The 71421-nt window shown below is 47.1% G+C and overlaps 1 protein-coding gene across 1 annotated transcript; it reads right to left on the bottom strand.

The window, feature by feature from the left end:
- Window positions 1-47437: 47437 nt before the first annotated feature.
- HES1 (hes family bHLH transcription factor 1) lies at window positions 47438-51099 on the bottom strand. The gene is made up of 4 exons (XM_054483030.2): window positions 49566-51099; window positions 49332-49427; window positions 48994-49081; window positions 47438-48359 (listed from the first exon to the last, which is right to left on the bottom strand). Exons 1-4 carry the CDS (start codon window positions 49671-49673, stop codon window positions 47809-47811), a joined length of 843 nt encoding a protein of 280 aa, XP_054339005.1. The 5' UTR covers window positions 49674-51099; the 3' UTR covers window positions 47438-47808.
- Between the last annotated feature and the right edge of the window lie 20322 nt (window positions 51100-71421).

Genomic DNA, 71421 nt, shown 5'->3' with positions numbered 1-71421 from the left:
TCGGCCTCTCAAAGTCCTGGGATCACAGGCGTGAGCCACCGCACCCAGCCTCCTCTCCACTTCTGATCCTAACCCACAACTCTGCACATACCAGGTTCTTGGTAAGACGCACTATATCGGGGGACATACCTCAGCACCTTGTAGCATCAGGACAAGTGGGGCATGGTGACAAATAGCATGGATGCAAGGCAGACAAAACGGGATTTAAATTCTGATTTCCTGGCTTTGTGGTCTTTGACTCAACAACTGAACTAACTCTCTGAGCCTTGTCAGTTTTTTTCTTCTATAAAATCAGGATAGTAACAATACTCACCCAATAAAGTTGCTATTTTATTAGGATTAAATGAAACCATATACATTAAGCATTGGACTCAAGGTCTGGTAGACTGTAAGCACTCAGTGAAGCCAGCTGTAATATTATTATTATTATTATTATTATTTCTTAATCTGGAGACGGAGTTTCGCTATTGTCACCAGGCTGGAGTGCAATGGCATGATCTCAGCTCACCGCAACCTCCGCCTCCCAGGTTCAGGAGATTCTCCTTCCTCAGCCTCCTGAATAGCTGGGATTACAGGTATGCATCACCAGGCCCAGCTGATTTTTGTATTATTAATAGAGACGGGGTTTCACCATGTTAGCCAGGCTGGTCTCGAACTCCTAAACTCAGATGATCTACCCGCTTCAGCCTCCCAAAGTGCTGGGATTACAGCATGAGCCACGGCGCCTGGCAAATACTATTATTATTAACCACACCAGAGCCAGTTGAGTGCTAGAAACTGGTATTGCCTGCAGTGCCATCTCTGGGGCAAGAGGCAGGGGAAGGGCTGGCTGCTCATTCATCGCACCTCAGCGCTTTGAGAAAAAGAAGTGTTTTCCTGCAGTGACGTCCTGACCAACCTAGGTAACTGAGCTCTACTTTGAAAATTCCTCTGGTAATTTAGTGCAAGAAACACATCTTCCTTCAATTTAAAACTTTTGGGTGGTACAGCAGTACAGATGTTAAATATTTTCTGTGTATGACTCCAGAGGGTAGGGGATGGGTCGGTAATTCTGAATCCTTTGAACATCTTAGGGTCTCTCTGGATGAAAGGTGCATGTTGAATGTGGCATTTTATGAAATTAAAAGAAAATAATTTTTTACTAAAACAGCTGTGGGATCTCTGCAGACCAGAGGGATGTCTCGAAGCAGTCTGTGTACTTCAGAGCACAGGGCCTTTTGGAAAACATCTGGAAACTGCACATCCAACTTCATACACAGCAAATCAAGTATGAAGTTGTTTATTGAGGAATTCCTCAATTTCAGGGCATTTCATTGCAAAAAAAGAAGGCCTTCTTCCAGTGCAAACTTGTGCCATCAAAAATGTACTAGCAGGGTTTTATTGTTTCAATTAAAATAATTTCAACTTGAAATGATTCTTTACAAAACAAGGCACAGACACAAACAAAAGACCTCCAAACTTCCCCTTCTCCTCTTCCTCCTCCTAAAGTACACAGCTTTAGCCTTAAAGGAGGATTTACTGCCTTTGTCCGGAATCCCGCAAACCAGGTGGTCACACAATCAGCAAACCAATAACAATTACAGACATTACAATTTTCTACTTCGTTGCCATAAACAAACACTGAGCAATGGGGCAGAGAACGCCTGGAACATCAGCAACTTGAATAGAAAAGGAAGACAAACAGAACCGTGTCCCAGGATTGAGACCAGGCCTCAGGCAGCTCTAGAGCTAAAAACAAAGCAGTGGCAGCTTCTTCCTCTCCTCCTCCTCCCCCTCCTCTCTTCAACACAAATGTTCCAATGATGGATCTCCTAATACCTAAGCTTAGTGGAGCTTAGCAAACTGTAACAGGCCCAAACAGGGACTATTGTGACCTCCACAATAAATCACTTTAGGGAATTGTCGGGGAGATAGACTTCCCTCGCTCTCTGCCCTTGTTACCCTTCCTGTAGAAATTTAAGGAGTTAAAGTTGAGGGGAAATTAAAGGAAAAAAAAAGGCCTTTTTCATTTCGTTTATTTATGTAGATAGTATTTCCTATCAGGAGTGTTACTTTTTGAAATATTTCTGAAATCTGTGAGCCGTGCTGCCCCCCTTTTACACGTATTTCAAAGAAAGTTCTATCCCCAAATGACTTTGATGTAATTTATAGTTATATCTTTTTTTAGTGATTGTCCCTGGCTTTCCTGGGCCAGAAAGGGCTGCAGAAGTCATTTAAGTCCAGGGATTACTTAACAGCTGGTTATCAGCAGCAGCCTGGAGGTTCCTGGACCTAAGGAATCAGAATCTGGAGGTTGACCCAGAAAATGTACTTAACTGTCCCCACCTCCTTCTCCTGCTTGGTGAATCTCTTATAGACGCACGTTGACGCGTCTATATCTGGGAACCAAAGGGGGTCTACATTATATTATCTATATCATCCCTAATTTATAGATATGAAACCTGAGTTCCAGAAAGAGGATGTCATCTGCCCAAGGTCACCCAATACATTAGTGGAAGGGGCCTCCTGACTCCCAGTTCAAGACTAGTCAGTGCAAACTTGTGCCATCAAAAGTATACCAGTGGGGTTTTATTGTTTTAATTAAAAATAATTTCAACTTGAAACGATTCTTTACAAAACAAGGCACAGACACAAATGCACGGGCTTTCCCCTGAAAAGGCCTCCTCTCTGGTCCACTGAGGGACTGGGACAATTCCTAGCCACGGGGTGAAAACAGTTCCACCTCAGGGGCTGCTGATCATGGTGATTCTGACTCCAGGGCCCAGGAGTGGTCCCTAGTGATGTGAATGCCAGCACACTCTGAATTTACAGGGAAGTTGCCTCTTCTGGTGACCACATTCATAGTTCAGTGGCCTCACTTGGAAGAAACTCTGTTCGTTGCCCAACTTACTCCATCTGGCTCAGTCCTCCAAGCCATGTCTTTTGTCTAAGACCCATTGTTATAGCTAAATTTGAGATTCAAGGTAGCAATGATATCATTACTGGTGGGCTTTTTCTTCTTTCTTTTAAAGAAAAGATAGCAGTTATTTCCTTTAGCCACTAATCTTTACAATATTTTTATTCTCTGGAACTTAATGAGCATCTATAGAGCCAAGCTGTGGAGTTGTGGGGCTCGATGCAAACACCACCTCTGCACAGGAAACACCTCCTGTTCCTCTAGCTAGGGCGCCTGTTGGGAGCATCAGCTAAGGGCAGCTATATGCCTTAGACTTATGCCTCTTTCCTCACTAAAAAAGAAAGAAAACAGGTCAGGCGCAGTGGCTCACACCTGTAATCTCAGCACTTTGGGAGGCTGAGGCGAGCGGATCACTTGAGGTCAGAAGTTTGAGACCAGCCTGACCAACACGGTAAAACATCGTCTCTACTAAAAATACAAAAATTCGCCCAGTGTGGTGGTGGGTGCCTGTAATCCCCGCTACTCGGGAGGCTGAGGCAGGACAATTGCTTGAACCCGGGAGGTGGAGGTTGCAGTGAGCTGAGATTGTGCCACCGCACTTCAGCCTGGGTGACAGAGCAAGACTGTCTCAAACAAACAAACAAACAAAAAAGAAAGAAAACAGTTGTTGCTCAATCTGTGATCATTCTTTAGGTTTGCCGCTGTAGTCTGCAGTGGGGGAGGAGAACAGTTTTCGACTCTAAAATTCACATAGAATAGTTTGTTCATAATTTAAAAAACCAATGACTCTATTTAGTACTGTTTCCTGTTTCTTCTCTTCTTCCCTTCTCTTTTTTCTCTTCTTTTTTTTCCTTTTCTTTCCTTTGTCCTCAGCTTTTTTGTTTTTTCTCATCCTGCATGTTGTTGTTCTCCACTTTCTTCTCACCAATATCATCATCATCATTTCCTAACTCCACATCCTGACGCATGGGAGGAGGACAAGGAAGAGAAGGGGGGAGCAGGAGGAAGAGGAAGAGCAGGGAGAGGAGGAAGAAGAAGAAGAGCAGAAGTAGGAGGGGAAATTGGTGAATTAATGAATAAAAGAGTGTGATTATATGACTGTCACAGCTTGGGTTAGGCACCTGGCTGGAGATCTGGGATGGTGTAATCCACGACTTACATTGCTTATGCAGTGGGCTCTTTCCCGGAATTCCCTCCTGCCACATTCCATTTGATGTGGGGAAGCTAAGTGAAGGTTACAGTGCATTTTGAGAAGACAGTGAATTAGGTGGTCTCAGTGTTGAGCTAAAATTCTCTTTTCCCTCTCTGATCACACAATCTCAGGAATTGTTTTTTATTCCTACACTAAATGGATCTCAGCTGCAGTTTAAGAGGCCTGAACATACCTATAGCAGCTAAAATAAAGCCCACCAACTTCTACCTCAAACCAATTCTTTATCCCAGTAACTTTTTTTAAGCACCACAATTTTGTAACCTGGGGGTCATCCTCCAGTGAGTGCCATGCCGAGCCACTTTGGAGACTGAGGCCCAAAAGGAAAATGCCAAGTTATAGATTCTGTCTTTATGTGAATTTTTAGTATTTCATACATCATAAATGTTTGGATTCCTTTTTATTTTAAAAAATATTGCATTGAAATATTATGTGCCTTGATTACTGAGTTTTTCGACATCCCCTTAAATTCTGCACTCTGGTCTTGGCTTTGTTGAAACCCCTCTCAATACTCCCAATGCAGTTTAGTTGGTGATCAAGCCCTAACCCTGCCGATCGCACCTTGTGACTCTCTGCCCGTCTCCCTTTCTGGTCAGCACCACAGCAACCGCCTCCTAACTTGTCTTCCTGCTTCCATCCACTCTTATTCCCCATCCATCCTTTTCCCCCAGTGAGTTAAGGACGGCTTTCTAGAACATGGTCACCATACTGGCCAGCCAAACTGGGTGGCTCCCCCATCCCCAACCCATACCCATCCACTCTGCCCCTTCCACCTTGGGGAGCAGCCTTGGAATCTGGGTGGGGTTGACCTCATCAGCAGCTCTAGGGGCGAGCCCTGGGAGGTGTAAACCTCAGCAATGAGCTCAGGAGGGCTCCGATCCCACTGCGGTCCAGGATGTCTCTGAATAGCTGTAGGAGAGAAGATCTCTCCTGCTCACTCTGAGCTGTGCTGTGTGTGGATGACAGGCCTGGAACCACCATAGATGAGAGAGGTCAACAAAGGATGAAGGTGGCACACAGAGGAGAGGAGAGCTAAGAGAATAACCAACACAGCAGAGGACTGATGGAACAGAACCCGAAACCCTCTCTCTTCTGGACTTCTCCATTCACTAAACCAGTGAATTGCTGGGTCATTGAAGGCTGTTGGTGTGGGGGGCCTCACTGAAGTAGCCGTGCAGTCTTCCGTGGATAGACTATTATTTAACCAGCCTTCATTGTTGGGCTGTAAGCTTATTTTTGTTGTTGCTTCCTTATTTGTTATTAAACTGCTGCAATAAAAATTGTTGTACAGCTTTTGCATATGTAAATATTCGTAGAAAAACTGATGGGAAGTGGAATTCCTGGGCTGAAGGGTGTGCATAATTTTATTTTCATAGAAACTGCCAAATTATACTCTCAAAGGACAAACCACCACTAAGAGAGTTTGAGGGTGCTCAGCGGTGAGATAATACACATATTGGGCAATGTCTGCAGATCAATGCAGAAGTTAGCCATCAGCCTGAGGTGCTGAAGTAGGGTCCAAGGGGGTCCTGCTGGGCCATGTGTTAATTTTTTTTTTTTTTTTTTGAGATGGAGTCTCGCTCTGTCACCTAGGCTGGAGTGCAGTGGCACAACCTCAGCTCACTGCAAACTCTGCCTGCTGGGTTCAGGCCATTCTCCTGCCTCAGCCTCCTGAGTAGCTGGGACTACAGGCGCCCGCCACCACGCTGGAAAATTTTTTGTATTTTTAGTAGAGACGGGGTTTCACCGTGTTAGCCAGGATGGTCTCGATCTCCTGACCTTGTGATCCGCCTGCCTCGGCCTCCCAAAGTGCTGGGATTATAGGCGTGAGCCACCGCGTCCCGCCCGCGGGTGTTAGTCTTTAATAGCTGGAGGGTGAGGAGTCAGGGGTCCCAAGGGAGAGACCAAGGTGGCCAGGTCAGTAGGACGCACTGTGAGAGTTCGGGGCAGTAGCTGTTTACCAGCTGTCATGGAAGCACTTCAGTGCATTGATCTATTTGCCTCTTCCCACACCAATACAGGAATATGATTCAAAATGATATGCAGCTTCCTACAGCTGTATAATAAGCTGTAAGTAAGTAAACAAGATTCCCTTTATTGTTCTTTTCCAAAATTCTCTTGGTTGTATTTTTAAATTTTCTCTCCCAGATAAAGTGTGTGCAAAGGCTTAGCTCTGATTTCTAGATGGCTGGTCTCACTTTCTGCTGGAGAAGGAATATGTCATTTCTTCCTGAGACGGCTCTTTGACCAGGTCGGCCAGCCATTCTTTAGGTTGTTTTTTTTCTCTTCTTCTTTTTTTTTTTTTTTTTTTTTTTTGAGGGGGGCTCTTGTTGTGTCGCCCAGACTGGTATGCAGTGGCACGATCATAGATCACTGCCTCGAACTCCTGGGGTCTATCAACCCTCTCTTTGGGACATTTTTCTAAATTAACTACTTAAACCCAAAATAAAGTGACTATGTGGAATAAAAGTCTGAGAGAATATGGCACTAGGAGAAAATGATGGCTGGAAAGAGGAAACTCTCAACCTGCTGTATATTCCATTTTACAGAGGATCCAGCTATGTGAAGGGATGTGGGGAAGGGCATACTGAGCCTGGGTGGCAGATCGGGTGAAGGGAGGTGGGGAAGGGCATACTGAGCCTGGGTGGCAGATCGGGTGAAGGGACGTGGGGAAGGCATACTGAGCCTGGGTGGCAGATCGGGTGAAGGGAGGTGGGGAACGGCATACTGAGCCTGGGTGGCAGATCGGGAAACAAAGGTCAGGGCTGCCGACTACCCGCCCAGAGCTGCTTCCTCCATGCTCGCCTGCTCCAGGACAGGCGACCTCAGTGTTGCAGTGCTTTTGTGGATGGATTTTGCTTTGTGGATGCTTTCAGGGCACACTTATGCCAACGATTTCATATTTCCTGCCTGCTCGCAAAACTAGTAAAGGGAGATGAAGTGGCGTTAGAAATATGTGTGAATTTTTGCAGCCAGCGTCCTAAACACTCCTGGAGAGGCTGTTCTGAAGAGCATCCCCCTTCCCCTGCTGTATTTTCTTCATACCACATATCATTATCTGAAATATTATTTATTCATACCACATACCATCATCTGAAATATTATTTATTATGGTTATTTAATGTCTGTCGTGTGCACTCCCTCCCCCGAGGAGTTCCGTTAGGGCAGGGACTTGGTTTTGTTTGTGACTGTATCCCTCCATGCCTAGAACAATGCCTGGCACACAGTAGCTTCTCCATGAATGTTTGCTGAGTGACTGGACGCACTGGATCCTCTCGTGGGTTTGTAGCCTGTTTCTCCAGGGAGATGAGGAAGTTGGCGCCACTGAATGCCAGAGCCTTTTTTGTAGGTGCCAATCAGGCCAGAAATCAGGTTGGGGGACAAATAGAGACCGAGAGTCTCAGAAGTCTTGGCACCAGGGCACAAGGACCTCAACCAAATTGCCTTCGAGAATGTAAACAATTCTTTTTATCATTCACTGGATTTTTTCCCAAAACTTTCAAATGCTGAGGAGGCACGAAAAGTAGCGAGATTGTTTATGATCTTTGGTCTTTTTTTTTGCTTGTTTTTTTAACCTTGAAGCTGAGTGAACAAAAACAACGAGGATCCACCCAGAAGGATGTTGAAAGTTGTACCTGGTAGCTTCAGCTAAGTTCATCAGGCCGTTTAGCAGTGAAAGAGGAAAGATATCAAGGAGTGGGATCAAGTGTGGATTTATTAAGGGCTGGCCAAGTTCAGGGGATGTCTGAAACACATGGCTTGCTATCCTCTTCTCAGGACCAGGAAAAAGTCACTACAAATACCTCATCACTTCATGAATCCTTGGTCGCCTCATCTGTAAAACGGGGGTGACAAAGACTTACTTTGCAGTGTTTGAGGATGAAAGGAGCTGGTGAGTTGAACGAATGTGCCCTGTAGATGGTCAGATGAGCAAATGCATTATTATTTTCATTGTGAAAGGATTTGAATTTGAATTCTGCGTGGTCGAGGTGGCATATCTAAGTGGCAGAATAATTGATTGAGATATTAATTTAGAATTCTATTGTTAGGCATTTGGGTTTCCTTGTCTCAGGATTCCTTGATTGGACTGAAAGCAAGAGTTCCTCAAAATCCTTCTCTCTTACATTCTGGCCTTGCTTTAGAGAAGATTATGCTAACCAGGAAAGGAGGCAGTGAGAGAGGCTGGGACACAGAAGGAGAACTGGGTGCAGAGAGGGAAAAGTGGGCTGGAGACGTCTTTCCAGACTTAAGAGAGGAACAGTGCGGGGATCCCAGGCCTTACTCTCTTCCGTCCCAGGGTTGCAGGGGTGGATGCAGAACCTGGGGAGGGAGAGGCTGCTGACCCCATCCTTGCAGAGGCCATAGCCCAGGAGCAGAGGAGCTGCTGGCCGGCAGAGGCCCTGGGGTGTGGTGAGGAGGTCAGTGTGCTGGTGGGGACTGAAAACCAGAGCCTCTCTTAAGGCTGCTCCACTTCCACACCTTGGTCCCTTCTACCACACAAGGTAGGTGATGCTGTTTCACCCACCCAGTGAACTGGAGACTCCTCAGCAGAATTAATTTTTTTAAAGAAAAATCATGTGGCATTTCTTTCATGCCAAGTTTGTGAAATAAAGCCCATACCTGCTCCACACAGAACACACTATTTAATAAATGCCCTTGGGCAAAAGTGTCAGTAGCAATTCCTGGAAGAGACATGTCCTGAAAGAACTAGTAGAAACCAGGAAATCGCTGTCCTATTTTTGTCTCTGACACTAACGAGCTCTCTGTGACCTTAAGTAAGTCCCTTCCTCCATCTGTGCCTTCCATTTATTTATTGGTCAGATGAAGAGATACTGGACTAAATTCCTGGTTCATATTACTACATATTTAGAATGGATTTGGGAAACAGGAAATAGTTATGAAACCATATTCTTAACTAAGGATATAGTTTTAGACGCTGTTCCAGTCATGTTAATTTCCACCTCAAAAACAATGGATTTTTGATAAAGCAGAGTTTCTGCAACTGCAGAAGACAACTCGAATAAATGTGACACTATGATTGTCACCTGCTGAAGCAACACTTGTTCATGCACTCGTGGTCTCTGTTGGGATTTTGGTCTTGGTGGCAATACATACTTCTTGGGATTTTTATTTTAAAAAGAAAAGCGCCTTTGGGAAAAAAAAAAAAAAAATCCTTCCATAACGAGCTCATCTTTCACCAGGGCTGGAACAGTGTAAACATGACTGCGTGAGGCTCCGTGTTTATGTTTTCTCAATGACTTCCAGATCAAATTTGCTGTGTTTACAAGTTGGAGACACTTTTTCTAACTGCCGGCATTGCAAACTCAAACAGGGGTCCGGCCCCCCGGCTGGGCTGGCTCTGCTTCGAGTTATCCCGCACCTCTGACAACACTTCCACGGTGCCCCAGCAGGAAAAGCGCTTAGCTCAGCAGCCGCCTGCAGACACCGGCTTTTCATACTTAAATCAAAACAAGATGCCAGGTTATTATTATTATTATTTTAAACTTTAAGCCTTAGGTCCAGGGGTAGAACGTGGACTGCAGAGGTGATCTTTTCTTCCCGTTCTTGCTTGACAATTGCTTTAATTTTCCCTATGCTTCCAAGAGTTCTTACCTCATCCAGACCCTGTGAATCTCACTTTGAAGTTTCTCTTAATTCCCTTCGATCATGAGCGCTATGAACCTCATGCCCAGAAGCCTCTGCCTGCCATGGATTTTGCAGGTCACCTGTTAAGGTATCCATTACTGCTCCACAAAACTTGAAATACAAAGCTCTTGACTCTTTTCCCCCTTTTAAAACACATATCCCTTTATAAAACAGCCGTTTTACTTAAATCCCTTTGTGCTAGATGTTTTATGCGTCTAAGAGATGGTACTTTGACCCTGAAGCTGTCATCCCAACCAGCCGTCAGCAATATCTTTTTGTTTTTTGAGATGGAGTCTCGCTCTGTCGCACAGGCTGGAGTGCAGTGGTGCCATCTCGGCTCACTGCAAGCTCCGCCTCCCGGGTTCAGGCCATTCTCCTGCCTCAGCCTCCCAAGTAGCTGGGACCGCAGGCGCCCACCACCACGCCCAGCTAATTTTTTGTATTTTTAGTAGAGACGTGGTTTCACCATGTTAGCCAGGATGGTCTCGATCTCCCGACCTCGTGACCCGCCTACCTCGGCCTCCCAAAGTGCTGGGATTACAGGCGTGAGCCACCGCGCCCGGCCCGTCAGCAATATCCTTGCAGCGTTTTCGGCGGTGGACGACGCAGTGCACGGGCTCGTTGCTCACTGTCTGCCGTGCTTCCAGGGAGTCCCCAGCATGGAGAGGAAGGAGCGTCCTTGGCTGCAGGAGCCTGAGTTCCCACCACCAGCGCTGACGGGCCCTGTGACCTTGGCTGAGTCTCCGGTTCTCTGAGACCCCATTTTCTTCTCTACCTTCCTGCCTCACAGGATAAGCCGAGGTCCCACGCGACACAGCAGGGGCGAAAGGACTTTGTACCTAGTAAGGCCCCGTGGGAGGAAAAAGTTCCGCGATCATCAGGCTCAAGGTTCTTGAGAATGGGGACAATGGGGATCAGGGATGCTGTCTGTTGCTATGAAATCCCTGAAATTCGGGCATGAAGTGTTGTGCACTCTGTTATGACCGTGGCATGCTACTTTCCTCTCTGGGGCTCCAGGTGTCCCTCCGTCAACTGGGAGGGCTGCACTTGGCGGTGTCTAAGGAGCCCTCCAGCTCCAGTGTGCTCTGATTCTGCTCCATGCCTCTCAGGCTGGTATAGAGGGCAATGCGATGGGATCAGAGGAGAGAAAAAAACGAATATTTAGAAACCTCAATTGAAAGGTTTTTTGGGCGGGAAATAAGCAAAGGAAAACTTTATTACCGGGAAACTCAGATCTTAATCAATTTCAGGCTGGGTACGGTGACTCACACCTATAATCCCAGCACTTTGGGTGGGTGGATCACTTGAGCTCAAGAGTTTGAGACCAGCCTTGGCAACATGGTGAAACTCCATCTCAAAAAAAACAAAAAAAATTACCTGGGCGTGATGGCATTCACCTGTAGTCCCTGCTACTTGGGAGGCTGAGGCAGGAGCATTGCTTTAGGCTGGGAGGTTGAGGCTGCAGTGAGCCAAAATAGCACCACTGCACTCCAGCCTGGATGACAGAGTGAGTCCCTGCCCTGTCTCGAAAAAAAAAAATAAACAAAAAATTAATTTCAGTGACCATTCTTATTAGAAGTTTAAATTTTACCCAAATTACGTATTCTTTGGCCACCCCCTCACAGACAGACCACACACACACACGTGCACGCATCATATGCACATTCTTATTTCCCCTCGCTTTCTTTCTTCATCTCTTCTGTTTTGATTACAAGTGTCTTTTTACTTTGCTCTTTTTTTTAGAGACAGGGTCTCGCTCTGCTGTGCAGGCTGAAGTGCAGTGATGTGGTCATGGCTCACTGCAGCATCAACCTCTTGGGCTCAAGTGATCCTCCTGTGTTGGCTTCCTGAGTAACTAGGATACAGGTACGTATCATCATGCCCAGCTCATTCTTAACAACTTTTTGTAGAGATGGGGTCTTGCTATGTTGCCCAGGTTTGTCTTGAAGTCCTGCCCTCAAGCCATCCTCCCTCCTTGGCCTCCCAAAACACTGGGATGTACTGTGGCTATACACACATGTCTTAGTATAAGCTATTTAAAATTTTTTTGAAATTGGGTAAGTGAAAATATTTTTATAAGAAAAAAAAGATTCATAAAGAAAGTGGACTGTGTTCCTTTGTATTTTCAATACTGTGGTCTTGTTCCTGCAACTTACAGCACAGGGAGCTCTATTGGCCGTTAATCAAACAAAGCCTTGACCTAGTCTGGAGAAGTTGTCATAGTCCTGGCTCTGATGTTGCTTGCTGTGTGACCTTGGAATTGTCACTTTCCCTCTCTGAATCACAGCCACCTCATTTGCAAAATAAAGAGGTTGGACCAGATGATCTCTGAGGTGTCTTTCAAGCTTTTTTTTTTTTTTGAGACGGAGTCTCGCTGTCTCCCAGGCTGGAGTGCAGTGTCTCAGCTCACATCAAGCTCCGCCTCCCGGGTTCACGCCATTCTCCCGCCTCAGCCTCCTGAGTAGCTGGGACTACAGGCGCCCACCACCATGCCTGGCTAATTTTTTGTATTTTCAGTAGAGACGGGGTTTCACCATGTTAGTCAGGATGGTCTCGATCTCCTGACCTCGTGATCTGCCTGCCTTGGCCTCCCAAAGTGCTGGGATTATAGGCGTGAGCCACCGCACCCAGCCTTTTTTTTTTGAGACGGAGTCTCGCTCTGTCACCCAGGCTGGAGTGCAGTGGCATGATCTCAGCTCACTGAAACCTCAACTTCCTGGGTTTAAGCAATTCTCGTGCCTCAGTCTCCCAAGGAGCTAGGATTACAGGCTCCTGGCACCATGCCCAGCTAATTTCTGTATTTTTAGTAGAGACGGGGTTTCACCATGTTGGCCAGGCTGGTCTCGAACTCCTGACCTCAGGTGATCTGCCCTCCTTGGCCTCCCAAAGTGCTGGGATTACAGGCGTGAGCCACCATGCCTGGTATCTTTCAAACTTAAAGATCTCCATATAGGTCACTCACTTTAATAAAACCCAATATGTGAAGTGATTAATAAATAAAATCGACCTTCCCCAAACACCTTTTTACTGATAAAGCAGGCTAATAAATGTAAAACAGCTTGCAATATAAAAAATAATTTTAAAAGTAGCTGCTTCATTTTAGAAATGAATTGATTTACACGTAGCGTGACAAATTCTCTCATACCTCTAATTGAAAAAAGTTTGTCTAGTTGGACATTTCAGTGACGGTTCTTTATCCTTAGCAGCTGACCCTGCCACATCCATCAGATAAATTCCCAAGAAATATCCTCATAATGTTCAGCTGAAATCTCTAATGGGTATGATCAAATCAGGCTTAATGTTAGCTCTGGTGAGCAGTCACTTTGAAAGTATGTGTTGCTTTCTCATTATCATTTTATTTCTACCATTAGCCACATTCAAAAATATAAATCACTCCTAATATCTTTCAGAATGAAGGTTAACTATGTTACCTCAGAGCTGACCCTCATCACAAGTGACAATGTGAGGCATTATGGAAGGAACAGGAAACACAGTGTCAAAGGTCATGCGTGGTGTGACCTTGGGTAAGCCACTTCCCCTCTCTGGGCCTCAGTGTCCTTATATGTAATTGTGGGGTTGTTAGAGCAGGTAGTTAAGCAGACATGAGCAGGGCAGGAGAGGCCCCCCTCCACCCCCAGGAATGTCAGGTGACTATCAGGTGATGATGAGGTGGTTCTTAAACTCTCAAAAATAATAATTGTCCACAGCCAGCACCAGGGAAAGGCAGTCTCCCAATAGATAGAAAATACCTGAGGCTGATGATCAGCAGCTTCCGGATAAGATCTCTGGAGTTGGGTGAATGGGCCCAAGCTTGCACACTAAGAGGTACAATGGCGGAGTTTAACTGGTATATGACCTTCCTCTAGGAACGCTTGACTGGTAAGGGAAAAACGCCTTAAGTGAGCACACACACAACTTCAATAAACCCACTGCACATGCCGCCCCTGCCAAGTGCTGGCAGACACCGTGCATGTGGACAGCCCACCCTAAGGGAAGAATCAGGGGAGAAGAGATGTAGCCCCCGGAACCATGCCAATGTATAAAACCCCAAGTCAAGGGCCAAGCACTGCGCTTGGAACTTTCAAGTCACTCACGTGACTCTCTTCCAAGTGTACTCTACTTCCTTTCATTCCTGCTTTAAAACTTTTTAATAAATTTTCACTCCTGGTCTAAAACTTGTCACGGTCTCTCCCTCCCCCTTGTGCCCCTTAGATGAATTCTTTCCTCTGAGGAGGCAAGAATCAAGTTTGCTGTAGACCTGTTGGATTTGCCACTGCTGACAGGGTTGGTACAGGTTGTGCAGAAGGGCCCTTTGGCCCTGTTATGGGCTGGATGTTTGTGCCCCTCCCAAATTTGTATGTTGAAACTTAATTGCCACTGTGATATGACGGCATTAGGAGGTGGGGTCTTTGGAAGGGATTTGTGCTGTTATAAAAGGCTGAAGAGATCAGAGTTCTCTCTTTCCACTATTTCTTGGGAATTTTTCTGATGGACGTGGCAGACACAGTGAGAAGGTACCATCTATGAACTAGAAAGCAGGCCCTTCCCAGACACTGAATCTGATGGTGCCTTGATCTTGGACTTCCCGGCCTCAAGAACTGTGAGAATCAGTTTGTGTTATTTACATGTCACCTGCTCTGGGGCATTTTGTCATAGCAGCCCAAACAGACTTAGGCCCCGATGTGCAGGCATGCTGTCCAGTAATCCGAGCAGTCAGTAAGGCTGCTGTGCATAAGAAGATGATTCTTCAAAGCATTTCCAAAGACTGTCCTCCCTCAGTGTTTGTAGGTGTATATTTGACCCAACTCATAACACTGTTTGGCTTTAGAAGGTGGATAATGGTTCTTCAAACCCAAGAAAATTATCATAAGGGAGAGAAGTGGGGAGTCAACAAAGGGCTCAGTGAGCATGAACTGAGATGTTCATTGTATTGGCCTCCATCTCCCTTTTCCCCTTCCTACCCAACAAAGCTCCAGCTCAAAAACCCTCATTCAATGCTTCACAACAAGGGCACATTCTGTGAAATGCGTGCTTAGGCAATTCCATTGTTGTGTGAACGTCACAGAGTGTACTTACACAAACCTAGATGGTACAGCTTACCACACTTGTAGGCTATGCGATCTAGCCTATTGCTCCTAGGCTACAAATCTGTATAGTATGTTACTGTACTGAGTACTGTAGGCTGTTGTATTTGTGTATCTAAACATATTTAAACACAAAAATGGTACGGTAAAAATGCAGTCTAAAGGATTAAGATGGGCTGTATAGGGCAGCTCCATTATAATCTTATGAGATCACTGTCACTTACATGGCACAAGACTGTATCTCCTGGGTCAAACTGCATTGAAATGCATTTTCGTATACAATGCTACAGGGATGAGGACACATCTGTAGGTAGGTAGGTTTCAGGGTGCTGGGGAACAGGTGAAAATGTTCAACCTCTCTTTAATAATCTAGAGAGGGGCTTTTGAACTTTCAGACACAGAAGTCTTTTGGAAAAATGAAGTTTAACGTGGAACTCAATATATATATATAAAAGTGATATTCAGCTGGCATAACTTTATTTTGTATGTTCAAATTTATAACATTTATTAACATTTCAACAGGAGGTTGTTTTGACTAACGACATTTTGAAATTGTAGAAGTGGGAGATAGTTGCTATCTTATCAGCCTCTGCATCTGATAAACATCTGCATTTGTTTTGTTGCTTCCTTTCCAGGTTGCAAATAGAAAGTTATCTGAGGGTAGCATTGCAGTCCAGGGCGCTTCTCAAGTACATGGAGAGAATAAACTTTTTACTCTGAGGTCAGCCCTAAAATGAGTTATAGATTTCTAGGTTATTGGTTTCTCATGTCTTAATAATGCAATATAATTCAATTAGCATGCATATTATTTCTTGTTTCCTTTTAAAAAACATTTCTAACTATATTATAAAAATATAGGCTTACTGTCATGTTTGTAGACTTTCTGAATCACTTGTGAGGGGTGTCTTTGGCCAGTGGGCATGAAGAACTGTAGGGGTCCAAGGCAGCCCTGCTGGGGGATATGGGTGAGATATGTCCTCTTCCACACACAGGCAGGGAAAGGGCCCATGGTGCCCACAGCGGATCATCTGTAAGCCCCGTTTTAAAGCCAGCTTCTCAAGGTTCACGGTGCCCCACAGTGGATGACAAGTAAGCCCCATTTTAAAGCCAGCTTGTCAACATTCACTGGGTCTCTCAGTCGCCTGGCTTCTTATTTCCTTGCTGGAATCTTTTTTTTTTTTTAATATGCTTGCCTCCCCTCAGCAGGCTCCGGACCGCACCTGGAAGGTCACTGGAGCCAGCCCGTGAGAGGAAGCATCACCCTTCCGTGAGACCACCATAAAAGTGCGAGTGGTGGGCTTCAGAAGACTCCCAGGAGAAGGGGATCCTAGATATAGAAAGAGGGATCTCCCAGTGTCCTCCCCAAACCCCCGTCCCTCTGCCTTGCCGACCCTGGAGTTTCTGGGCTTTCTTTTTAGTAATAAAGCCAGTATTTCCTTAATACTGCAGTCTGCCAAGTTGTACATTAGGCACCTTGGGGGCACAGAGACAAACAGGCTCCGGGCAGCCCCCAGCAATTCACAGTCAACAGAAATTTGAGCTCCTGGGCCCTTTCAGCCAAGAGAGAAGCTGGGTTCGTGGTGCTTCTCAAATGTTATTTTCAAAATGGACTTATCTCAAAGCCGATTGAGTACTAATTTATGTTTTCAATCCCAGTAAGATCTATTGAAATGCACCCCCTCTTCCAGCCCACCCCCACCTCTGCAGTGTGAGGGAGCACGCGTCAGGGTGTCTGCTGATGATGGATGACCCAGCTTGCTCTTTGTATTGCTTGGCCGGCAGATTCTGTTCCCAGATTGTTTTGGAGTGGCCAGAAGTGTTCAGCATGTGGGATCTCCAAAATCTTGGAGACATCAGGTCACATACTGGTAATATCATTCAACCAAAGACATTTTAAAAAAAACATAATTCTCTGATATTTGTTAGTTGAGGCTGAAGCCTTTACCTCTCAGGCAGTGAGGAATAGAATTCCAGGGAAAGTAATTTCACATTGGAGAAAAGTAAAGAATAGAGCGATGTCTTCCCTAAGCCCAGCTACGATTTCTCCTTTCCCGGGGGTCTCTAAGAGTGGAGGAGGGCTGGGAGCCCTGTTGTCTGTGTCCTTTCTTGTAAGTGAGAGACCGGGCTGTGGCGAGCAATTATCGATCTCCGAACCCACAGAAAGAGAATGGGTCTATGAGCAATTTTCAGTATTTCAAAGAGCTTCATGGTAATCCTCCATTTGCCTGGATATGGGTGGCACAGTCTGATGACGATGCCTCCTTTCTTTGCTTTTGGCTGTGTGGTAACCCTGGGGACTACCTCATGCAAACAAGCAGGTCTGCCTGGCCAAATAGAACTGTGATTCATTGCCTGGGTTTTGACAGCAGACAGATCTGGGGTCAAGCCTGTGCTCATCTGCTTCCTAGCAGAGTAGCTTTGATGGAACTGCTTGATCTCTGAACTTCAATGCTTTCACCTGTAAAGTAAGGACAAGAATCTGAACCTCAGGGTGCTGTCGGGGTAGGTCTATGGTGAGCCTTCGATAAAAGGTAGCTGCTGTTGTGACTAGTTGTGATTAATGAAAAATGAGAAATGGAATTATTATTTAATAAAAGTAACCTATTGGTGGGCAAAGATCTTTTAAAACTTGTAGCCCAGAAGGGTTCTAGGCAGTGAAGGTTGGGACCCTCTACACCAGGCGACCCTAAATTTTTCCTTTGCAGTGGGGCTGTGGAGTGGACACATGTGCATGATTAAAGTTTAACAGGGAAACTTTCATTTCATTCCCTTTTGCTGATTATGCATATCCTGTGGTGTCCTAAAACTCAAGCCTGGGACCATAGTTCAGGCCACATGCCCCGTGGTGACCTCCTTCTAAGCCACCTCTGCGTGCCCTAGATTGAAAACTGTTGATTGAAAAGGTCAGAACGATACCTTCTGTCATGATGGCTGCCGAGCACATTCAATCGGGACAGCATTCTAGTGATTCAAAAGACACACACACACTCACACTCACACACACACACACACACGCCCCAGACAGGGACATCAGTGGCCTGCGGAGAATGGGGGAGATTTGAGGATTTACCTGGGAATGAAGGTTTCAGTCATACCACCACCCAGTGCTGGGTGGAAGTAACCTGGTCAATTAAGTCTGCCCCGGGATTTTGTTTAATATTCAATAATCTTACTGCTGCTCTTTGTTCTGGAAGCTCTTTCTTGGCAATGTGTTGAGACACATGGTTTTTCTTCTTTAAAACACACACACACGCAATACTGTGAGACTAAAACTGCTCTAAAAATTGTTTATTAAAACAAAAAAAAATGTGTGTGTTTGTTCTGCTGAAAACAGTGCCATGAAATATAAAACTTGGTGCCCAAGGTTTCTTCATGCTAATATATTACATAACTTGAAGGCTTCCCTATGTATTGAACCCCTGTAGAAATTTCCGGCTGAACGTCAACCTCTTCCCCTTCCTCCCAACACACAGCTCTACCTCCCACTCACTTTGCAGTGGACTCTCTTTAGAAGGTCTCTTTTAGATTTTCTTTTTCATCACACAGAGACGCTGCCATGAATGAAGAGTCTTTCTTCTTACAATTGAAGACTTCAGCTTCAAAAAAATGAGATAAATTCATTTTCTCCTCTCCAAGGTACTTGAAATGTAAGAGTTCATTGAAAGGGGAGGGGGAAACTCATTGCTGAAATTCATTAAGTTTTAGTCTTGACTAAAATGAAAGAAATGGAGATTAACAATTCAAAAATGGAGCTTGTTCATTAAAATTAACTACAGTTACACAACTTGTCATGCAGTTCACTGGGAATCATTTCTCTCCTGCTTAATTATTATGATGAAAACTCATCTTTTACTAGGATAAAATGATGTCATCCTTATCAGAAAAAAAATTGTTTCCCAAGGCTGACTGCAGCAGTATTTTTCTGGCATGTTTTAAAAAGAAAAAGCTTCTAAAGTGATTTGTTAAGTAAAGCTGTTCTCCAGAGCTAGCTCTGTATTGATGTATGTTTGAATACGGGGAGAAATGTCTCACATAATGAATCCAAGCTTAATAGACCAAATACCAAATGCATTTAAATTTATTACAATTAGGACTTTCGGAGTTGTAAATACGTTAACAGATACACAACTTCAAAATCATTCTGATATTACTGAACTTATATTCAAAATGCCCTGTGCTTTTGTCACATGATTTATTAGATGTGGCGATTAGCATGTTCTAGAATTTCCCCCTCCCCAAAGAAAATACATTTTTTCTTACATGGTTATTGGCTGTTATGAAGCAAAACATTACCTTTGAAGAAGCCCCTTCCCTTCCCCATGAAAGAAAGTGATTCTACAGGAAGCAGAGGAGTGGGGCAGTGTGGAGCTACAGGCTCTAATCTCTGGGATGGTTCCAGCTGTAATAAGTGAGAGCAAGACTCTAACGTAACAGGAAAACTCCACTGGCTCCGGTGATTAGGAGGGACCCCACCCACAAGGACGCTGTTGGCCCCTGTTGCCATCAGCCTTTCGACGTGTTAGAAGGTAGAAAGGTCCTTTTTATGTTAAAATCTTACTACCTCTGAAACTGCCCTACAGAAATCCTATCATTCCCCTTCTCTCTTTTCTTGGCAACACTAAAAGTCCTTTGTAAACATCCTCCCGGAAAAGCCTCTGTAGATCTGTCCGATAAACTTCCAATGTGGGGGGAGTTTAAGCTCCTGCCTGGGAACAGATTGAATGTAGACCGTTTAAAAGATTATTACATTTGGAGAAGTAGCTGAAATCGCCAAGCTTGAAAGGGTGTGAAGGAGCAGCAGAAAGGATACAGTCCCGGTCTGGCTATGCAGAGCTATTTTTTTTTTCTTTCCCTGGACCCCCAAAGCTGTGAGGAGTCTTGTTGCTAATCAGAAGGAAGAAACCCAGGCTCTTGGTCCTAAATGCACATAATTAGGAAAGCAAAGGCAATGAAACATTAAAAGATGTTCCCAAAGTATGTCAGAGCTAACATACACACCACTCCAACCAAACTGAATTAGCCCAGCCAGTCAGAAGTGATTTTTTTTTTTTTCAAAAAAAAAGAATCTGTTGGCAAATGTGTCTCATTTATCAAATCCTTTCATTTCCCCTTCTCCCCAGCCCTCCTTCACAGGTCAAAGGAAATGCAGTGGTCTATTGAAAGATATTGATTTCCTCCCACTGTGAGATTCCTAAGGAACTGCATTGAAAGGAGGGATAAAGATCCTGGTGGGTTTCAGGGACAGCGCTCTTACTTCCTCTTGTCCTACCCTGGCTTCTTCCCATTGGAATGCAGCTAGTTTCTTGACTTTTGGTGAACAATAGGAGTTTCCCAGGAGACATTGTCAGAGACTAGATGGTGGTTACTCCAAAGTACAGTGGATTAAATGCTGCACCGGATGGAGGTGGGACCAGAAGACCCCTAGGGCCCCTCTAGCTCTAAGGTCCTGTGGACCAGTCTTTCAATTCTACCCCAAAGGGCAACTTACAATTCAGAAGCAACTGATACAAGCCTCAGGAAATCAGACTTAGATAGATATTGACCCCCTCCTCTCACCCAGATGATCAAATGGCAGGTGTGGACACTTGTAGGGACAGCAGTGCCTTGTAAGTTAGTCGGGCTGGATGTTGAGTGATGATTGTGGGCAATGCTGGGCTAGACGATGCTAAAACAAAACAAACATGCAGACAAAAACCCTTCTCTTTGAGTAGCATCTCTTTAGCGAGACCATGACTCTGAGCTCCTAGATGACATACTACATCTATTTTTTAACACTAAATTTTATTGAGGTGTGATTGACATGAAATAAACTGCACATAAAGTATGCAAGCGATAAGTTTGGCATATGTGTACAACTGTAAAACCCTCACCACAATCAAAACAGTGGATATATCCCTTCCCTCAAAAGTTTCCTCACATCCCTTTGGGATCCTTTCTGCCTCTCTGGCACCCTATCTTCCCTTCCCCAGTCTCTAGGCAACAGCTAATTTGCCTTATGTCATTGTAGATTAGTTTGCATTTTGGAGAATTGTAAATGAATGGAGTCATAGAGGACATATTCTTCTTTTTCTGGCTTTTTTTACTCAGCATAATTATTTTGAGATCCATCCATGTTGTTGCATTTATCTGTAGTTTATTTCATTGTATTCCTAAATAGTAATCCATCGGATGGATAATATCACACTTTGTTTATCCATTCACTTGTTGATAGACATTTGTATTGTTCCAGTTTTTGACTGTTACAAATAAAGCTGCCTTGAATATTTTATGTACAAGTCTTTTGTATCGACATATGCTTTCAGTTCTCTTGGGTAAATACCTATGAATGAAATGGCTGGATCATATGTTAGGCATATGTTTAACTTCTTCAGAAATCATTTTTTGAAATAGTTTGTACCATTTTATATTCCAACTGGCAGTATGTGAGAGTTCTAGTTACTTCACATCTTCGCTCATGCTTGGCATGGTTAGTCTTTTCAGTTTTAAAGAGTCTGGTGTGTGTGTGTGGTGGGTTCGTATCTCATTGTGATTTCAATTGCATTTTCCAAATGACCAATGGTATACGTCTTTTCATGTGCTTATTTGCCATCATATTACTTTGGGATGAAGGGTCTGTTGAAATCTTTTGTCCATTTTTTAATTGGTTTGCTTTTTTTATTATTGAGTTTGCAAGTTCTTCATATAATCCGGATACAATTCCCTTATCAGATTTGTGATTTGCTAATATTTTCTCCATTTATTTTCTTTTTCTCCAAAGTTTTTTTTATCCTCAAGGCAGTGTCTTTTGAAGAGAAGGTCTTAACTTTTTTTAAGGGATGGGGTTTGCTATGTTGCCCAGGCTGGAGTGCAGTGGCTATTCACAGGAACAATCTCGCTACTGATCAGCATGAACGTTTTGATCTGCTCCATTTACAATCTGAGCAGATTCACCTCTCCTAGGGCGACCTGGTGGTCCCCCTCTCCCAGAAGTTCACTATATTGATGCAGAACTTAATGCAGACGCCCTTTACAAGGCTGTATTTTAAACCACAACAGTGTTCAGTTCCTTAGCAAGATGATTCAGAGACAAATACCAGCACTATTAATTATAACTTTATTTAGAAGTACAGTATCTTGAAAGACAAGTGTTTCAGTAACTTGGAAGAAAAGAAGACTGAAAGGAGGAAAGCCAAACTTTATGGAAGAGATGAAATTTATTGGTACAATTTAGATAAGTCAGGAGTAGATAGAACATGAGTAAGCACCTAGAGAGAATATGTAAAGTTTGTTTAGCAAGAATTCCAATTAAGTTGTAAGAAAGGGTGCATAAGGAATAAAATGCAGATAAAGCAAAAGATCTTGAAACAGAGGTTGAAGAGTTTGTGCTTAATTCTCAAGTCACTAGAGAGCCATGAGGTTTTTATTTAAGAGGGAGGGGGTTGCTGCAGGAGTTGAAATGATGGCACTAACTAAGCTACTGAATGCTCACATGTGCTTACTGACCCAATCTCCTCCTACCTGCTTGCTCTTGGAGTCAGGAGGAGGAAAGGGAGTAGGGGGGAAGAGATGAAGGGAGGGCTAAGACTTGTGGGAGAGGCTGACTGGCAGCAGGGCTTTAATTTCAATGGAATGTTTTCACGGGCATCGCCTTTCCCTTCCTGGTTGGGTGGATGAGCAGAGGTTCCTTGGGAATGTTTTTCTTGGGCACTTTTATAGGGTTTCAGCTAAAAACACAGGATATTGGTATGCATCTTCACGGTTTAGGTTAAATTGCAGTTTGCCCCCAAAACTTCCTTGAGGTTACATTTTATTCAACCCTTCTCGCCGTTCAAATGCCTACCAAACAGAGATTTATAGAAGAAGCTGAAGCTGGGAAGAGCCTCAAAGACCATCCAAACCATCCTGTCCTCTTACCCTCACTGTTCTATGAAGAAGTTAGGGTGAGAGGGGGTAGCTCAATTCCAATAATGTGAATCTGATGATACCACTTACCTCTATACAATCCTTTAATGGAAACCCCAAATCTTTTCATTTTATTTTATTTTTTTTGAGGCAGGGTCTTTCTCTGTTGCCCAGGCTAGAATGCAGTGGCATAATCACAGCTCACTGCAGCCTTAACCTCCTGGGGTCAAGCAATTCTCCTGCCTCAGCTTCTCCAGTAGCTGGAACTATAGGCGCACATCACTACGCTTGGCTAATCTTTGTATTTTTTTGTGGAGATGGGGTTTTTACCATGTTGCCCAGGCTGGTTTTGAACACCTGGGCTCAAGTGATCCTCCTGCCTCAGCCTCCCAAAGAGCTGGGATTGCAGGCGTGAGCCAACTGTGCCCGGCCTCAACCCAATATCTTTACCTAGAGTGATCGTATATCCTGGTTTGCCCAGAATAGTCCTGGTTCTTGTTTTTTCCCCAGGGTTTAATTATTGGTAATAACCCCTTTCACTCCCTAAAGTGAACCAGTTACATAATAAATTATATGGTCACCTAAGTAATGCTTTCCAACTGATGCACCCCAGTGTGAAGACTGACATCAGAAGTGGGTTGTCTCTGAGTTGCTGGGAGAGGGCTGTAAGCTCTTCTATGCATATATAGTTTCTCAATCAGCAGAGAGAAAAGTAAAACTATGACAGGTTGAGTATCCTGAATCCAAAAATTTCAAATCTGAAATGCTCCAAAATCTAAAACATTCTGAGCACTGACATAACTCTCAAAGGAAGTATCATTGGAGCATTTTGGATTTCCGATTTTTGAATTAGGAATAATAAACTGTAAGCATAATGCAGATATTCCAAAGTCTGAAAAAATGTGAAATCCGAAACACTTCTGGTCCCAAGGATTTAGGATAAAAGATACTCAAGCTGCACATTTCAAGAGTCTAAGAGGAATGCTGGAGGGAAGGATAGAGATTGTTGAAAGTAGGCACGCACGGTCTGCAGACTCAACACTCCTCACCCAGCCTGCGGCCCCACAACTCACCGCCTAGCCCTTCTCACTATTTTTAGAGGCAAAGTCTTGCTCTGTCACCCAGGCTGGGGTGCAAGGGGATGATCCTAGCTCACTGCAGCCTTGAACTCCTGGGCTCAAACGATCTTCCCGCCTCAGCCTCCTGGATAGCTGGGACTAGTGGGAAGCATGTGCCACTATGCCTGGCTATTTTTATTTGATTGTAGAGATGGGGTCTCACTATGCTGCCTCCTTTATGGTCCAGCCACCAGAAGCAGTTCCTGGTCTCCTGACTCTACTGTATCACTTCAGGGCTTTAGAGCATGCTTTCCCTCTGCTGGAAGACATCTGCAGCCACCTCATCTCCCTCTTCCTTCAGTGCTCTGAGGTATTTCCCCTTGACATCCTACCCAGGTGTCCCCCAAACCCCCAAACCATGGGACAGAGCCGGGGCCTCCCCACTCTGAGCTGCTCTGGCCTCCCCTTTCTTTTCTGTCCTGGTGCCCATTAATACTCTACATTGGCTGTGTGAGTGTACGTGCAAGTCTCCCTCCTGGACTGTGAGCAACTAGTGGGCAGGGCTGTCCCCCAACCCCGAGCACAGCGACTGGCATAAGGAGAGGACGCCCGCACATACCGTCAAGTACACTTATTCGGTGAATATTTATTGAGCATTAGCTTTGCTCCAAGCACCACACAGCAGGGGACACTGCAGTGCACCAATGTCCCCATACCTGGAAAGCTGCAGTCGAGCCCAGGTGCAGTGTGAGTGTGTGGACAGGTCAATACATCATGAATGCGTGTACATATGTATCTGTGTCTGTTCAAGGAGTTTTCTAGAACCTGCGTTCCTCTCAGGAAGATAGAACGCTTCAAAACAAATCAGTTTTTTTCTTTGTAGTTTCTTTGTGAATTAAGCAGCATAAACCTCTGATCTATGTAAAAACAGGGAAAGAGAAGTGTAGGGAGGCTAAAATAACTTTGTCAAGGTCGCTGAGTTGAGTGGCTAGTCTCCTGGGGGAGAAGCCTTGTGCCTTGGATCCCAGCTCAGCCGGGGGGAGCCATGGCCCTGGCGCAGCCTGACCTTACCGTGCGTGCCTGGGCGCAGCTCCTTCACCTGGGGGCTTGGGGTTTCTCCCTGCTGCTTCTCCCCACTGAGTGTTTGTGAAAGGCAGGGCTGTGTTTGCGCCTGTAGCCAGGCAGGGGCTCTTTCCCAGAAGCTGGTCCAAGGCCACAGAGGCTGAGCAGAAACCCATGTGCTGTTTGTTGTGAGGCGGACTCTGTTCTCAGTGATTTATTTGTGAAATTCCTGGAGTGGGGAGGAAGACCTACAGCTTGGCAGAAGTAAATGCCAGGTCCTGAGAAGCTTGGCAAATGCAGAAGGAGAGAAAGGAGTATGGGGTGGGGGGTGGAGAGGGGGTGGAGAAAGAGAGAGAGAGAGAGAAAGATTCTCAGGCTGAGCCCTGGGATCTGGCTTTGAAGACAGAAAAGATTCTAACTTTTTGCCCTCAAAAGACTGTAAATCAGTCTCGTTCTCTCCACACCCACTGCTACACACTCACCTTAATTCATCTCTGCCTTTAACCTTTCAACAATTCTCCTCACCCTAGCTCAGAGATATCTTTCTTCTTCTTTTGTTCAGAGGTTGTAACAGCTTTGGGAGGCTCTGGGATCCCTGTTCCACTTTCCCTTTCCCTGCCTTCATCACCCCCTTAATTATGGACATGAACACTCTTCAGGTCAAAGAAAAATGTGGGTAAGATGTGGCCTCCCCAAGGACCGAAGGCAAAGGCCAGCACCCCAGAGGGAGGCATCACTCTCCAGGACAGGCCGGGGATGGTGGGAGCGCCTCACTCCAGCAGAAGCGAGGGCCTGGCTTGCTCTGTCGGTGGCCCGGGGAGCTCACCTTACCTCCCTGGAGCATGGGTTAGATTCCAGAACTGCCTCTCCCAGTTCATAGCAAGTACAGAGAGACATAGCGAGGGGCAGGAGGTGCTTGGAAGTGCAGAGAACAGCTTACCTGTCGCTGTCAGGTAAACCTGAATCCTGAAGCCCAGATCACTCAGCTACTGTCTGGGTCTGCCAGGGGCCTCCCTCCAACACACCCCAAGCCTTCTCCCCATCCCAGTGCGACTTTCTGCTGTGGTTTCAGTCCTCAACGGGTCAGCCAGTGCCGCCTCCACTTGTCCTGACCACACTGGCCCTTCCACTCCAGAGGTCATTTGCCTCCTCAGAGGGCCCCACGCAACCAAATGTACTTGAGTAGAAGGTGGCCAGAGTGACTGAAGATGTTTTACCTGGACAGAGAAGGGAAGGCACTCCTGTGAGCCAGGCCAGGGGGAGATGTAAGGGGTGAGGAATCACAAGTTTAATTTCAAAAGGCTGAAGCTGAGATGTGACATGACACTCCTGCACAGAAACTCCCCTCACTCCTCACTCTAGGAAATCTGGAGAAAATCCAGAAAGCGGGTGGCAGCTGCAGAGGGATCCACACATAGTGGAATAGGTCCTTTCTATCCCCAGAGCTGGAGAGCTGTCTTTTTTGTGTTTTGAGACAGGGTCTCGCTTTGTCACCCAGGCTAGAGTGCAGTGGCACGATCTTGGCTCACTGCAGCCTGGGCTCAAGCAATCTGCCCACCTCAGCCTCCCAAGTAGCTGGGACTACACGTGCGTGCCACCAGACCCAGCTAATTTTTTTGTATTTTTGTAGAGATGGAGTTTCCCCATCTTGCCCAGGTTGGTCTAGAACTCCTGGACTCAAGTGATCCGCCCGCTTCGGCCTCCCAAAGTACTGGGATTACAGGTGTGAGCCACCGCACCCGGCCTGAAGAGCTGTCTTTAGGGTGGTAGCTGAACGTCATATTCCTGGACGGACCTGACAGCATGGAATGGCACAGTCTCTGGGACCCCTTGCCTGCCTTTTCTTTCTCCCTCTCCACTTAGAAACTTCGCCCCAGACTAGGTTCAGGAATAGGGCTTGGTGCCCAATATAGGGCCTAGTATACAGTAGGTGCTAAAGGTGTTCACTGAATGAATGAATGAATGATTAAAACATGAACCAGTCAGGGAGGAGACAAAAGAGGTAGAACTCAGGACTGGGCAGAGACTGGGGACAAGGGTGGATAAATGGTAGAGGCTTAAAGGGGTTCTGTGTCTTGGGACAGAACATATATACCTGTGACTCATGAACATAAGCATCAGCTTCTAACTGCCATATCTGGCATAAATGGTTCCATAGTTCACAATGTGTGCACAGCCTGACCCCCATTCAAGGGGCAGGCATCCGGGGACAGCAGTTCAGAGGACTCTGGTCTCAAGCTGGAGGAACCATATGATCCCACGCTCCCATTTTTAAATGAGGGCAGGTGACATTGCCAAGGTCACAGTGGGTTGGAGCAGGGCCCATCTCCAGGTCAGGTTCTTCTGGCTCCACCTGGTCCCCTCCGGGGATTTAAAGAGGCAGCTTTTCCTGGATAAAGACTGATTGCTGACTGTGACTCATTAGCACATGAAACCAGTCAGACCCGGCAGGGCTCTGCCCACCCTCTTTCAATCACACCCAGCCCTGGAGCCTCTTCTAACCTATCCTCTAGTTCTCCAACCACACTGCCTATAAGCCACCTGGAATCCTCAACCTTTTAAAGAAGCAGCACTTGTTTTGCTTGAATCACCTCAGAAGGCCCCTATTTTATTTTAATTATTTACATCCAAATTCCGGAGACACTTGTGACAGCCCAGTGTCTCATTCGTCTTTCCACAGACACAGCACACAGTAGGTGCTCAGTAAGAGTTTAGTGTTGGGAGGATGTAGAAAAAAGATGGAGAACAGAACTCTAGGCAGTCTGGGGAGCCCTGAGCTTTACTGAGCTTTGTTTGCGAGTTTTCTCAGCAAAGCCCCAAACTGGGTGGTCTGGCAAGGAGAACTGCCTTTATGTGCCTATTAGCCAAGCAAAAAGTGTTTGCTATTAGATCTTCATTTATATCAAATATGTGCAAAGGACTAAAGTAGACTCCCAAGTGAAATGAAAATTAAGTTGTTAGACAAACTTAGGGAATGGGAACTCCAGCTGGAACAAACTTATGAGACACTTGTCTTTAAATACTAATTTTTAGAGGTGCAAATGCAAACTTCCTTCAATAATAATCTATGACTCAATTTACTTCCATTCTAATTCAGGAGTTAAATCACACACCCATAAACAGTCAAGAGCAGCTTGTAACATCACTGGCATGTGGACATCCCATGAATTATTTATTGATAGCTCTTTTGGAGTAGAGTCTACAAAATTACGTCTTCAGTTACTTAAATTTTTCAAATGAGGGCAAAAAGAAAAACACCAACCTTTCAACCATACCTCAAAGATGGCAGCCAAGGTGCTTTTATGTTATAACTAAAGCCAAAGAGGATTTTAAAGATTCCTAGTCTACATTTTCAATATCCCATAGTGTTTCTTATAATTTGAAGTGATGTCAAAGGTTGCTCAAACACAATTAAGTATGCTTTAGCTTCAATTTTATCTTTCTTCCTTCCCTCCTTTCCTCCCTTCCTCCCTTCTTTCCTTCTTTTTTTCTCACTCTTGTTGCCTAGGCTGGAGTGCAATGGCTCGTTCTCGGCTCATTGCAACCTCTGCCTCCTGAGTTCCAGTGATCCTCCTGCCTCCCGAGTAGCTAGGATTACAGGCGCCTGCCACCAGCCTGGCAAATTTTTGTATTTTTAGTAGAAACAGGGTTTTACCATGTTGGCCAGGCTGATCTTGAACTCCTGACCTCAAGTGATTCATCCGCCTCAGCCTCCCAAAGTGCTGGGATTACAGGCGTGAGCCATCACGCCCAGCCTAGCTTCAATTTTCATACACACACACGCACCCTGTATGATGCCTGATTACTGACATTTTTTTGCATCACTTTTGCTAAGAGTTTTCTTGTGGGATGAAAACTACTGAGAAATTAAACAAGTAGGCATCTTATATCCAAATGTTGTGGACCACTGGAATTGCCCTTAAAATAAAAAAAAAAATTACAAAATAAAAATGATCAAATAAGACAAATATGAGACACTTTTTTATAGAGAGGAAAATTATTATTAGTGGAAATAGAAACAGAAACAGGTCCTAAAAGCTTTCAATATTTGGCTATAATTGTTCCATGGTGTTTAGAGATATTTTTGGAAATAAGATAACATGACTTCATAAGTCACTGGGGTAAGTGTGATGAAGTGGACCAAGCTGAGACCTGGGTTTTAACTGTGCCACATAAAGGGGCAGGGGAAGGAAGGTTAAAAGCCGGGTGGAACGGTTTGATGGGGTCTTGGGGGCCTCAGTGTTTGAGCTTCAGCAGGGAGTGGGAGGAGTCACAGAAGATTTTGAAGGGGAAATGGGAGAAGGTGGGGTCTCCGCTTCAGCAAAACACACCAGTAACCTGGTGGAGAGAGATTGGGGGAGGTAGACAAAAGGCAAAAAGCCCAATTCAGAGGATGTAGCAATAACTGATGTACAAAATACTGAAGACACGTGAGCTGAGGTAAAGAGGATGAGATAGATGGGGAAGTACTTATATGGAATTCTCTAAGTTCTTGATGAATGATAATGGCAGATAGGTAGGAGATAAAAGAGGAAATGAAAAACAGCTTTAACCTACCTGGGAGGATAATGATCCTTAAACCCTCCAGTGCTGAGCTGGCCTGTGTGGTAGCCACTGACCACCACAGGTCTCTATTGAGCACTTGAAATGTGGTTAGGGCAACTTTCTGAATTGAGATGTGCTGTAATGATACCATCCAAACCTATGTCAAAGACTTGGTACCAAAAAAAAAGAATGTGAAATATCCTGTTGATAATGTTGTATATGGGTTACATGTCAAAATCATACTATCTGGATATATTGGGTGAAATATAATATATAATTAAAATTAATTCTACCTTTTATTCTCTTTTTTAAAAAATTTAGCTACTAGAATATTTAAAATTGCATACATGGCTCCATGGCTCACATCTTCTTTCTTTCTTTTTTTCTTTTTGAGACGGAGTCTCACTCTGTTGCCCAGGCTGGGAAACACAGGCAGGCACAATCAGGGCTCACTGCAACCTCCGCCGCCAGGGTACATCTTATTTCTTCTAGGCAATGCTGCTCCAGGGGCTTCCCATTGCGCTTAGACTCAAGTCCAAATTCCTTGTGATACCTTCAAGGCCCTGTGTGAACTGACCTTGGGAGCCTTCCAGGCCCTATGTGAACTGACCTTGGCAATCTTCAAGGCCCTATGTGAACAGAACTTTGCCAGCCTTTCTGGCCTCAACTTGGAACACATTGTCTTTGGTCACCGTGTTTCAGGCACATGGCCTTTCAGTCCCTCTGGCACCCTGAGTTCCTGCCTGCCTCAGGGATTTGCCTGTGTTGTGCCCTCTGCCTGTAATATTCTCACCCTAGATCTTTACCTGGTTGGCTTTTTCCACCATTCGTGTATCATCCAACTCAGATGTCATTTGTTCGAGAGGACTACCTTGATCAACTTCTTTCTCCCTTCCCTTCCTTTCTTTCTTTTTCCTTTCTTTCTTTCTCCTTCCTTCCTTCTTTTCTTCCTTCCTTCCTTCCTCTGCTTCCCTACCCCCCTCCCCTCCCCTCCTGTCCCCTGCCATCCCCTCACCTCCTCTTCCCTCACCTTTTCTGTTCTTTTCTTTTCTTTCCTTTGGTCCCGTTCTATTACCCAGGCTGGAGTAGAGCTCACTGCAGCCTCAAACTCCTGAGCCCAGGAGGATCGCTGCTACTTTTATATCCAAAATGTTTACATTTTAAAAAATGAGTCTTTGACAACAGCTTGGAGAACATATTTCCAAGGTGTGGTGGCTCACGCCTGTAATCCCAGCACTTTGGGAGGCTGAGGCGGGTGAATCACTTGAGGTCAGGAATTTAAGATCAGCCTGGTCAACATGGTGAAACCCCTGTCTCTACTAAAATACAAAAATTAGCCAGGCCTGGTGGCGGGCACCTGTAATCCCACCTACTTGGCAAGCTGAGGCAGGAGAATCCCTGGAACCCAGGCGATCCTCTTGCCTCAGCCTCCCTAGTAGCTGGGACTACAGGCATGAACCACCATGATCAGCGTTGACTATTGTTTCTAACACAGCTCTATCTTCTTGTCCCTGCCCTCCACTGCCCCCCCAAACTCTATTCCATTGCTTTATTTTCCTCAGAACACTTTATCTGTATAAAAATTATCTTGTTAACTTTTTGGTTTAATGGTTTATTGTCTATCTCCTCCTGATGACGATTTAAGCTCCAAGAAAGTGAGGACCTGGTCTATCTTACTCTCTTTTGTATCACCAGCCTAGCACAGTGCCTGGCACATAATAGGTATACAGCAAGTATTTGATGAATGAATGGATTGAGAAATACAGAAATATTGAGAAGTGAAGGGTTAGAGAAATGTATTGATTATTAATTGCTGTGTGACAAAGCGTTCCAAAACTTAGTGGCTTGAGAACCAAAACCAGCTAGCTCCATGCTCTGCCTGGACCCGGTAAACCTAAACCGTATCCTACTGCCTATAGTAACATGACTTTGTGCTATTTCTCTGTCTTCATCAGTATGACTTGATTTTTCCAGATGTCTCCTGCCCAGATAAGTGGTTTGATTGTTCATTAAAGAAACTTTCCATCAACCATTCCATGGAAAACATCCACAGACAATTTGTGCCCTAAGATTCTGTGAATCCTTCATCTCGAAATCCTTACTTTGCTGTTTCCACCAATTTTGGAGTGTTGCATAGTGATTCTTGCCCAGTCCTGATCAAGTCCCCATAAGGAAAGACTGCCTTAAACCAAGCTCCCAATTATCAGTGCATTCTGACCTTCCTTTCCCCATTGGAAACACTGCCAAAGCTTTGCCAGGTTGCATTCTCCCTTACCGCGATAAGCAATGAGCTCAGCTTTGTCTCACCTAGATTATGTTGGCGATAGTTGGGAGCCAGCTTTTGGTAGGCTTAAAACAACAACACTGTATTATCTCTCATCATGCTGAGGGTTGAGTGGGCTCAGCTGGGCGACTCTTCTGCTCCACATGGCATTGGCTGTGCTGTAGTCATCCTGGGACTCCACCAGCTGCAACACCGAAGATGGCTTCCTCATGTCTGGTGCCTTGGCAGTGATGGCTGGCAGGCTGGGCTCAGCCATGATGCTGGGATGGCCAGGCCTCTCTCTCTCCATGTGGCTGCTCCACATGGTCTAGCCAGAAGTGTAGCTGACTTCTTAGATGGTGGCTCAGGGCTCTCCAATGTGCAAAAGCAAAATCTCCCAGGCCTTCCTAAAGCTTATACCTGGAACTGGCCCAGTATGACTTCTGCACCTTCTATTCATTAAAGCAGTCACAGGGCCAGACCAGAATCAAGGGGAGGAGAAAAACTCCACCTCTTGACTGGGAGTGTAACAACAAATTTGCCTCCCACCTTAATCCACCAGAGAGCTGGATTCACAGACTGAAATAGTTGTTAGTCATCTAGTTCAGGGAAGAGAGTGGAACCAGAGCTCAGGCAGGGCGGAGAAGGAGAGCCTTTTCCTCAGCCCTCGAGTGCAAGCCCTGGGCTGTCTCAAAACCTGAGGCCTGAGCAAAAAAGCCAAACAATAAGTTATTAGCAGCCACAACAAGCCAGGCAGACCCTAGGATGATCTTAGTAGAGAGACGCAGAGTAAAGCGGTGCGAATTGTCTCCGTGTGACAGTCTAGCCGTGAGAGACCCAACAACAATACTCAGGACTTAGGAAGAGGGTGATTATGTGCTGGGCTGAACCGCACTGACTAGCAGTATGACTGGCATTCAGAAGAGGAAAGCATGTTCTCCAAGCTGTTGTCAAAGACTCATTTTAAAAAATGTAAACATTTTGGATATAAAAGTAGCATAAGTACTTCACGGAGTTGTTCGGAAAATGAAGAAAAGAGAAAAAAAATCACCCATATTCTCTTTCCCTAACACAGCCGGGTATTCCCTCCTGGTCTTATCTGTGAGTGGGTCCTGTGAGGGGACTTGGGAAACCGCTAAGAAGCCATGGCTTTGTGGGGCTGATCTGTGCTGAGGGTAGGAGAGACGACTTCCCAGTCGTCTGCAAAGGGATCCAGTTAGAGAGAAACAGTGTGGGTCAGGGCATTTCTTGGGTGTCCTGTTGCTCTTCAGCCCGGACGCCTGGCACTCGGAGGTAGATAAGTGCAGTGTGAATGGTCTCCCAGTACTTCCTGGGAGAGAGGTCTGGGTGGAGCCCTGGTGAGGCAAGTAGACACACTGGGGTCTGAGGAGGTGCCAGGATGTGGGAAAAGGAGGCAGGGAGGTAAGGAAGAAGAAAAGAAGAGGCAGAGTGCAGTGGCTCCCACCTGTAATCCCAGCACTTTGGAAGGCCAAGGCGGGCAGATGGTGAGGTCAGGAGTTCGAGACCAGCCTGACCAACATGGTGAAACCCTGTCTCTACTAAAAGTACAAAAATTAGCTGGGTGTGGTGGCACGCGCCTGTAATCCCAGCTACTCAGGAGGCTGAGGCAGGAGAATTGCTTGAACCCCGGAGGCGGAGGCTGCAGTGAGCTGAGCCCAGAGGCAGAGGTTGCAGTGAGCTGAGATCATGTCACTGCACTCCAGCCTGGTGACAGAGTGAGATTCCATCTCAAACAAAAAAAAAGAAAAAGAAAAGATTGTATTGTGGTGAGAGTGGCGGCAGTGTGCTCAGTACAGTTGTCTATCTGCCTACTTGGTTAATAGAACTTTATTGAGCCCCTACTGTGTGGCAGGCTTTGTGGCAGGTCCCGAGGTTGCAGTGTGACCCTGAAGGACAGCTCATAGGCCCTTGTGATGAGGGGTCTTATTGGGCAATGTTAATGGCAGCACAGCACATAGTGAGGGCACAGCAGAAGGAAATTCAGGGGGAGGAGGCTCACACAAGGCTTCGGAGGCAGCCATCTAATTTGAGACCTGAAAACTAAGTATTAGCCAAATGGACTGGTGAGGATGGCCTGGGGACATAGGGAGATTTTCTAGGTGGAAGTAATAGAAAATACAAAGCTGAGAGATTTGAAAAAAAAAAAAAAAGAGATAAATAAATAAACACAAAAAAATCCCAGATGCGAAGTCTGGAGACCAGGGTTCTAGTTCTGGCTTGCCCCTTGCTAGTTCTGGGTGGGGTCCGGGGATGACTGCTTTCAGCACTTTTTCCCTCCTATGTGGCTTAGATAATGTGTTCCCTGCTAGACTGTGATCTCCTTGAAGGCTTTCCAATTTTGTTTATTTCTGTATCCCCTGCGGTTCCCTGCCCACCATGTGTACAAGGCAAGAACTCAGAGGATGTCTATGGAATGAACACGTGGATGCAAAGCCAACCAGGGCCATAACCATTTCTTCATGTGGCAAACAAAGAGATTAAGTTTGCTGTCTCTGAATTCACTTCCACTTCAAATATTTAAGGTGCTTTGCAGACTGTAGAGAGGTGTGTTTTTTTTTTGTGAAGTAGTCTTGCTCTGTCGCCCAGGCTGGAGTGCAGTGGCACGATCTCCGCTCGCTGCAAGCTCCGCCTCCCAGGTTCACACCATTCTCCTGCGTCAGCCTCCCAAGTAACTGGGACTACAGGCTCCTGCCACCACAACCGGCTGATTTTTTGTATTTTTTTAGCAGAGACGGGGTTTCACCGTGTTAGCCAGGATGGTCTTGATCTCCTGGCCTCGTGATCTGCCCGCCTCGGCCTCCCAAAGTGCTGGGATTACAGGCGTGAGCCACCGTGCCTGGCCTGCAGACTGTAGACAGGTTTTTAGTAGTTGTGTGATCATAAAAACAGCAGCAAATGACCCTGCTCCAAGTTGTGGTCCTGAGCACCAGCCATTTATAAACATTGCCCAGGCTGGCCGGAGGTGACATTTTCCGTCATCATCAACTAGTTCTTCAAAATCAGGTTGGGCATTCTGTTAGACTCGCTTTGTTTTACTGGCTTTCCTGGCTTCAGGAGTTACCTCCTCAGTAAGCCTTTCCTTCTCTGTCCATTCTAAATTAGACCCCACCCCCATTTCTGACCCCTTCCATCACAACATCCTATTTTGTTTCTTCACAGTATTTCCCATGAATTTACATTCCCTCCTTTTTTTTTTTTTTTTTTTTTTTTTTTTTTACACTAGGTTTCACTCTGTTGCCTAGGCTGGAGTGCAGTGGCGCAATCGTAGCTCACTGGCTCGCTGCAGCCTCGTTCCTGGGCTCAAGTGACCCTCCTACCTCAGCCTTCTGAGTGGTTGGGACTACAGGTGTGTGCTACTGTGACCAGCTAATTTTTTTTTTTTAAGAGATAGTGTCTCACTCTGTTGCCTAGGCTGATCTTGAACTCCTAGCCTTAAGCAATCCTCCTGCCTCAGCCTCCCAAAGTGCTGGGATTATAGGCATGAACCACAGCACCTGGCCCATTCTCTCCTTTATTTATTTGTTTTCTTCCTGATGGTGGAATGTGAGCTTCTCAAGAGCCACCGCTTTGCCTGTCTTGTTTGTTGTAGAAACTCTGGCACCTGGAATGGTGCCTGGAACAGAGCAGAAGCTGCATTAATCCCTGGTGCATGAATGACTAGCCAGCCCCACTGGGAAGTGTTTTGTGGGCCTGTGGCCCACACCGGCACAGGCACCGCATCCTGGCTGCAGGTGACCTGAAGAAGCTGTAAACCCCTCAGGTAATATGTATTTTGCTGTATCGCAAAACTGGAATGCAAAACACCAGGAGTCACAGATAGGCAGAAAAAGCCAAAAAAAATTTTATCTGGAAAGTCAGCAACTGCTTTGTGGGTGGAGAACACTTTGCTTACAGAGATTGTATTGATCTTGTGACAAACAACCACACTGTGTTTGTGGCTTTTCTGGTGTGCCTTCAGTCCTAGCCGGTGATTTGGACTTCGCTTGTTACACCCTTATATGCTTTTAGTTACCGGTTTCTCTGGGTCACATTATGACTCATTCACCTATAACAGACAAGTCTTTTTCAAACCAGCCTCACAATACGATCTTCAAAATTGGATACTTTTCTTTCTCCTGAAAGTTTAGGATTTATTTTCCCATTCTCTGTACAGAATTTTTGATTCTGAAAAATACCTGGCAATTCATTTTTGCTGAGGAGTGTTAATCTTTATGTTTAAAAAGAATTTGATTGGCAGGGCGTGGTGGCTCATGCTTGTAATCCTTGCACTGTGGGAGGCCCAGGTAGGCAGACCACCTGAGGTCGGGAGTTCGAGACCAGCCTGACCAACACGGCGAAACCCCGTCTCTATTAAAAATACAAAATTAGCCAGGCATGGTGGTGCATGCCTGTTATCCCAGCTACTCAGGAGGCTGAGGCAGGAGAATCGCTGGAACCCGGGAGGTGGAGGTTGCAGTGAGCCGAGATTGCACCATTGCACTCTGGACTGGGCGACAAGAGCAAAACTCCGTCTCAAAAAAAAAAAAGAAAAGAAAAAAAAAGAATTTGATTACATTAATTCCGTGCCATTTGAGAGACAGGAGAAAGTTACCTGCAGCCCCCACTCCTTCAGAGACTTTAGTTATACATGTTTTACACCAGCAAAGCAGGGAAGAGAACAGATTTCCAGCAAATTGGTTCTGGTTACATATGCAGCAAAAATGCATGAATCACAGAGATCAAAACGAGGTTTATTTCCTCTGGCAGGCGGCAGCGAAGGGATGCTCGTGCAGCAGTAGAGACTAGCTTAAGTATGGCGCTCACAGCCAGAAGATGCGCGTTCCAGAGACTCCACCTCTGTCACCTCCGAGCTGTCACCTTGGCCAGTTCACCTATACTTTCCGAGCCTAAATGTCCACATTTGATATAAGGATAACAACACCAGCCGTACTTACCTGTCTGGATTGCTTTTGGGATCAAACGAAATGGGGTTTGTGGAAGCATTTTGTGAACCTCCAAGTATCAACCATTCTTACTACACTGGTAGTATACAGCTTCCTGAATGATTTCTGTATGCCAGCCACTGTGCCAGGTGCCGGGGGTACAGAAAAATACATCATTTTTGCCTCCAAAACATGCATAGCCTGAGCTGGGGAGACAGATAAACCAACACTACAGTCCAATGTCAGCAGTGCTGTGTTAAATGTCCCAGGGAGGCCGGGCGCGGTGGCTCACACCTGTAATCCCAGCACTTTGGGAGGCCGAGGAGGGCAGATCACCTGAGGCCAGGAATTTGAGACCAGCCTGGCCAGCATGTTGAAATCCCGTCGCTACTAAAAAAAAAAAATAATAATAATACAAAAATTAGCCAGGCATGGTGGTGCATGTCTGTAATCTCAGCTATTCAGGAGGCTGAGGCAGGAGAGCCTGGGTGACAGAGCAAGACTCCGTCTCAAAAAACAAACAAACAAACAAACATGTCCCCGGGAGAGGGTGGGAGGAGTGGGGAAGGGTCAGAGCAGGGGACTGGGCAGGGTGGGCTTCCCAAAGCAGACCCAGCCAAGTCTTGGAGGACATGTGAGGTAGGAGGTGTCTGGGTAGAGATGTGGGGGAGGGAAACTTCCAGCACAGGCAGAAAGACTGCAAAGCGACAGAAACCAGAGAGCGTGGCGGGCTTGGGCACTGAGGCAGCTTTGCGCATGGGTGGGAGGTGGGGGATAAGGCCTGCTTGCAGGGAATGAGGCAGCCGAGTAGGCTGGGAGCAAAGCATGCCAGTTTCTGCAGTCATGAAGGCAGCAGGAAGCCCTGGGTCACCTTCTAACAGAGACAACGTTGTTTGGACTGGATCATGGCCAGCGGATTGCAGGGAGGCAAGACCAGAGTTGAGGAGATCAGTCTGGGGAAGATGAAAGTAAAAAGCTTGAAACTTCTGTACCAAGGCAGTGAAATGGGGTTGAGATTCATAAGACAGATACAGGGATGAGATACAGGGTGAGTGTGAACAAGACACATTGAGCCTAGGAAAATAGGGGTAGGGGCATTCTGTAGGGATGAGAGCCGGGGTCACGGAATCGAGTTTGAGACATGCTGACTTCCATGTATGTGGAGATGTCCTGTGCGCAGCTGAGTCCATGGCTTGAGAGCTCAGGAAAGAATTACGGGTTGAAAATGCCAGATTGGGTAGTCTCCTCTGGGCATGTAGATGCTCATCACTACTATGGGTGGCTGAGTGACAAGAGAACAAAGATACTGGTAGAAGGTAAAAGGAGACAATCCTATAGTGGGTACTGAGAAATTGCCAGAAAGGTTGGAAGAACTCAGAAGAAAGAGATGCTTCAAGGGGTTAGGAAGGAGGGAATTTCAAGGATGGAGTCTGAACATGGTCAACACTTTACAAATGTTGTAATGCTGACAGAGGAAAGGACAGATAAATGACCATTTGGTTTGTTCCCTGAGTTGTCCAGGCTAGAGCCTGTCGGCAGAGTGCAGGGCCCAGAGCGAGGCTGGCTGCAAGCGTCGGGAGGAGAGGGTCATGAGGCAGCGTGGGCCGTGAGCAAAATCCAGGCATTCTCTGTGAGATGGGAAGAGAGAGGCTGCAGGGTGGCTCTTAAGGATTGTAAAGAAACAAATGTGCTCATATGCTGAGGGGGAAAAGTCAAAAAGGTAAGAGAGGTTGGAGATTTAGGCATAGCACATGCTTTGTGGGCCATATCCTTGACGAAGAGAATGAGGATAGCATCTGGAGCACAGACCCTGAGAAAGGAGGAAGGGTTGGAGCTGGGGGAGGCAAGCTTAAGCGGAGAAGTCAGGAGAGGACCAGGAATCGAAAGAGTGGGAGTGCTGGATGGCACCAAGGACAGATTTTATCTCAGGAAGGAGGAGGGTATACGGAGGCAGAGAATGCCCAGTCCAGAAGCACACTCGCTACCCCATGGTACGCATGCTCCCTGGCCACCTGCACTGAGCGTCATCATCCACCCACCAGGCTCAAAAGAAAAGCAAACCAGGAAATGAGGGGTTCACAGAGGGGCTGCATGTAGAGGGGTGTTTATCTAAAATGGAACAAGTATCCAGAGAGAGCAGGGACATGCTGATGGGCTCCCCTCAGAGGAGAGCAAGTGCTGAGCTGAGACCTGGACCCTGCCTGGAGGTTGTATGCCAAGCATGGAAACTGGGCTTTATAAAAATTAAGTTGAATTCAGCCCATCTTCTGGCTAGAAACTGATGGCTATATATTAAGACAATTGATTGCTTGAAGTCAAACTTCTAATTCTAGAAGTTGACACTTCTAAACCAGTACAGATGTGTAAATGTGATGATAGCTTCAGTCTTTGATACAGGAACTGTGTGAATATTTGAGGCAAGAACAACATTTGAAGTTATCCTTTTTGAACTGCTCCTGGCCTTAAACTGTCCCAAAATGTCTCTTCTTTGGATGGAATCTCTTTGTTCTGCACTCAGAATGAAACCTGAAGGAGACTACAAAACACACTCAAGTAACTCCAGACTCTTGAGACAATTATGTGATTGTGCTCCGCCTTCAACCTGGGCCTCCCCCGGCTCCAAAACAAGGAAACAAAACCAAAAATAACACAAAAAAGTCATTATTTTCATCATTTTTTTTGAAGGCTTGTTCTCACCTGAAATGTATGAATGGCCAATTCCACAGTTACTTAATAAAGTAATAATAATAATTATTAATAATGTAAGGCCGGGCACGGTGCCTCACACCTATAATCCCAGCAGTTTGAGAGGCTGAGGCGGGCAGATCACCTGAGGTTGAAAGTTCAAGACCAGCCTGACCAACATGGCAGAACTCCATCTCTATTAAAAATACAAAATTAGCCGGGCATGGTGGCGCATGCTTGTAATCCCAGCTACTCAGGAGGCTGAGGCAGGAGAATTGCTTGAACCCGGGAGGTGGAGGTTGCAGTGAGCTGAGATCGCACCATTGCACTCCAGCCTGGGCAACAAGAGTGAAACTCCATCTCAAGATAATAATAACAATAACGTAGAGTCTTAGGATAAATACCTATCTGATCCTTCAAGATTCTATTTGTATGAATATAATCAAACGGTCTTAATTATGAAACAGAACACGGGAAAGAATAACTTGTGCCTCGAAAGCATTTGTTCTTTACAAATCTGGGGTGTCAGAAGCCTCATTCAAGTTTTCTATCCCATCCCCACCCCAGATGTGTATTGGGTATTCACTAAAATGAAAAAGTGCACTTTTATACTTACCTGTGAAAATGGGGAAAGAATTAAGTGAAAAACTTATACCAGATGTTTCCTTGTATTATCCCAGGAAACAATTCTGGTGGCTGTTAATGCATCTTAAATGTCACTTATGGCAGTTGTTCTGAAACAGATTTGACACACTGCAGTTTTTTTTTTTTTTTAAGAGAAAGGGTCTTGCTATGTTGCCCAGGCTAGAGTGCAGTGGCTGTTCACAGGCGCCATCCCACCACTGATCAGCACAGGAGTTTTGACCTCTTCTGCTTCCAATCTGGGCCAGTTTGCCCCTCCTTAGGCAACTTGGTGGTCCCCTGCTCCCAGAAAGTCACTACATTGATGTTGAACTTAGTGTGAACATGTATTGGGCATAGCATCTCACAGCTCAGAACTCCTGGGCTCAACTCATGCTCCCCCTCGGTGTCTTCAGTAGCTGGGACAAGCGTGTGCCACCTCACCTGGTGACACACTGCATTTGCTCTCTCCTGGTCCTGTTAAGCAATCATATTCTTGTTTTAAATTTGATGTTTTAGGGACAAATTTTATTTTTATTTATTTATTTATTGAGATGGAGTCTCGCTGTTGCCCAGGCTGGAGTGCAGTGGCGCGATCTCAGCTCACTGCAACCTCCGCCTCCCGGGTTCAAGCAATTCTCTTGCCTCAGCCTCCCGAGTAGCTGGGATTACAAGTGCACACCACCATGCCCGGCTAATTTTTGGTATTTTTAGTACAGACGGGGTTTCCCCATATTGGCCAAGCTGATCTCCACCTCCTGACCTCAAGTGTTCCGCCCACCTGGGCTTCTCAAAGCGCTGGGATTCCAGGTGTGAGCCACTGCGCCCGACCAGAGACAAATTTTATAACCATAAAGCTAGGAGGAAAAGATGATGGTGCAGAAAACATGAAGTTCGGGGTAGTGTTTGTCAATTGCAATAGTTTTTCTTTAGGCTGGAGTTTTTTGTAAATTAATTATACATTTCACGTCTCACATTGATGACAAAACTGGTAAAGTTAGTTGAACATGAAAACTATCACATATGTGAAAAACAAAATAAGAAACAAATAGTGTTCCTTAAATAACATGGCTATCATTAAGTTATACTTGGACTTCTAAGAAAAAAATGTATTGATCCCTGCTTGACTAAAGACAAATTAGGATTGGGAACATACCTGAACATAGAAAGAATAGCTACAGTAAAGGCTTCTTATTAATTTAGATTGCAATTATTTACTTGGGCTGCACTCTGGCCCCTCTGATTATTTTAAGGAAGATTTATAGTACAAATAATATTGCCAGAGCCACATTTAACCTGCTTAATAAGAGAACACATTCTTTAAACGACTTTAATGCATTAGTTTTATGAAAGCTATGAATTCAGACCCACTACAAGTATTTGCAAAGTTACTACTTTTCCTAACAGATATTTAAAACTCAGATTTTCCACTAATTCAGATTGACATTCTTCTTTAACCAGACTAGTCCAGTTAGCCTGTTTAATTCAGCAAATGTACTAGTGGAAAAACTCTAGCTAGCTGGGGAAATATATATATATATATTCTTTATTTTTTTCCCCATAGAGATGACGTTCTCACTATGTTGCCCAGACTGGTCTTGAACCCCTGGCTGCAAGCAATCTTCTGCCTTTGCCTCTGAAAGTGCTGGGATTACAGGTGTGAGCCACTGCATCTGGCCCAGTTGGGGAAGTATATTTCTTAAATAGAGAGAGTCCCAAGAACCAACAGATCACATTCTCTTTTCAGAAAAGAAGTGAGCAAGTGAAAAGGATTGGAGGAAATTTTTTTAGGATGAAGAGAGAAAGTGGTATTTTTAACTCTTGCTGCTCTAATATCACAGCAAAGGATAAGGTCTTGGTAGCAGATATGTGAGCAAATCCTGGCAGATGCAGTCTGCCTTCGATGTGCTTTGCAGTGGCTATGATTCTCACTAACATGGCAGGTCTCCAGGATACTAATATGTAGGCTATTTTCTGGTGAACTACAATGCCTATCCTTCAGGTCTCAGTCCCCATATCTTTAACTGCAGATGAAAATACTTGTCTGTCGCTGGGTGCGGTGGCTCACACCTGCAATCCCAGCACTTTGGGAGGCCAGTGTGGGCGGATCATGAGGTCAGGAGATTGAGACCATCCTGGCTAACACGATGAAACCCTGTCACTACTAAAAATACAAAAAAAAAAAAAAAAAAAAAGAAAAAAAAATTAGCCGGTTGCCTGTAGTCCCAGCTACTCAGGAGGCTGAGGCAGGAGAATGGTGTGAACCCAGGAGGCGGAGCTTGCAGTGAGCCAAGATAGCGCCACTGCACTCCAGCCTGGGTGACAGAGTGAGACTCGGTCTCAAAAAAAAAAATACTTGTCTGTAACAATCCCGCCAGGGCCTTGGCTGTAAGGTCTGAAATACGCCTGACACAGGTTGCTAGAGCCACAGAGCATGTGTCAAACTGTTAAGGCACACAGAAGCACACTGAGGACAGGGAATCACAGACTGGAGTTGAAAGCACTTCAGAGGCTTCCTGGTCTAACGTTCTCATTATGCTGGCGCAGAGATCGAAGCCCAGAGACGTAAGGGGACTTGGCCAGCATCTCACAGGTAGCAGTCCAACTGGATCAGGCCTCAGATTTCCTGACTCACAGTCCAGTTTCTTGACCACATCTAGGTAATTATGCTCATGCAGAAGATATTAGTATTGTAAAATGATTACCCTTGAAATTAACCATTTGAGAATCACCTTTCTTAGGTGGAATTTGACTAATTATTTACTATGCCAGTAATTTCTATGAATGATCACAACGATTAATCATATTTGGAGAACCAAAAAAGTTACCTGTTGTGACGTGCAATCTTTTTTTGTACCATCACTGTGCATGAGTCTTCCCTTATGGCGCATAACACAGCAATTTGTTGTTGTTCTTGGTTTTTTTTTTTTTTTTTTTTTGAGATGGAGTCTCACTCTGTCACCCAGGCTGGAGTGCAGTGGCACAATCTTGGCTCACTGCAAGCTCCGCCTCCCGGGTTCATGCCATTCTCCTGCCTTAGCCTCCCCAGCAGCTGGGACTGCAGGCGCACGCCGCCACGCCCGGCTAATTTTTGTATTTTTAGTAGAGACGGGGTTTCACCATGTTAGCCAAGATGGTCTCGATCTCGTGACCTTGTGATCCACCTGCCTTGGCCTCCCAAAGTGCTGGGATTACAGGCGTGAGCCACCGCGCCCGGCCGTGTTGTTCTTGTGTTGAAACTGTCTTGTCTACCAGGTAGCTTTATAGTTACAGAGACCATGCCTTTCTTCTCCCTTTATTCCCATAGTGCCTGGTTCAATAATTATCAAGTGAACGCATGAAATTCAGAAACTAAGGAAGAAGCAGTGGTCCTTTCACCTAGAGCCTGGTGCAATTACAAGCAGATCCTGCCATCGCTGGGCAAAGGCCAGGATTGGCTTTCTTGTCTGGTGAACGTCCCTCACTGTGGTTAAGAATCCGAAGAGCTGACAGCCCTATTCTAAATGCTTTAAGTGCATATACTCATTTCATCCTCTCAGCCCTGTGAAGCACTACCCTGATGAGCCCTAAGTTACAAATGAGATACAGAGTTACAAAATTGAGGCAGGGAGTTCAGTAATTTCCCTTGGGCTCAAAACCTAAGCCAAGCCGCCAGGAGCCAGATCATGTGCTTCTAACCCCTGGGCTATATTGCATTTAAGCCAACCACTGCGGCAGAGCTTATCCCTCTTTTTTTTTGACCTCTAAGACAATTTGTATATTTGAAAACTTAGATACCACACTATGGTAAACATACTGACATCTCTCCAAACTGGACGTATATATATGTTCATCTCTGCGTTTTCCCTCACCCTTCTGCTCCTAACCCTTCCTGTTGAACTCATCTTTCTCCTCTCGGCTTCAAGTGCCAACTCTGAAAAACCTCCCTGGCCTGGTTTCCTCTCATCAGAATTAATCTCTCTGTTCTAGCTGCCCTTTGTTTAAACTTCAATTTTGGCACTTAGCACATCAAGCCCGGGATGAGTCACGAGGGTGTTTGTGGATCTCCCCAGCTACACAGAGAGCTCGGTGCGGCGGAGGCTGGTGGGAATTAGCGTTATCTTGTTGGGCCTTGCTGAGCACTCAGTAGGTGCTCAGGGTTTTCAGAAATGAGGATTTTTTTTTAGGCGTCCAGGGTTGCTGTCTGGTGGCAAGGTCTTTTTTGGGACGGCTCTGTGGGCTGGGATGGCCTCACCCCGCCGCTCTGCCCACTCCTGCCCCGGCGTGGCCTGCCGCCTGGCAGGGGTCTGCGGGCCGCGAGGGCCTCTAGCGCCCCGGCCCTGGCCTCGGCCCAGTTTCCCCAGCTACTAACTGCGGCCCGGAGCTACCGGGGGAACTGGAAAAACACTGGCAGGCGGCCCCACCCCCAGGCCCGGCGGGGCCGCGCGGCCGCCTTTCTGCGGCTTAGGCCTGCTGCTTGGGAGGCGCTGGGGCCCGGGGCGGGGGAAGCGGGGGCGGCGGCCTGCCTGTCAGCGGGAGCGGGCGCGGGCTCGTGTGTCAGCGGCTCCCGCCCCTCTCCCCGCCGCCGCCCGCCGGGCCTCCCGCCGCCGCCGCCGCCCGCTCCCCCCGCGGCCTGGCAGGCTGCCGGCTGCACAGGCGGGGGTTCGCGCCGTTCTCACGACCTCTCAGGTTGCCTGAGCTCATCTGGGAGCTATTCATTTCCTGCCAGAAAGCAGCCGGGCCTGCTAAGCAAACCACCTTGGCCGCAGGGCCGCCAGGGCTGGCCCGGCGTGGCCGCCCTGGCCCGCTCCCGCCCGGGCGGCGGGCCCCGGGCGGCCTCCCTGGAACCCCCGAGCCGCCCCGGCGGGCGCGCGGCGGGGGCAGCCTGTCCGCCCATCTGGTTGCACTTAGGAGCCGGGGAGGAAGCTAGGAGCGGGTTGTTACCGGCCAACGGGTGTGGGAGAAGTTAATTGACTTTAATGACAGGTTTCCCGGGACGGTGGTGACGACGAGGGGGTCCAACTAAACCCCAGGGTCCCCATTCCAGAAACGCGTGGGGTGGGATGGGGCGCGAGGAGGGGCGAGCCTCCGGAGTCGCGCTTCTGCGCTTGGAGAGGGCTCTCGTGTTGACCCAAGAGCACCCCCCACCCGCTTCCAGTTCGGCGCCTTTCCCGCTCCGGATGCTGCTGGAGACGGCGGGGGGCCGGGGCCCCGGAAGGGCTCCATTGAGAGGCTAATGCGCGCGGCAGCCGGGGCCCGCGGCCCGCATCCGGACGCAGTTTGGAGTCGTGCCTTATCTCCCGGAGCGATCAGCACTGCTGGGGGCCGGCGAGAGGGGCTGCTGGTGTGCCCGAGGCCGTATAATTAGGCCAGGCCTGAGGGACCCCCAGGGAGGCAACATCATTGAAGTCGTTTTTGAAGTTTCGCCTCTCCCTCAGCTACTTACTCCAGAAACAGCCAAAGTGCAGGAGGGTACAGCGTCTTAGAAATAAGTCCATTCATTTTCCAGACTTGGAAATGACCCAGAGAAGGGAAATGACTTATCCAAGATGACACAGTGAATTTGGTGGCATAGCTGGGCAAGAACTGGAAAGTGCCCTTTCCGGTTTGGAGCCTAGTGGGGTCTCCACCTTCTCCCCTTACTGTAACAGAAAAAATCCTCATCGAATAGTCTAAACCTAGCTTTCAGGGGGAAAAAAGTGCTCTTTTCAAATCACCAATTAAAAAAAAAGAAAAAAAACATATTTGTATTTTTCCTTTGATTTAGTCCCCCTCCCTAGGATGGTATCTATGTACTTTCGGTGATATTAATAAAAATGCACTTTTAAAATTGTTCCCCTTCAACATAGGGACATTTAATTTTCAATTGGTGTTGAGATTTTTTTTTCCTGTGAATTTTAAAGACATCAATGTAAAAGAAATTCCTTGTATAAAAATAAGACATTGAGGTCTGATTATTTCTACCAGGACTGTTAAGGGGCTCCTAGTGGGGCCAGAGGACAGGCTTACCAAATGAAACACTGGCGCTTGAGTTGGGTGTCTTAATGGAACAATTGTTATTTTGTTTGTGTTTCAACAGGAGGGAAAACGTGGAAAAATGATAAGGGTGTGTGTGTGTTTCTTTGGCGGAAGGTGTGTTGGACACCTTTCATGTACACAAAATAAGGCAAGTAGGAGACAAATTCAAAAAGGTCTCTTTTAAATCTCTCCCTCTGGGGTGGAAACTGGGTCCGAAGGTATCTTGAGTGGAAAACTGCTGTCTCCTGGATCATTCCTATGATAGAGCCGCTCTCCACACTGGCCTGTGGGAAAGGCCAGAGCAGGGCGGGGGAGAGGTAAAGCTTTTGAAACAAGACAGAAAATCGTTGGTTTTATCTTTGTTAGGAAAGCTTCAAAGATTGATCTCTCCCGCCTCATCCTTCTCCTCCCAGAAGCCGGTCTAAGAAAAGGGGGGTTAGAGGAGGCTGGCGGGGAGGGGCCTGGGGGGAGGAGGACTGGCCGGCGGTGGGGGAGGAGGGCGCGCCCGCCAGACCCACAGCGCGGCTGATGTGTCTGGTCTCGCAGGGCTCGTGGTTTTCATTTCCCCAACACCTGGATGCAGTCAAACACCTGGCCAAATCTGACAAAATCTGACAAGCCTTTGTGATGGGATTTGGAAGAAATTCGCTGCAGATCCTGGCACAGTTTAAAGCTGTCCGCTTTGAGTTAGGACTTGTTAAGGAGGGTTATGTGAGCTGAAACCCGAGACAACCCTTTTGCTTCTATCTGGAGCCCACATCTTGCCTGGAAATGGGGCATGACCAAGCGAAGGGGTCGCTTGCTGTTTGTATTAAAAGGGGAAGATGGCCTGTGTGCCTGCCAGCACAGCCCCCACATGCTTTCTCTATTAGAGGCAAGCACAGAAACTTATCAAAAACACATGTCTGGTGTTAATCATCTGGGCTCGGCCTCCACTTGGGAGTCTAACTAACTGTCCCTTGGCAGAAGGAATCTGTTGATCTTTTCAGCTTGCTCGAAGAGGGTGCGGAGAGGCATTTCAAACTTTTGGGTGCTAGGGAACGTCTTATTGGAACCAAAGGATTGGCAAATTAATGAAGACCCCAACCAACTCTTGAAGAGGCGCAGCAGTTGGAAGTGTTTTTACTTTGGATGCTGGTGAGCTACCCTGAGAGGAGAGCTGCAGGAACCACCCTTAACGTGCAATGGGCAATAGGATTGGATCCATTAGCTTCGTGAATTTAGTCCTGTTCAATCTTCCTCAGGAGGAGCTAGAAGAACAAGGGCTGCAGACTTACCCTACTTCAACTTAAAAACACTTTTTTTGGAAATCCTTTAAGAGACTGACCACAAGTTTATCAGGGAAGCCTTACCAGATGGCTGCTTGTAAAGTAAATGGAATTGAGTCTTTTTAGTTCATGGAGGATTGTCGAAAGGTTTGATGGATTTTTACGAATGTTCTTTTAATAACAAAAGAGTCAATTCCTGAATTACCAATTACATGTAATTCAAATTCCACCAAAAGCCTTTTTACATATTCTGGAAGAATCAGTTCGAAGACATAAAAGCCTTTACTTTTTTCTTTTATTATATTTTCTCAAATAAACTTCCCCAAAGGAAGATATTTTAAGAGCATTTTCAAACATCTTTGGCATCACATAAAAAAGAAATCTCGTGTAAAAAACGAAATGTCATCTGAGCTTTTATAATACAAAGGCGCAATCCAATATGAACATATAAAATATATACAAATATAGTGCATGGTCAGTCACTTAATACAGCTCTCTACAAAAAGTAACTTTTTAGAAATTAAAAAACACAAAGTAACCACTTAATCAAAAAAGTCCTCTTCTCTCCCAGTATTCAAGTTCCTGTTGAGAGTCCGGAGGGAAGAGAGGTGGGATGGGGAGTTTAGGAGGAGGGGTGGCCTGAGCCCCCTCAGTTCCGCCACGGCCTCCACATGGAGTCCGCCGTAAGCGAGGGGCCGCTGGAAGGTGACACTGCGTTGGGGCCCACGGAGGTGCCGCTGTTGCTAGTGTAGACGGGGATGACAGGGCCGCTGTGCGCGAAGGCCCCGTTGGGAATGAGGAAAGCAAACTGGCCATCGGGAGCCGGTACCACCTGGAAGCCTCCAAACACCTTAGCCGCCTCTCCAGCCTGGCTGCCCAGCTTGCAGGGTGCGCCGCCGGGAGGGGGCGCCGCGCCCCCGGGGATGGGCACGAGAGGCGGCGGCGGCGCGAACGGCGCGTGCTGGGGGCCGCCGGGTCCCGGTGGGGGCGGTGGCGGCGCCTGCAAGGCGGGGTGCGGCTGCCCGGGGTAGGTCATGGCATTGATCTGGGTCATGCAGTTGGCCAGGTGGCCGAGCAGCCGAGTGCGCACCTCGGTATTAACGCCCTCGCACGTGGACAGGAAGCGGGTCACCTCGTTCATGCACTCGCTGAAGCCGGCTCGGTACTTCCCCAGCACACTTGGGTCTGTGCTCAGCGCAGCTGCGGGCCAGAAAGAGACAGACGGGTCATCGAACGGCCCTGGCCCCGTGGCCACTGCCTCCGCCCTGGGAGGTCCCTGTGGCGCGCCTCCCTGACCATGCGCCCGTGAAACTGCCTCCGGCAGGGAGGGTGGGATGGGTTTAGAAAAAACCAGCCACCACTCCACACTAGCGTTGCTGCCAAAGCCGAGCCACTCCTTCCCGATTCCCTGTAGCTGCATTTAAACCTATCTCAGCCCCAGATCTGTCACCCCCACCCCCCGCGCGCGATGCGACCTTGGACAATGCCTCCCAATCCATCATCCAAGCCTCATTTCCCCTTCTGCAACGGGAAGGAGTGCTCAACCAGTGACCCCCAGGCTCCACGCAGTTCCAAACCGCCACAGTCCTAAGTCCTTTCGCCCCTACCCGCCGCCCGCCACCCTCGCGGCTGCAATCTCTTTCCCTCCTTTTCCGGAACAGTAACAACTTGGAGTTGTGGCTATAAATAAGCCCCAGACCGTGGGAACGCGAGAGTGAGCCAAGGCAGTAAAATGTAGCTGAATGCCTCTCACAACCACGGGCGGAAGTCTGGAAGAAATCACCGCGAGGCAAGCGGGACGCCCGCACAGGGGGACGCGGCGAGCCGCCCTCACCCGTCATCTGCGCCCGCTGCAGGTTCCGGAGGTGCTTCACTGTCATTTCCAGAATGTCCGCCTTCTCCAGTTTGGAATGCCGCGAGCTCTGCATAGGAGGAGGCAAGAAAGGAAAGTGAGCCCCGTGTCAGCTGCTTCAGAGTGCTGGGGGTCCCTCCTCCCGGCCACGGAGCGCAAGCATTATCTCTGGACCCCAGCGAATAAGGCCAGGCCTTCCCGCCTGGGAGAACGCAGTACCAGCGAGTGCCAGACCCCGCAGGGCGGGGGGGTTTCACTCTTAGTAGCTGAGAAAGTGTTTGTTTTTTAATTAAAAGAGCGAGCAGCATTTCCCCACTTACATCTTTCTTCAGAGCATCCAAAATCAGTGTCTTCAGCTGGCTCAGACTTTCATTTATTCTTGCTCTTCGTCTTTTCTCCATAATAGGCTTTGATGACTGCAAATAAAAAAAAGAGTTCTGTGTTCCCATGGGATCTGCCATCCCGGGGTTTCAAGACAGAACAAGACAGAAAGAAGCCCCCCAACCCCTGCTTAGTTTTGAGGGGCTGCAGAGAGATACAGGTACCGCCCTTACCTTTCTGTGCTCAGATGCTGTCTTTGGTTTATCCGGTGTGGTGTTGACACTGGCTGGGGTAGCAGCCACCGGGGACGAGGAATTTTTCTCCATTATATCAGCTGGCATTTTCCTTTTTTTTTTTTTAATCTCTAGAGAATTTTATTTTTGGAGTTCTTCACGAAAAAGAATTTTTTGTTTGTGTCTCTTTTACTTGAGACTTTCACAAAACTACTGAGCAAGTGCTGAGGGTTTATTATATTTTGTGGCTACTTGGTGATCAGTAGCGCTGCTCCAGGACCAAGGAGAGAGGTAGACGGGGGATTCCGCTGTTATCAGCACCAGCTCCGGATCCTGTGTGATCCCTAGGCCCTGGCGGCCTCTATATATATCTGGGACTGCACGCGAACGGCTCGTGTGAAACTTCCCAAACTTTCTTTCCCACAGTAACTTTCAGCCAATGGGAGGAGGAGACACGCGGCACCGCTCGTGGACCGCGCCCCCCCATTGGCCGCCAGGCACAAGGTCTGGCGGCCAATGGCGCGCGCCTGAGCCCAGGGCACCGGAGGCTACAACGTCAATCAAAAGGATTTTAACCCTTTGCTACTCTCCCTCTGGGCTTTGGTTTAGAGATTTTTTTTTTTCTTTGCGCTTTGGTTTTGGTCTTGTCTATTTCTTTTGGAGCCAGGGTCTTTGCTCTTTACGCCCTCCCTCATATGTAACAGAGCTGCTTTGACTGTAGTAAGTTCATTTGAAACATATTTTTTTAAAGGTATAAACAATAAAGAAAAAAACAGCAGTGGTTAAAAGGGGGCGGGGGGGGGGGGGCGCGTAACAGTGTGAGTTACCGACACATCTAAAGTTCCCGCTCAGACTTTATACATTCAGGAGGGTGAAAGTAGATGGTAAAGGAAAAGGGCCAAGAAATTTTTCCTTTTTCCATGCAGAAAAAGGAAAAATTGCCTTCTACTTTACAAATGCAGGTTTTTCGGAGCAAGGTAGTTCTTGAATCCCTTCCCCACCCCACCCCCACCCCGTCTTTCAGAAATTCCTCTTCTGGATTTGGGGCCTTAGACCCCGGGCTTCCCCAGGAAACAATCAGAATAATTTCCAACTGGGTGGAAGGAAACGGTATTTCAAATGAAAAAATGAACGAGGGGGGCTCCGAGGGCAATGCCTCAGGGACTCGCGCCCTCCTTCACCACCCTTTCCCTTTTCATCCGTAGGCTTTAGGTTCTGCGGCGCGTTGAGGTGGCGGGCAAGGAAGCAGCCTCTCCCTCCTCGCCCCGCGGGCGGCCTCGGCCCCCGGCGCCCGCGGGCCCTTTAAGAGCTACACCAGCCGAGCTGCAGTTTGACATCAGCCGGCCGGCGTGGGCGCGCCTGGAGCCGGAGCACGTGCCAGGATGTTTTATTGCCGCCGCGGCTGCGGCCGGGCCGGGAGGATGTGTGTGTGCGTGCGTGTGTGAGTGAGTGTGTGTGCGCGCGCCCCGGGGGCAGGGAGGCGGGGGGCGGCGGCGGGCGGCGGAGAGCGGGGGCCGGTTCCTGGTCCCCGGGAGAAGCCAAGAAGGTAAATAGCAGCTGCTGTGCTCGAGCCTGGGAAAACCCCGCCCCCTGCGCCTGGCCGGGGCTCATTGGCGCGCGCTGCGTGTGGGGTGTGTGTGTGTGTCCGGGGCCCCCTCCTCCGGCCCCGCCGGGCCAGGAATCCGAGGGGGCGGCGGGCTGGGAGCCGATCCCCGGCGCTTACCCTCTCTCCCCACCCCCGCCTCCCCAGGCCAAGGTCAGCTCTTCCGGGCGGGGAGCGCACACCCGGGGTGGAGAGTGGGGAATTCTTCCAACCCGCACCTCCCCACCCTCACTTTCGGGCTTGGGGTTTTCACTCGGCCGAAAGCCTCATTTGCAACAGCCCGGGGGCGAGGTGGGGGCCTCCGAGTTTGCTCCTCGCCCCCGCCTTCCCCCCGCGGGGCCCTGGGCGCCCGCCGCGGTCACGGGATGCCTGACCGCACTTAGGAAGCGGCCGGGTCAGCCTCTTGCCTCCGCTGGGCGACTGCGGTTAAAGCGGCTTCGCGCCGCCCGCCCCTTCCCCGGGTCCCGGGCGGCCGGGCCGCTCCCCCTCACTGCGCCCGGGAGGCCGCCGGCGGGCGGCCGGGAGGAGGCGGGCGGCGCGGGCGGCTGCGTGCTGCCTGCTGGCCGGGCCGCGCGCCGGGAGGAGTCGCCGCCGCCGCCGCCGGGTGCCACGTGGCGGGCGCCGGGCCGGGAGCGCCAGGGCTCTGGCGGCGGCCTCCCTGGGGGATTTGCCGAGCCGGGCGGGCGGCGCGCACTGCCTGGGCCGGCCGGCCGCCTCCTCCGCCTCCCTCCCGCCTGCCCGGGTCGCCGGCCCCCGTGCCCCCACCCCCCCTCCGCCCTTCCCGCCGCCTGGGAGCTCGGCTCGCGGCTCCGGGCAGCCCGGGAGCCCAGCGTCTTGTTTGATGTGGCCTCCCGCCCCCTCAGCCCTTCCCGCGTCCCGGAGGCCTGACGCACCGTTCTCAGACACTTCATTGCTTCCTGCCTCCCAGCTCCTCACTGAGATAATGTTGTCAATGATTTCGCCAGATCTCGTCCCGGATGAGATTCAGTGGTTCCTGACTGGGTGACCTTGGGCAAGCTCCCCTCTCTCTTTCATTGTGGAACACACGCGCAGTGTCAGACACTGTGTTAAACCCTGGGATTTCCACGATGAGAGACACAGTGTCGGCCTGCAAGAAGTTGACAGTAAACTGCGGGGGCAGACAGACGCTGATTTTCTGATTGATGACTGGGCATTCCTTTATTTTTCCTCTCTTTTCTGAGTTAGGTGGTGGCCTGAGAGATCAGGAGGACAAAAACAAAGTACGAAACCACACTTGTATGGATAACAGTATTGCTGGTCTACCTGGGTTTACAGCAGTGAGTAAGACCGTTATTGCTCTCTGGAAGCCAACAGTCTAGAGATACATATAAACGTGTACAGCTGCCATCTACGGATGGCCCAGTGAATTCCTCTGGGGGGTCCTAGGTTCAAGAGAGACATACGTCTGGATAGAGGTAAAATGCTATGGAGTTTCAGGAGGATTAATTTACTTTTAAGTTGGGGTACCTTGGAACACTTCCTGGAGGGATTGGCCTGTGTACCTTGAAAAATAGGTAGGATTGGGGCATTGGGAATGTGCTGAGTCGTGAGCTGGACAGGATGCAGGTACCCATGGCATTAAAGGCGGAGATCCTGGAACTTGAAGACTTTATTCAGGGAACATGGTCTGGAGCCTAGGGAATGTGAGGGACTAGAAGAGGCAGCTTGAGGCCATGTCACAAGCTCCTTAAACATCTTGCTGAAGGACTTTGGACCTTATCTTTAGACAATGGAGAGCCATGAAACATTCTTGAGCAAAGAAGAGGCATCAGGGTTTCCCTTTAGAAAGATGGCTCTGGCAAAAGTGGGAGAGTGGACTGCAGGGCTTGGAGGCAGAAAGGGCAGTTAGGCGGTTCGAGCTAGGGAAGAAGGTTCCTAGGAGGCAGGTGCAGACTGACTCCCAGAGGCATCCGTCTACATCCAGCTCCTCTGGACTTTGACTGCACACTCTTGGGACCTGAGTTCAACTCAAACCTGCCTACCCTTTAATGCGGTGTTCCCAACCCCCGACCAGGAACTCAGGAACTCAGATTTAATTCCTGAGTCTAACTAAGGAATCATGGCTCTGACCGTATTAACCTAAGCCTCATTTCCACCTTCCAGGATAGTCCTCCAGTCTGCAACCAAACATTTCCCTCATCGCAGGCTTTGGTTTACTCACTGTTGCCCCTAAGGCTACTCTCTAAGATTTTTTTTTTTTTTTTTTTTTTTATGTTTTCTTGCACTGCAGAGTGAGCTGTGGCGTGTCATGTTCTGAAGAAATGATGAACAATGCCTCTTTTGTTGACCTGCAACCTGGGCCAAGGGGAAGGAATTTTCTTTCTTATTTTAAACAGATGGAAAAGTGGTGATGACAGAAAATTGTCTGTTGCTTTTGGAAAACGTGGGGTTTTCCTGTGTGGTTAAAATCCTCTTGGTGAAAGGTGATGAATGAGCCTATGAAGTTACCCTCCTTTCTGCCATGGTCCCAATAAGCTTTGCAAGCTTCTTAAAATGCTTCTGCTGAGCGGCTGACTTTTTAAAAACTTCCCAAATACACTGACCCAGATTCTTCTGAGGAACTAAACCCTTCCCGGGGAAGCATGTTAACCCTTTCCAGGTTCCCCTCAAATCTTTCAGAATCGGTGCCTGCTCTGCTAGGCTCTGCCATGACATTGACTGCTGTCTGCTGGTCGGCCCTCATTAATTATTGGGGTATGCCACTCCCTGCCCCATTCTAAGACACTTTTTCATCTGATTCTGTTCCCCACTCTTATTTGGGGCCCTGAAGGTGCATGGGGAATGGAATACGATCAAGTTAGGGTCTCACTGAAGTGGCTAAAGCAACCTCGTGGGTCAAATAGTTAATCAGCAACTTGTTTATTGCCACTTTGGGAGTGCTTGGACTGGTAGAATGGGCAAGTAACTTTCACACACACATTTTTAGATAGGGGGACAGAGGCTCAAGTAACAAAAAAATTAACTATGAATTTGTGTCTGGACCAAAAATAAATAAATAAATAAATAAATAAATAAATAAAAATTCCAGGAACTCTCTGGCGTTCCACTCTAACCATTCAAGAAGAGTTTCTTGCAGATGGCCTCACAGATGACTTTTCAGTTTCCTTATCCTAGGCAGTGAAAATAGGACCAACGTTGTCCTCTCCCCACCCCTTCTCAAATGGGACAGTAAGTTCCTAAACTCAGGAAGAAGCATCTGCTTTTGGAAGAATGCTCTTAGATAGATAGAAACAGCCTTTATTTTTCAGTCATCCTTTTCCCCCGACTCCCAAAGCAAAGAGAAAATGAAGCCCAGTTCATCAGTGGAGATCACTTCTTTGATCCCCCTGTGACACCAGCATCATTCTGAATCGTTCTCACCGTGTCATGCCCAATACATACAACCAGGGGCTCCTGCACTTGTCTCCACCCACACTGTCTCCCAACCGCTGCCCCTGGAAGGGTGATTTCTCTGTCTTACCACATCACCTGTTTGCTTTCAAACCATAAAACAAATAACTGCATCTCTAGTGAAACTCCCCTTTGTCCCCTAGGTATCAGAGTGGTTTGTGGGTTTGGTTTAAAGCTACAGAAAGGAGAGAGCAAGAGAAGAAGAAAAAAGGTATTTTGCCTGAGGACTTGAAGCTTTTTTTTTCCCTTTTCCTCCGCATGACTGACTTTCTCACACTCAGATTCCCTCCAGCCTGCCAGAGACGTGGTAGCTGCCTTGCCAAGAGCTATGCTGGGAGGGCTATTGAAAGAGCTTTGAGTAAGTACACACAGGGTGGATTTTCTCCTCCCCTCGGTACCTGCTCTGCACCTGTACCCTCCCCTCGGTACCTGCTCTGCACCTGTACAGGGAGCAGTCCCACACATATCACCTGATCACAGCCCTTTCAGGGACCGTGAGAAAAATAAAGCCCAGGATAGAAAAGACATGTTTGTCGTCTCTCCAGGGCTGCAGCCAGCTTCCAGCAGTCCGAGTGCCCAGAAACAGCACATTCCAGGCTGGTTCTGCATGCATGTTTGCTGGGGCGTGTTCCAGGTGGGGGTGCTGGGAAGGGGGGGGCAACTAGAGGTCACCTTTGCAATGACCACCTTGCTGCCCCCGTTCTCTGGCATGTGCTGACTGGTAGCTTGAGAACCCTCTACTAGAATCAGTATCATAGTCTTTCTAGATAGCAGTCTGTATATGCTGATCGCAGAATTCATAACCAGGATTTTTTTTTCCACCTGTAAAGCCCCTGAAATGGAATTTCAACGTGTGTCTGTATGTGCATATTTAACAGGAGCTTAATAAATATTTTCCAAATGCATAAACGGATGCATCACTTTTTTTTTTCCCCTGAGAAGAGGGTCCACAGCTTTCAGCAGAATTGCAAAGCTCTTTGCAATCAAAAAAGGTTAAGGAAAGCTGATCAGGGAGTCTCTGCTTACCAGTGGGTGCTCTAAGCCCCAGGGAGGGAAGGGACTTGCTCAGCTGCCCACAGCAACATAAGGCTGGGGGTGTGTGGGGGGTGTAGGGTGGGCAGAAGCCAGCTGGGAGCTCTTTTCACCACACCACACTGCTGTGGTCCTTGGGTAATTTTAGGTTGGGTTTATAGAGTTGTGATCACCAAAGCCTGCATTTAAAATAGACACAATAAAGATACTTTGAATTTCTACAACTTTTTACTCCCGAATTCTGAGGCACTTGAGCAGCTCTGCATCCAATTTTTGGATGTAGAAAGGGATAGGTGAGAAAGCAAAGTGTCTGCAGAGAAAAGAGGAGTCGGGAGTGCTTGGAGCAAGAGCCCTGGTTGCCATGCAGAGGCATTAGAAACAACTGCAACTGCATTCCATCTTTGATAAAAATAAGTTGCTACTTCTGAACAAAACGCCTGGTTGATTCCTGGCCAGGCTAGGACCTTGCACTGCAAACTGGAGGTGAGGGTGGAAAACAGAAGCTTTCAGCATTGGCTAATGGCAGCCTGTAATACTCCCCCAACCCCCCAACACTCGCTTGGAGCCAGTGAAACCAAGGGAATGTGCACTTTTCTAATGGCTCTGAAAGAGGATGGTTGCCAAGAAAGCCTTTCCCAGTAGGGTGGGGGCGGGGTGTCTTGGAATGGCTTAAATCACACGTTTGGCCCAGCCACAGCAGCAGCGGTGGGAAGGCTCTAAATGTGCTCCCAGCTAACCTCCTAACCTCTGAGAAGAGCTTCAGTGAGGCGAGCCTGCAAGGCCAGGGATGAAGGAGGGTATCCCTCAGGGATCACAGGGATGCTAACTTGTACCCTTGTGCATGAAAGGGTCAGAGCTATGCTGGGGCTGGGGCATATGAGGGCAGGGCCAGGGACCTCAGGAAGCCTCTGGAATGTGGGGTGAAGCCCATCCCCTTTAAACTCAGGGCATGCATGTGTTTGCCTTGCTGATAAGCTGCTCAAATAGTAACATCAGAACAAATTTCTCCAAAAATTAAAAACAGAAAAACTTAGCTATCCAGAAAAACCATTTGGTGAAACTTAGGACCTGAAAGTGATTTGGGATGAATCAACATATTTTCTTTTTTCTCTTTTTGAAACGGAGTCTGATTCTGTCATCCAGGCTGGGGTGCAATGGCATAATCTAGGCTCACTGCAGCCTTTGCTTCCTGGGTTCAAGCGATTATCTCATCTCTGCCTCCCAAGTAGCTGGGACTACAGGCATGTACCACCACACCTGGCTAATTTTTGTGATTTTAGTAGAAATGGGAGTTTCACCATGTTGGCCAGGCTGGTCTCGAACTCCTGACCTGAAGTGATCCGTCCACCTCGGCCTCCCAAAGTGCTGGATTACAGGCATAAGCCACTGCACCCGGCCTAAGCCACCACACCCGGCCATACAACATACACACATATATATATATATATTGATATGGAGTTTCGCTCTTGTTGCCCAGGCTGGAGTGCAATGGTGCAATCTCGGCTCACCGCAACCTCTGCCTCCTGGGTTCAAGTGATTCTCCTGCCTCAGTCTCCCGAGTAGCTGGGATTACAGGCATGCGCCACCATGCCCAGCTAATTTTGTATTTTTAGTAGAGACGGGGTTTCTCCATGTTGGTCCGGCTTGTCTCGAACTCCCAACCTCAGGTGATCTGCCCCCCCTTGGCCTCCCAAAGTGCTGGAATTACAGGCATGAGCCACCGTGCCCGGCCACAACATACGATCATCATCAGCAGCATTCTTGCATTATCTCACATATTATAGAAAGATGGAAGCTGGAAGAGACGGCAGAAGGGACCTAAGAGGTCACCGAGTCAGCCCACTCCTTTCAGGGACAGGGAAACCGAACCCAGGAAGAAGCGACTTGCACAGGGTCAAGCAGCCTCCCGGGGGGGGAGTAGCAAAACCAGAACTGCCTGCCAGTCTAGAAACTCTCTTTACTGTATCTCTCTATAGGAGAAAAACATTTTTAAATATTGTCTACAGCAAGTGACCAACATTACCACCGAACATGAATTTTACAGCTAAGACACTGAGCCACCTGCTGGTGAGTGATTTTGGTAGTGTCACAGAGCACAGTCCTAGGTTTGCTGTGCTGTGATTCTCCTTTCTCAGATTTGCTCATCACCCTATATTCCCTGAAAAAGAAGGGATCTTAATTTCTCAGCTCCAGGACATAGGAAGCCTCTTGCAGGGTCTGTCCAGGATAGGCAGGCTGCCTCTCAGTCAACCAAACCAAGCCAAACCACATGTCCTCTCTTCTTATAATTGCCTATGTGTTTCCCTGATTTGTGTTCTGAAAGGAAGATTGGAAGAGGGAATAGTTCTAGCTCCGGAATCGATGCTCCGGTGGTGCTAAGCTTTTATCTCAGGACCAGAGAAGACATGATGGTAGGAATACAGTGAAGGGGCTGGAGCACTAAGACACTGTGCTGCTGGCCAGCTTCACACTTAGGAGAGGGAGAAGTGAGAAAAATCATGGATCTTCCAAGTGGTTGAGAGATGATGTTTGCAAATGAAATATATATTTTACTTTTAGATGTCAGGCATAGAGAACAAGAGAAGATGGTCCAGGCAGCTGCCACAGCTGCAGCTCAAGATGACAGGGCTGGGTATGGTTGCTCATGCCTATAATCCCGGCACTTTGGGAGGCCGAGGCCGGTGATCACTTAAGGCCAGGAGTTTGAGACCATCCTGGCCAACATGGCGAAACCCCATCTCTACCAAAAATACAAAAAATTAGCTGGGCGTGGTGACACGTGCCTGTAGTCCCAGCTACTCAGAGGCTGAGGCATGAGAATCACTTGAACCCAGGAGGCAGAGGTTGCAGTGAGCCGAGATATCGCACCACTGCACTTCAGCCTGGACAACACAGTGAGACTCTGTCTCAAAAAAAAAAAAAAAAGACTGATGGGCTCTAGCATGACTGGGCCCTTCTGGTCTCTTCTACAGAGTGGGAGGTTCCTAAGGTATCTGTCACCCACATGGTATTACTTGACAGTTGATGAGGCACTTTCGAGTCCACCATAGCATTTGGTCCTCATACATAGCCATTTGTTCAGATTGTCTAGGCTGGAAGGGCTTTGTTGGGCATCCCAGGGAGGGAGAGATTGGATTTATGCGGTCAAGGCAGGAGACATCTGGCTGGACTGGGCTGTTGGGGACTCCAGATATGGCATAGACAGGAATTCTGGAAAATAGTACCTCTAGAGAGAAAGGGTGAAGAAAGGAACTTAACAGGCCAGGAGAGAACTGACTTTTCTTTCTTAGGGAGAGCCATGGACAACAATCAGATTTCCAGAAATTGGAACAGAGAGGACAAAAGAGATGTCTGTCAATCCGGTAAAGAATGTCAGTAATCCAGAGGACAGGTACATCTTTGTGGGAAGAGGAAGTGAGGGAAGTTCCTTTTCTTGTGGAGGAAAATTGGAAGGGAGAGACGTGAGGGGAAGGAATCCCACTTAACAAAAAGATGACTGAGCAGATTCTGGAAATGACACAGAGAAGTAGGATCCTAGGCTTCCCTGAACAGAGGGTCGAGCTGCCTAGTTCAGCATTTAGTGCAGAAAGGCTTTCTGGGAAGATCTCAGAAAAGAAGACCACGTTTGAGAATGAGGGCCCGTGTAGAATTCTGGAAGCTGCATCACTTTTTACTAGTTAGTTGTTCGTTCCATGCTGTTTGTATTGCCATAGGTGTAACATAAAATCCAGTAGGCTACCATGGTGTATATGTGCCACATTTTCTTTATCCAGTCTATCATTGATGGGCCTTGGGTTGGTTCCAAGTCTTTGCTATTGTGAATAGTGCTGCAATAAACCTACGTGTGCTGAGATCATGTCCTTTGCAGAGACATGGATGAAGCTGGAAGCCATCATTCTCTGAAAACTAACACAGGAACAGAAAACCAAACACTGCATGTTCTCACTCATAAGTGAGAGTTGAACAATGAGGACACATGGATGCAAGGAGGGGAACCACACACACTGGGACCTGTCAGGGGGTAGGGGGCAAAGGGAGGGAGAGCAATAGGACAAATACCTACTACATGAAGGCTTAAAACCTAGATGATGGGTTGATAGGTGCAGCAAACAACCATGACACATGTCTACCTATGTAACAAACCTGCGTGTTCTGCACATGTATCCCAGAAATTAAAGTAAAAAAAAATTTTTATATATATATATGTATGTATATATATACACACATTATATATGTATATGTACACACACTTTTTATATATATGCGTATATATACACATTTTATATATATACACACATATATATACACATTATGTGTGTGTGTGTGTGTGTATATATATGTATATATAATCCCATAGGCTGGAAAAGGTTGTGGGGTTGTTTGGAGATGATGACTAGGACTGGGAACTTAGGGGGACCATATCCTGCTACTCAGTCTAGGGGTGATGGTCCAGGGCAGGAGTTCGGGGGACAGTGGCTCAGAACAAAGGGTGAGGCAGTACGCTGAATCCTCAGGGCTTCAGAGAAAGGACCGAGCATGAATCTCCATAGTTCCTCAACCGCTGTGGGCAACTGTCTACACGACAGAGCTCATTTTTGGATTCCGTCAGCCCCACTCAGTGTATTGACATTATGTTTAGTAGGGAAAAGGAGTCTATCCTTTTGCAGACTTGGACTTCCACAGACCAGCTTTGGTTGAAATCTGAGAGGACTCAGGGAGAACGGGTTCTCTTGCAGCGTACTGGTGTGTGCCAGGCTCACCTTACCTGATGGGAGGTCTCCTGATAAAGTCCCAGCACGTTGCTGGCTCCTGAAGGAGGTTGCCATGCTGTGCATATATCATACATGTATCCAGCTGTGACCTTTATCTCAATAGGCTCTCACAGTCATGGAGGCACCCCAGTACTCAAGTTCAAGTATTTGATCTCCTTGTTATGGGTGGCTATTCAACTCCTCCCCTGCCCTCAAAGCCCTGGCACCTGGCGCAGACCTAGACTCGGCATCTAGCACCACCTGGCACCTGGCGCAGACCTAGACTCGGCATCTAGCACCACCTGGCACCTGGCGCAGACCTAGACTCGGCATCTAGCACCACCTGGCACCTGGCGCAGACCTAGACTCGGCATCTAGCACCACCTGGCACCTGGCGCAGACCTAGACTCGGCATCTAGCACCACCTGTCACCTGGCGCAGACCTAGACTCGGCATCTAGCACCACCTGGCACCTGGCGCAGACCTAGACTCGGCATCTAGCACCACCTGGCACCTGGCGCAGACCTAGACTCGGCATCTAGCACCACTTGGCACCTGGTGCAGACCTAGACTCGGCATCTAGCACCACCTGGCACCTGGCGCAGACCTAGACTCGGCATCTAGCACCACCTGGCACCTGGCGCAGACCTAGACTCGGCATCTAGCACCACCTGGCACCTGGATGGGGGTGTAGAATCCCAGCTCATTTTCTTTGTATTGAGTGAACCTGCACTGATGACAGACAGTATAGTCAGGGGCTAAGACCATCCAATTTCTAATTGTCTGTTTAACTTAATTCCATTTGATAAATATTCTTGAGCACCTACTATATGCAAGGCAAAATTACCTACCTATTTTGACAGTTACTTCCATCCCTGCCTGCTATTCAAATGCTATTAATCTGTGCAGAGTGTGACACCCCAGGCTTATATTATAAAAATTTCCCAGCTGGGCGCAGTGGCTCACGCCTGTAATCCCAGCACTTTGGGAGGCCTAGGTGGGTGGATCACTTGTGCCCAGGATTTCAAGACCAGCTCGGGCAACATGGCAAAATCCCATCTCCACAAAATTACAAAAATTAGCTGGGCATGATGGTATGTGCCTGTAGTCCCAGCTACTTGAGAGGCTGAGGTGGGAGGATCACTTGAACCTGGGAGGTGAAGGCTGCAGTGAGCTGAGATCATGCAACTGCACTCCAGCCTAGATGACAGAGCTAGACCCTGTCTCAAAAAGAAAAAAAAAATTCCCTTCCTTCCCACATCCTTGGTCTCTATCGCTTTTCTGATAAAGAAGCTACAAAACACCTCATGGTATTAGGAGAATACTTTTCACAGAACAGTCACTCTCAAATATTTGGAGAATAAATCCATAAATGAACTTAGACTTAAGAACAGGTTTTATTGGATTCAAGGAACCCTCAGAAGGTGAGCATATTCTTCTAAATTCTCTTTGGCTGCTGAATCAAAGAGGGTGGGTTTACTTTGACCACTGCAGGTGACCACCTCTGGGTAGCCGGGATACCTCTGCAGACAGCTCTGTTCTGTGCAGTCAGGTGAATTTAGAGGAGTCTGTGGCTGTCCGTGTTTTCCCAGGCCTATCTTTATTGATGGTTATTAAAGACACACCACCACATGGCAATATGCAAGTACAAAGCAATTCCCAGGGTAAGGTACGTGGGAAGAGGCAAGATACCGAGCTCCCAAACAATTCTGCTGTAATCGCAGTCAGCCATATCTATGTATAGTTAATAAGTAAGATTTAAGCAGGCAGGTTCCACTGCTGGGAAGCAGATGGAAAGGGAAAAAAGGCCAGCAGGCAGATCACTGGTCCTTCTGGAAGACTGGAAAAGAAAGTGTGGAGGATGCCTGGGACAGGTGAGCCCAGTGGGCAGTTGCCAGGGTAGCGTACAAGCCCAGCCAAAGGTCCTGAGGTAGGGCCGCTGCTCACCTCTTTTTCCACCTCACACCTCTTTTCATACGAGCTCCCTGTGGAAGATTCCGTATAATGAAGAAATAAATAGCAATTGTGCCCAGACACCCTGGGTTAAATAAGTGTAAACACAGCACACAGAAACACCTGTTTTGACAGAGCACCTCAACACACCTGTTGTTTTACGATGCTGAGCGATATCGGTAAAGGGGTCTATAAAGCGGAGGTGAAATGCCCTCCTAGATTTAAATAGTGACTTGCTTTGTGAACTTCAAGTGTTTTACAGCTGAGATTTGACTGGCCTGCTGATTATGTCGGTTAGGAATGCTGAACATATATTTATATAGATATTTGGAGAAACTGGATAGTAGGGTGGTGAAAAGGCCAACTCTGGAGCCAGACTGCCTGGGTTCATGTTCCACTTGCTTGCGTTCTAGCTGCGTGACATAACAATTCTTGATTTACCTACCTGTTCAATGGGGAGATATTCATTGTACCTACCTTATAAGATTGTTATAAGGACCAATATATGTAATGTGCTTAGTACAGTGCCTGGCATTTTGTAAATACAATATAAGTCCTTAGCTACCTTTATTATTACTATATAATAAACATCTCTGATATGTAAGATAGGCACCCTCATTCATCTAATGAAAATTCACAAGGTGCTAATGTTTTCAAAGAAATGGATGGCAACCACTCTGGTAAACTGGTTCATGAGTATATTGACAAACCAAAAGCTTCAGTCAGTTTCTTATGAGTCACAAGTTCTAAGGCTGGGAGAGACCTTAAGACATGATCTGACTTCTTCTTTTTCACGGAAAAGGGTCCCCACCACCCAAGCACTGTGATTTCAGCTTTGTGTGCAGGCAGATGCAGATCCACTTCCCTGATGTCAGATAAATAAGTACCCACACATTTTCTTTGAGTTTTCATGCAATGAAGAGTAATTTAAAAGATAATAAATGTATCTACAATTTATTTTCAAATGGTTCAGCCAAAATGAAGTTTTATACACATACACAGACACACACAGAAAGCAAATATGTTAAAATGTTAACTACTGGTGAATCTAGATGAAGGATAAATGAGTGTCCATTATACTGTTCCTTCAACTTTTAAGTGAATTTGAAATTTTTCAAAATAGTAAGTTGGATGGGGAAAAATTCTTTGCCGTAAGCTAGAATTTGCCTTGAATAATTGAAACGAGCCTCAGGTTCACAGAAAGATGAGATCTGAATGGAGGCAAAAGCATCAGGTGTCAATATGGGCCTGGTGTGCAGGATGCGCGGGTGGTCCTCCCTCCCTCACGGAGACAGGAGGGCATGGGAAGGGCTGCAGAGGCAGGGGGAAATCAAAAGCATAAACATGGGCAGATCCTCCCTGGACCCCCATCTTACTTGTAGGAGATAAGATTGGTGGGAAAGATGAACACCCAAGACCCTCCCTGCTCCAGTCTGTGGAGGTGACCATATCACTTAGGGTTCAAACTGGAACACTTTTGAGAGTGGAAGATAATGCTAGTAACACTGATATTGGGACAACTGGCATAAGCTGGGATACATGACCATCCCGGTTCTGCGGGCCTCTGACTGCATGTGCTAGATTCACGTGTCCATTCAGTCGTGGTGTCAGCGGAGATGCTTCCTGAGGGACAGGGAGAAGAAATATTATTGAAAAATCATTCATGTTTTAGCACCTCTATATCTGTGAGGGGTGATACCATTGATCTACCGTCCATAGAGGGAGGAACCCCATTTTTGAGCCTAGAGGACCTCCCTTAGTGTGTATAGGGGCAGGGAGAAGGAGAGGGAGGTCCCGTGATGGCTGTGCTTACAGTGTGTTTGACATGACTTGGTTTCTTCTTCTTCCATAGAGCAGGTGTGCTCTGGGCTTGCCCACCTGTCAGTTTGCACCCGGGTGTGGCTGCGGCATAGAAATTCTACAATGGACTCTTGCTTCTACCAACCATGGTTGAGAATGTTCATTTTTTGAGGGTATGTGCTTATGGAAAAGTAACTGCTACAGTTTGAAGTCCAGGCCATAGTTTAATGGCTGAAGGAAGTCTCCTGAACGAAGGAGCGCTTTCCCACGTGAAATATTTGCCCTTTTAGTCTTGAATTTAACTAAGTTTTTAATGGTTAAAAAAATTGCTTTTTTTCTGAATAGGTCAAAGTCAAGGTTTGTACTTTGTTAATTTCCTTCAAACAAACAAACAAGAAAAGAAAAGGAAAATGGCTCCCTTGCCTGAGTGCTCATACATGTGCCTATTTAATGATTAATAATACCTTGTAGGTTATTGTTTGATGTGGCCTCTATTGGTTTGAACAGGAGAATACTGATTCACTCTTAAGGCATTTATGAATCACAAGTGTTTACCCTGAGACAATAAACAAAAGGGAGAGATAAAAATAATACCCAAATATGCAGAGTTCTTTGAGTAAAACCTGGAGATAACGTGGGACCTCAGTCTTTGATATCCTGAGTGGGGGCCACTGCTTTCTCTCACAGAATAAAGATTGTGTAGAGTGACCAAGACGGGCTTTTGAGTTTTGTAGATTTTTCCTTTCACTTGTTGGTAGGTTTGAGGCAGTTTTTCACCCCGGTTTCCATGTCACGTACATTGGTTTTCCCTCTCCCTGGTTTTGAGGTAACTCCATGCCGTTTGTTTGCAAGGAAGAACCTTTCCAGGTCTGCAAAGAGCGCCCTTCCCTAGAGTTTCACTATTTTCCCCTTATTCCAGAGGAGGCTCCAGAAATAACCCGGATGAGAAGAGAAAGGCCAGCCTCCGAGGGGCTGGTGGGGCTGGAGAGCAGGAGGAATTCAAGAGATTAAGAGAACCGACAAGTCTTGGTGACTGGATTGGACCATGATGGAGAAAGAGGGGTCCAGAGATGACACTGAGTGGGTTGTGGTGGCTCGTGCCTGTGGTCCCAGCACTTTGGGAGGCCACGGCAGGAGGATGGCTTGAGCCCAGGAGTTTGAGAGCAGCCTGGACAACATAGGGAAACTCCATCTCTACAAAAAAAATGAAGAATTAGCAGGGTGTGGTGGTGCCCAGCTGTGGTCCCGGGAGGCTGAGGTGGGAGGATCACTTGTTCTTAGGAGGTCAAGGCTGCAGTGAGCTGTGATTGTGCCACTGCACTCCAGCCTGGGCAACAGAGTGAGACCTTTTTTTTTTTGTTTTTTTTTAAAAAAAAAAAAGACACCAGGTTCGTTACTTGAGCAACTAACTGGTAGACCCTTCTTCCAAATTCCAAGTTTAATAATGATGTCTCCTAGAATGATTTTCCCTCCTCTCTGCCGAGAAGTACAAAATTCTGTGAAAGAAGATTGACAAATTTGCAGTTACCTCTGACGATTCTTTTTCAAAATGTTTTACTTTGAGGTAATTTTAGATCTACAGAGAAGTTGCAAAAATAGTACAGTGAACTCTCTTATACCCTCTAACCCACTTCCCCTTATGTCAGTCTTACACAACCACGGAATAGTCATCAAAATTAAGAAAATCATCTTGGTACAATACTATAAATGGCAGACTTGATTAGGATTTTACCATTTTTTCCTAGTCAAGTCCTTTGTTCTGTTGTAAGATTCCATCGGGGTCCCACAGTGCATTTAGAAGTCACGTGTCCTTACTCTTCTGCACTTGCTGATGGTTTAGGGGACTAGTTAGTTATTTTGTAGCCCGCTCCTCCGTTTGTGTTTGTTTGGTGTCTTGTCGGGATTGTGTCGAGGAGCTGCATTATTGGAAGGACATCACAGGGAGAATGTGCGCTTCCCAGGCGTCATGTCAGGGGTTCCATGATGCCACTTTATCTCATGGCTGATGTTAACCATGATCACTTGGTTGAAGTGGTTTCTGCAAGGATGATTCACTGTAAAGTTACAATTTTCCCTTTGTATTTCCTAAATATTTTTGTAGCGGGTGGAGGGGAGTACTTCAAGACTATGCAAATGGTCTACTTCTGCTTATACTTCCGTCCACTAAATTTAGAATCCATCAAAGGATCTTGCCTGTAGCAACTGTTATTGTGGTGATCTAATGGGAATTTTTTCAAATTTCCCTCATTTCTTCAACATTTATTAACGGGAACTCTTCCAGAGGAAGAGTTTGCCTGACATTACATTCTGAGAAAGCAGAAAAAAAAAATCCGTATGCTTTTGAAGCCTACATTTTGGATGAGACAGATAAGCAAAATAAATAAATCGGTTGGATGCTCTTTTAAAAGGTGATTGGTACTCTAGATGGAGATTAAATGGGGAAAGGGGAAGGGGAGTGCCGGGAGGGTGCAGGTTTAAATTGCATGCTCAGGAAAGGCCTTAGAGAGACGACTTTGACTTTGAGCTTGCTGGGGGAAGTTTTCTAGAGTGAGGGAACCGCAGGTGCAGAGGCTCTGAGGCAGGACCACCTGCTCTAGGAACAGCCAGGAGGCCAGAGTGACTGGGGCAAAGTGAGCAAGGGCAAGAGGAGGGAGATGGAGCTGAGAGTGAGAGCGATGGAGCCCGATGATGCAGGCTGGTGGGAAGGAGGGCATTCAAAGGATTTAGCTATTGCTCTCGGGGAGGCGGGAGCCATTGCAAAGTTTTGAGCAAAGCAGTTACATGACATGCTCCATCATTTTATTTATGTTTATTTATTCATTTATTTATTTATTTTTGAGATGGGGTCTTGCTCTGTTGCCCAGGTTGGAGTGCAGTGGCACAATCTCGGCTCACTGCAACCTCCGCTTCCCCAGTTCAAGTGATTCTCCTGCCTCAGCCTTCCGAGTAGCTGGGACTACAAGCACGTGCCACCACCTCTGGTTAATTTTTTGTATTTTAGTAGAGACGAGGTTTCCATCATGTTAGCCAGGATGGTCTCGATTTCCTGATCGTGATCTGCCCATCCCAGTCTCCCAAAGTGCTGGGATTACAGGTGTGAGCCACCGTGCCCGGCTGACATGCTTCATCTTTGTAAAGGATCAGTTTGGCTGCACTGTGTAGGCAAGGATAGAGGTAAACTGCAACCTTAATCCAGGTAGGAAGTGAAGCTGGCTTGGAACAGAATGGTAGGAAGGAGGTAGTTGGATTTTGGACGTATTGTGGGGGTAGAACTAACACAGCAAGTTTGGGCAGCACTCGCTGGCCACATGGATGTAAATCGTGTGACTCCCCCATGGGAGCCTTCTGTAAGCTGGATCCACTTTTGTTGTTTCTATGCTGCACCTCATACTTGTCTCTGTCCCAGGACCAACCTTCTACTAAGGCCAAGCCACTACAAACATTTGCTAGTACAGTCTCCCAGCCCTCAGTGTCCTCAGCCAATCAAGATCCTTCCTGCCCTTCCAGGCAACCACCACCCCAACCCCCACTAGCCCTCTGAACACCTGCTGTCTAGGTCATGGACGGCAACTAGGCTCTGCTTCACGTGTGCAGCCCCTGGAGGGAGGTACAACCTCAAACACCCCTGCAGCCTCAGAGGCCCTTAAACGCAAGAACCAGCACTGAGTGCACCATGGGCTCAGTGGTTGGCTTGTTGGTATATGGCATACGGTAAGAATGAGACTGTGTTATGTTTCCTCTTACTCATGCAAGTACATGTTGCATTGTACTCCACGTGGATTCTTTTTTTTTTTTTTTTTTTGAGACAGGGTCTAACTCTGTCATCCAGGCTGGAGTGCAGTGGTGCCATCTTGGCTCACTGCAACCTCCACCTCCCGGACTCAAGTGATTCTCCTGCTTAGCCTCCTGAGCAGCTGGGACTATAGGTGTGTGCCACCATGCTGGCTAATTTTTGTATTTTTAGTACAGATGGGGTTTCACCGTGTTGGCCAGGCTGGTCTTGCATTCCTGACCTCAAATGATCTGCCCACCTTTACCTCCCAAAGTGCTGGGATTATAGGCGTGAGCTATTGCACCCGTATTTCTTTTTATACAAAAATGTCTCTGCCAGGTGCGGTGGCTCACGTCTGTAATCCCAGCACTTTGGGAGGCCAAGGTGGGCGGATCATGAGGTCAGGGGTACGAGACCAGCCTGATCAACAAGGTGAAACCCCATCTCTACTGAAAATACAAAAATTAGCTGGGCATTGTGGCGGGCACCTGTAATCCCAGCTACTTAGGAGGCTGAGGCAGGAGAATCATTTGAACCCAGGAGGAGGTTGCAGTGAGCCAAGATCACGCCATTGCACTCCAGCCTGGGTGACAGAGTGAGACTCCATCTCAAAAAAAAAAAAAAAAAAAAAAAAGATGTCTCTGCCTCTCCCTCTGCCCTTCAAGTAAAAGTGAAATTCCAGATTTCTCCCTGTTGGGCCAGTCTGTATTCCTGAGGGGGCCTATGTCCCCCAGTCTGAGAAGGGAGATGAGGGATGCAGGAGAGGCAAGCGTCATCTGAAGGCTCATTTGCTGCTAATGGATTTGTCTCCTTATCTATTGAATGATTGAACTTAAAAATATGTTTAAAAATGTCAATCCATACAAAAGGGTAAATCCTGAAAAGTAACCCTTCCATCTGTGGCCCCTGTCCCTCAAACTCTGCAGTGGCCATTCTTGCCTGTCCCTTTTATACCCATCCATGCTAATGGATTATTGGCTAGTAGTATGTAGGAACTACCCATGGAAGGTAAGCTGCAATGCTGTGAAAACCAGCTCCCAGCACTGCACTTCCCAGGGCTAAAGCAGCCCCCATTGCAGAATGGCCAGCTACAGCGTGGTCAACCTGCCATTTGATTGTTGTCCTTGGCTCACACCACATAGGGGTGAATTTGCAAGGACTCCACACTTGAGTGCAATTGGAGCATTTAGTGCCACCCTCCTTGGCTCTAGATCTGTGCCCTCACCAGGAGATTTGTCCTCATTGAGACTTCCCAGGTTAGCCCTTGTCTCATCTCTCCCTTAAAGTCAGCCAACCAGAGGGAGGAGCACAGCCAAAAGCTCCATCAGGAAGAAAGGCAGGTGGGAGAGGAGGGTGGAGGAGCCTGCCTCTGAGTCTGTTACAGCAGTGCTGGAGATCACAGGGAGACTTCAGCATGGCGGGGGGGCCTTATTCCTCCCCACTCCGCCTTGTACCTGACAGGTCTAGAGGCTCACCTGAGAGGCAGTACTCTTCGTCTACCTTTCCCGTGGGAAATCACCACAGCCAACATAACCCCTGAACTCTGCTGGGCCACTGCCAGCAACTTCCAAGCCTTTCCCCTGCTGATTACAGTGACATGATGTCGTTTTTATTGAGGCAAGATTAGATTTTTTTAAAGGGTTTTCAAAAGTGTCGTTCACATGATCTCTAGTACTTTTCCTATTGCTTGAAGACCACAGAGCTGCCAATTTCAATTTGCTTCAGCTTTTATCACTGGAAGAAGCTTAAAAGAAGAAAGAAAGGGGGAGAAAGACTGGATGAAAATATTCCTCTTGGCCCTGGCAGTTAGTGCGAGGGTGGTGGGGGACACCAGCGTCGCCCACTTCCTTCGTATGACTGCTGTAATAAGATGCCACCTCCTTCGTATGACTGCTGTAATAAGATGTCGGGAGCCTGAGCTCCTGGAGTTGCACGTGGCCTCCTGACAGTGCATGAAGATCAGTAGACAGAGAGTTTTCAAGTCATAGCCGGAGAGGGAATGCACAACCTCGAGTCCTTCACAGGAGCTGGAGAGGGTTAGAGAGGATGCTGGTATCCTGGGAGATGGGTAAAATAAACTCATGGAAAAGTTTTCCTTCCTTCTGATTCCATTTTATTAATTCTCCTTCTTGGAGGCAAGGTTTGCCTTTATGCATTCATTCACTCATTTATTCATTCAACATATTTATTGAGCACCTATTGTGTGCATGAACCTGCAGGATGAATAAGGCAAAGTCCATACCATTCACCATTTTATTATTTATTTATTTATTTATTTATTTATTTATTTATTTATTTGAGATGGAGTCTCGATCTGTCACCCAGGCTGGAGTGCAGTGGTGCGATCTCAACTCACTGCAACCTCCACCTCCCGGGTTCACTCCATTCTCCTGCCTCAGCTTCCCGAGTAGCTGGGACTAGGGGCGCCCGCCACAACGCCCAGCTAATTTTTTGTATTTTTGGTAGGGACGGGGTTTCACTGTGTTGGCCAGGATGGTCTTGATCTCCTGACCTCGTGATCTGCCCCCCTTGGCCTCCCAAAGTGCTGGGATTACAGGCATGAGCCATTGCTCCAGGCCCACCATTTTAAAAGATAAATTGGAGAATGCCTATTTGCACGAATCATACTTTTTCAAGTGTCACTTTAGCCCTCAAAATGGGTCTTATGAAGGAAAATCGTGAAAAACCTCAGAGCTAATCACATTGCTTTGATATGAAATCAGAGCAGGAGCATCCTAGGGGTGGGGACATGCTGAGGAAGCGTCTCCCACTCCATGGGAGTCCTGCAGTAGAAACAATATTTACACATCACGACCATTTAGCAGCCACTTCCGGACTACGAACAGCCTGATAGTCACAGCAGCCTGTGAAGTAGAGAGGGGCAAAGTATGCCATCCCCCTGCACTGCACCTGGCACGTTGTAGGTGCCCAATGAGTGTTGAATGAATGCTGCTTCAATTTACAGCTCTGAGACAGGCTCAAGAGTACTTAAGAGATTTGTCCCAAGTTATCTGCTAGTAAATAGCAGAGCCCAGGCTGGAATGCAGATGTCCTGAATCCACACATCGAGGCCAATTGTGACTCCTAGAGGGGCTACTCTCTGGCGATTTCTCCAAACTACTGCCCTTCCATTAATTGGCAGGAGATTGACTCCAGAGTCAACCACCTTGAAGGCTGCAATGAGTCTCTGGAGAGTAGTTTTAGTGGACGGAAGTCAGACTGACCTCTGATGCGAACAGAGCATTTCATGACGGCACCACTGCCTCCTTGGAAGGTCCTCCCAGGGTTTAGTTGGTTGGACTAAAAAACCTGGGCTTCAGGGATGGTTCTTTGCATATGGATTTCTAGACTGTCCCAGACTGAGTTGGAAATGTCCTTGGGGTCTTGTTTGCTTTTTGAAGTCTACGCACCACCCCCCAACCCCAACTCATGCTGTCTTTGTCAGTTACATGGATCAGGAAAACATGGGTTCAGAGCAAACTTGTGAAAAAACAACTCCCCATCTGTGTCTTGTGAACCTTGATGTTTCTCCTC

The sequence above is a fragment of the Pongo pygmaeus genome, chromosome 2 (genome assembly GCF_028885625.2).
Source record: "Pongo pygmaeus isolate AG05252 chromosome 2, NHGRI_mPonPyg2-v2.0_pri, whole genome shotgun sequence".
NCBI lineage: Eukaryota > Metazoa > Chordata > Mammalia > Primates > Hominidae > Pongo > Pongo pygmaeus.
The sequence above is the reverse complement of the archived record's forward strand: the minus strand, read 5'-3'. Positions and strand labels throughout refer to the sequence as shown.

What these genes read in the sequence shown, in the direction of transcription:
- HES1 (XM_054483030.2), bottom strand. Translation starts at nt 49,673, where the DNA reads ATGCCAGCTGATATAATGGAGAAAAATTCCTCGTCCCCGGTGGCTGCT. An exon ending in CAGCATCTGAGCACAGAAAG is followed by an intron (nt 49,428 to 49,565) that starts GTAAGGGCGGTA and finishes TTTTATTTGCAG; the next exon opens with TCATCAAAGCCTATTATGGA. An exon ending in TGGATGCTCTGAAGAAAGAT is followed by an intron (nt 49,082 to 49,331) that starts GTAAGTGGGGAA and finishes CCTCCTATGCAG; the next exon opens with AGCTCGCGGCATTCCAAACT.